This window comes from Pistacia vera, unplaced genomic scaffold (genome assembly GCF_008641045.1).
Source record: "Pistacia vera cultivar Batoury unplaced genomic scaffold, PisVer_v2 Contig40, whole genome shotgun sequence".
Lineage (NCBI taxonomy): Eukaryota > Viridiplantae > Streptophyta > Magnoliopsida > Sapindales > Anacardiaceae > Pistacia > Pistacia vera.
In genome coordinates, this window is record NW_022196224.1 from 3,186,329 (window position 1) to 3,252,587 (window position 66,259).

The 66,259-nt window shown below is 34.4% G+C and overlaps 4 protein-coding genes across 11 annotated transcripts; 2 read left to right on the plus strand and 2 right to left on the minus strand.

Moving 5' to 3' along the window:
• Positions 1-715: 715 nt before the first annotated feature.
• Positions 716-4,912, plus strand: LOC116141705 (zinc finger protein-like 1 homolog). Its single transcript, XM_031427182.1, has 9 exons — positions 716-971; positions 1,314-1,394; positions 2,296-2,416; positions 2,550-2,644; positions 2,899-2,970; positions 3,405-3,671; positions 3,815-3,923; positions 4,202-4,388; positions 4,773-4,912. Exons 1-9 carry the CDS (start codon positions 948-950, stop codon positions 4,858-4,860), a joined length of 1,044 nt encoding a protein of 347 aa, XP_031283042.1. The 5' UTR covers positions 716-947; the 3' UTR covers positions 4,861-4,912.
• Positions 4,913-20,656: 15,744 nt separating this feature from the next.
• On the minus strand, positions 20,657-22,241 carry LOC116141697 (poly [ADP-ribose] polymerase tankyrase). The gene is made up of 2 exons (XM_031427172.1): positions 21,980-22,241; positions 20,657-21,404 (listed from the first exon to the last, which is right to left on the minus strand). Exons 1-2 carry the CDS (start codon positions 22,099-22,101, stop codon positions 20,795-20,797), a joined length of 732 nt encoding a protein of 243 aa, XP_031283032.1. The 5' UTR covers positions 22,102-22,241; the 3' UTR covers positions 20,657-20,794.
• Positions 22,242-23,534: 1,293 nt separating this feature from the next.
• LOC116141695 (probable polyamine transporter At1g31830) lies at positions 23,535-25,096 on the minus strand. The gene has a single exon (XM_031427167.1). The coding sequence runs from the start codon at positions 25,094-25,096 to the stop codon at positions 23,924-23,926; it is 1,173 nt and encodes a 390-aa protein (XP_031283027.1). The 3' UTR covers positions 23,535-23,923.
• Positions 25,097-57,345: 32,249 nt separating this feature from the next.
• Positions 57,346-60,462, plus strand: LOC116141710. 8 transcript variants are annotated; one of them, XR_004129855.1, is made up of 5 exons: positions 57,346-57,377; positions 57,459-57,589; positions 57,983-58,029; positions 58,128-59,296; positions 59,456-60,462. XR_004129855.1 is itself a non-coding variant. In XM_031427193.1 (4 exons), the coding sequence occupies exons 2-4, from the start codon at positions 59,221-59,223 to the stop codon at positions 59,942-59,944; spliced, it is 396 nt and encodes a 131-aa protein (XP_031283053.1). In that variant the 5' UTR covers positions 57,425-57,589; positions 58,472-59,220; the 3' UTR covers positions 59,945-60,462. The 8 variants fall into 8 exon arrangements, 1 of the variants encoding a protein (XP_031283053.1); XR_004129857.1 differs by lacking the exon at positions 57,346-57,377 and having other exon boundaries at positions 57,425-57,589; positions 59,456-60,104; positions 60,194-60,462; XR_004129860.1 differs by lacking the exon at positions 57,346-57,377 and having other exon boundaries at positions 57,425-57,589; positions 59,456-59,558; positions 60,055-60,462.
• The last annotated feature ends 5,797 nt before the right edge of the window (positions 60,463-66,259 follow it).

The window sequence follows — 66,259 nt, forward strand, 5'->3', positions numbered from 1 at the left end:
GTAAAGGTAGTGTTGTTGAAGAGGAGGAGATGAGGATGCTGATGGTGGTGTTAAGGGTAATTTTCGGTGTCGAAATCTATCGAAATTTGGCCTAAAAACTTAAAAGTCGCATGGACTAGCAAGGAACAGCGGCCAGTAATTGGCAGATGCACTCGGGTGGCAAAACCAAGGGTTTTGGTGAAGAGGATGAGGGGATGCTAATGGTGGTGTCGAGGAGGTCTAATAGGGCCAAAATTAGGCCAGATTTTTGCCTTGGCTGAGATCTTCTGTGGAGGTTATTTGAGAGAAATTTGAGATGTAAACATTATTTTGAGAAAAAATTAATAGTATTAATTTAAAGATAAAAATCTGAAATTTATAAATCCAGAGGTGAAAACTTGTCATTTCACCAAACCTTAGATAAGAACGCGATGTTTACTCTTAGTTTTATAAAGAGTTTTTGGATAAAATAGCGTCATTTCATCCCAGGGATGAGAGATTTTATTATCTTTATCTCTAAAAATTTTCAATCAATAGTTATTTTGGATTGACTTGCGTTTGACTTTTGCTTACATTTAAATTAATTATTATTGAAATATGTATTTTATTTTAGATTTTTATTATTAAAATATTTTTTTGACCCCTCTTAATTTTAGTTATTTCATCTAATTACCACCCATCCCAGTTGACACTCCTAGGTCCTAAACCGAGCTACGATCCGTTCCCAAAAAAAAAAATATATATATATAAATTAATTAAATTAATTCAAATTAATTTTGGCCAAATCAAAATCTAAACAAAACAACACTTGCCATTTGGTTTCTGAACAGATCTCTCTTTCGATCATTCCCTTAAAAGCTTCAGCTTAAACCCTAGATAATTGAAATTGCGACTAAATGTACGCTATCAATCTCTAACAACATCAAATCTTCACCCACAAATTTTGTCTCTGCTCGGTTTTCGGTGCAATGGTGGTCTGCAAATGCCGAAAGGTATTTTCTGTCTCTCTCTCTTATCGCTGATCATTTTATCCAATTCGCTGAAATTGTGAATGAACTTGTGTTTGATTTCTTTTTTTTTTTTTTTTCATGCGAGAATGATTTAATTCGCGTCGAAATTTAGTGTTTATTGATTGAGGTTTTAGATCTGATTTGATTCACTATTTTGTTGTTTCTGATCCAGTCGGATCGTTTATAGTTCAAATCGCGGCCGTTATTTTGTTCTAGATCGATTCATTATAAAGAAAAAGAGAGCGGACTTCATTTTGTTGGTTTACGAACTGTTAGTCTTTGGTATGTGTTGGAGAATTATTTATGTAATTTTTGGTGTTTCAGGCTACCAAATTATATTGTTTCGTGCACAAGGTTCCCGTTTGTGGAGAATGCATTTGCTTTCCTGAGCACCAAATATGTGTAGTAAGTACAGTGAATTCAACGTTTGTTTGTTTCTATAATTCTTTAGAATTTTGGACACTGGGTAATTGGCATTTGATTTACTGGATCTTGTTGTGTTGTGGAGTTCTTGAAGGTTATGATTATGCATCTGTACTATGCCATTATGGGTTTGTATGGATTTTGAGATTTGATTATTTTGTAGAGCTGATTTTGGTATCGGGAATATTGAGTATAGTGTAATGTAATGCGCAGGGTTGAGTTTGTAACTGTTAGAAGTATGAACAGATTAAGAGTAAGCAATGGCAGTTATTTGGATTTATATGAAGAATGTAATCACACAGATGCATGGGATTCCAATGTTGGATAAGGATTAGGTCTCTGATACAAACAATGTTTTTGTTTTCAGACATTTAGTAGCCTTAAATCAATGTTAAACAAATTTGGCTGATAATAGTTAAGATCCCATAAACTTCCTAAGTTGAGCTACAGAGTCTTCAGGCCATTTTAGATGATCGATATCCTACCCTCCCTTTTTTAAGTATTTGACAACGCATTTTTCTTTTCTATAAGTATAGACTCTTTTTTCCTCCCATTATGAAGATTTTGAAGGTATACTTGTCACAGTTGTCCTTAGTCGACCTCAGTTACTGCATTCTAGATCTTTTAACCTTGTAACTTGCATTCTTTATCTTTTAACCTTTGGCAGGGATTGTCTGGAATAGTAAATTATTACTTCCTTTAGGATGTATGTCTGAATGGATACGCTGATTATAGATTTCTTGGAAATCTTGTATGCAATCTCTGTTATTTGCATTGGCTACATTTGTTAGGATTCAATCTCAAAAATTTTTATTGGCATGTAGGACATGAAGGTTTTTCCATGCTTTCTGCTGTATTTATTTATTTTTTTCCATATTTGTAGATTCGTACTTACTCAGAATGGGTAATAGATGGAGAGTATGATTGGCCTCAAAAGTGTTGCCAGTGCCAAGCTGTGCTTGAAGAGGGGACCGGCTCTCAAACCACCCGATTGGGTTGCTTGCGTATGTATTTTTTCAGATATTGTTAATTCCTGTTGCAATTATTATTTTTATTATTAATTTTTATTTTATTTTATTGAGATTTCATGATGAACTCATCTGTTGAGCTTAAGTCAACTATTTTTGCTCATTTTAGATGTTATACACACAAGTTGTTTGGCTTCACATATCAAAAGCTTTCCTTTGCACACCGCACCAGCTGGATATGTGTGTCCATCATGTTCTACTTCGGTAAGTCTTATATTACTTGCACTATCATCTTGTTATATCCTTTTTTTCTTTTCTTCATTGCCATGTTTGTCAGTTGTTCATATAGAGCAGTATTTCAGGTGATAGGATTCAGTTTTTGTGTTCTCTTACTAGTAAACCATGCTATTATGGCCTCTGGTCATTTTTGCTTGACGTATTTGCATATTCTCTTTTTCTTTTGGCTGAGCATATTTTCTGCAATTGTTCATATCCACATGGTGTTCTCATTTTTGCAGATATGGCCTCCTAAGAGTGTTAAAGATTCGGGATCCCGCCTTCATTCACTGCTGAAGGAAGCAATTATGCAGGTGAGATTCATGTTTCCTCTAAGATTGTTGTAAATAAATGTTCATTCCCAGGAGAACCTGACTATTGTTATCTAGTACTTCGATTATCTGATTGTTGTTCCATCGAAGCTGAAGATTATTTTTGTGAGTATAATTATGACATGCTCATTCTTAATTTTCAACAGTTGATATAGATGTTTTACCTTTTGCAGTCATCCTTAAGTTCTGTGCTTTCACCATAGGTTTATATAGTTTGTTATATTTGATGGTTGGATGGGTTACATTTCAGACTTATGTTTACTAATATGGGGTAAAAGGCATGGATCTTTGTAACGGAAATGTGCATTGGATCTAATATCTGGGGACTGTTTTTGATTTGCTATTTTGTTGATTGTGATCTAGAAGGGTCTTCAGTTCATTGAGAACTTAGATAATTCTTGCCTAACATTTTGCAGACTGGGTTGGAAAAGAATATGTTTGGGAATCATCCAGCTTCTTTGACAGTGACAGAGTTCCGCAGTCCTCCCCCTGCATTTGCATCTGATCCAATAATTTCTTCTTCTGGAAGCAGAGAGTATAATGCAAGCTCATCAACCTCTGTGGCAAAAGATGGAATAAATGTAACTGAAGGATACGTGGCACCAACTTCTGTGTCAGAAATTATGGAGATAGAGAGTCCTAGCTCAACAGGGAATTTTATCAAAAGTTCTAGTCCTCCTGGTGTAAGGATTTTGTAGTTAATTATTGAATCTAAAATATGATGTTTGTGTCATTTTTTATATGCTTTTATGCAAGTGTCCATTTGGCTGTGTGTTTGCTTAATTTGTTTTCTAAATTTTTCTTTTGATATTGATATGTGACACAGCCAGGGGCTACAACACGAAAGGTTACTGCCCATTTTGAGCGACAGAACTCTGAAATTTCATATTTTGCAGATGATGAAGATGGGAATATTAAGAAGTATTCACGGAGGGGTGAGTAAAACATTTAGTATATTTATATGATGAACGAGTTGTTCAGCTCGGGAATTGAACTGTTCAGGTTCTTTTTAATATAAATATCTGATGTTCCCTAGTTTCTTCCAGTTGAGTGTTACTAACATGTAGCATTGCCAAACCTGTGGAATACTGGTCTTGTTTTCTAGACCAATACGTGCTTTTGTTCAATGCATGCTCTGTCAATTCGGCTAGCTTCTGTCCTTGAATTTGATTTTAGATTTATAAGTAAAGCTGATTATGGCGAACCATTGTAGGCCCCCTCCGTCATAAGTTTCTCAGAGCATTGCTGCCTTTCTGGTCAAGTGCATTACCAACTTTACCAGTGACTGCTCCTCCACGTAAAGATGCATCAAATGCAGATGATGTCCCAGAAGGTCGTTCGCGGCATCAAAGAGCCTCAAGGACTGATCCAAGGAAAATCCTGCTCTTAATAGCAATCATGTAATGTCTACCTTTCATAATCTGTGTTTTTTATGTGTGCTTGTGAGCGTTACATTTTCTTGCATATCTGCTGAAGCTTGTGTGTTTTGACATCTATATGTTCTTTGTCCCGGATCTGTTAGAACAACAAAAAGGGAGTGGAAAAACAACAGAAAGAAAGAAAAGAGAGAGGGGGGGTGGTTGGAAAGTCTTTAGATTAAGTTCACCTTTGCTAACTTAAGTATATATTTGTTTATATAACTGCACCTGTCCGGCTAAATACACAAATATTGTAGACATATACGGTTATCTATTGACCCATAAAACAAATAGGGATGTTTCATTGGAGAAATATATGAAACAATCATTATTTTTCCTTAATCCAGTCTCTGTTATCTTGTACAGGGCATGCATGGCTACAATGGGGATTCTATATTACAGACTTGCGCAACGGGCTCTAGGGGAAGGGCTGCCCGATGATGAGCAGCAGTGATTATAATTTAAGGTTGCAGTGGAATATACATGAACCACCTGCTGGTTATTGATGGTGCTGCTGCTTTCATTTATTCAGCTCCTTATGTTTAACCTGTGGCTGGTTTTAGCTGAAACACAAATGATTTTTTTTCTTTTTCTTTTTCTAAATGCAGATGACAGTGACTGTTAAATAGCCTTTCCTGGCTTCTGATTGTCCCTTTGTTATCTGTTTTGGAGTGGAATCGTTGAATCAGGTTTAAGGCAAAATGTTTTGTTCAAAATGGATTTGTTTTGTAATTATCTCTATTCAGTTAATAAACTTGCAAAAATGGAAAGTTGCTTAGAATATTACTGGTTTCTTGGATTTCCTGATTGACAAGACATACTTAAATAATAGTTATTCAAAAAAATAATAGTTTGCTTTCAATAAACTTCGTCTCCTGTTGATTTTGTGTAACCTTCAATAATAAGATTCTTAATTTTCATTTATGTAATATCGTAATTTAAAGTAAATAATTTCGCAAGATTCTTTAATTAATTAATATAAGCGGTAATTAAGGTTGATGAAGAAGCAATCTCTAATACAAATGGATGTTGATTAATACTACATTAAGGAAATTGTGTTTTAAATAATCCAACTAAATAATTATGTGTGAATGATTTTAAATTCATGCTTTTTTATTTAATATTATTATTAACATATAAACAGATTATCTCTTTCTCGTTCTTTATATTCTTTATTTCTTTTGCAATTATAATTACATATTCAATATTCATTTCTAATCACTGTTGGATCGAAAGTAAAAAATAATAAGTAAATTATTCTATTGATGATTAAAATTTTTTAATAATTTCCGTATATTTACATATTATCATTTTCATACAATATTTTCTATACAATATTATGTGTATATGACTGGTTAATTAAAGTTAAAATAAACTTTCATCCAATCACATATTGTTATATAATATATGAGAGATGTATGTGTAGTATTATTTTTAATAATTAAAATATTTTATCTGTATTTGAAGCACAATTTGTAAGTAAATATTCATTATAAAAGAAACTTTACAAAAGCAAAAGACCATTAAAATGGGCCAACCTGCCACAGGATAGGCCAAGTTAGGCACAAAAGAAACAAGTAACCAGCATAGACTACGCTAATTGCTATACAAAGCAACTAATCACAAAAGAGTGTACATAAAACACACATTACGGAGGCTCTCTAAAATAAACACCACCCAAGCAAACCAATCAAAACAGAATACAACACAACACAAGGAAGATGCCAAACCCGACTAATCAAAAAGTTTACCGTCACAAAGGCCCGAAGCAGTGATGAACCAAATAAATACAACCCGCCAAGCACAAGGAAGCCGAAAAAGAATCACACCATCACAATCCCAAGTGATGTGATCCTTCCCCAAGACACAACAAAATCACCCTCATTGGGTTTTGAAAATGGACGGAGGAAGTCCAAGTTGTGAGCAACCGAGAGTTATTATTGGTTTTCTTCAATTTTGTAAGCTCCATAGTCTCTCCCTAACCACATTTTTTATGAGTGAAAACAAGGCATAGCATCTTGACAATCTCTCCCAAAATGCTATTGTTTCTTTCCCTCCAAATGTAGTAAACGGCGGCCCCCACGGCATGTTGACCTTCTTAGTTTTCCATCTCCTGGTGAGGTGCCCTATGTACTCTTCCAATTCGAGCAGTATAGCCCAAAAACACATGCCCATCAATCGATTCCAAGTATTCCTAGTGAACGAGCAATAGAAGAGAGATGATCATTAGTTTTCTACCTACCGGTTGCAAAAACAAGTAGTCCCATTAGAAGCAACAACATAGTTAACCAGCTTGTCCTTGGTTTGTAAGCGATCATTAATGGCCAACCACAAGATGAAGGAATGTCTCAGGATTGCCTTTTGGTGCCACTCCATTTTTGTTTTGTGCACTCTACAAGTCTCCCAAGCCAATTTGATGCTAAACAAACCCAAGGGATTAGGTTTCCAGACAACCACATCTACATTGCTCATACGGAGAGGAATTGCCAAGTTGTTTCAAGGAGAGCGGTGGAGTTTGCCAATTGCCAATTCCAATTAGTTCCATCCCAAACCTCACTTACCCTAGTATGACTTGAGAGTCTCGAGTCATAAACAATTCTACTTCCAAAATCTCTCAAAAAGGGTTCCTTTAGGATGCCAATTATCATGCCATAGGTAAGTATTATCGCCATTGCCAATAACATAATGGGTTTTGTCCCTAGCAACATCTCTAAGTTTCAAAATGCTTCTCCACGTCCATGACACATCAGCGAGAGATAAAACTTCCCAAATAATTTTTTGGTCCAAATAGAATTCCTTAACCCAATCAACCCACCCGAAAGCACTCTGATTTTGAGTCACATTCCAAAGATGTCTCATCATTACTGCTTTGTTCCAATCTTTGTTTCTTGTAATTCGCAATCCCCCTTCCTCTCTGGGCGCACAGACATTCTCCCAACCAACCTTTGCTTTGTTCTTATTCATATCCGATCTCGACCAAAGGAAAGCTCTCAAGCTAGCTTCAATTTCCTTATGAATTTTAGAGGAAGGATGAAGATAGAAGACCAATACACTTGGATACTCGAAAGGACCGATTTGATAAGGATAATTCTATCTGCATAGGAGAGAAACTTACTCTTCCAAGAGTTGATCCTAGCCAAAATCTTGTCCACCAACAGCTTACACTCGACATATCTTAGTTTCTTGATAATGAAAGGGACTACTAGATACATAATTGGAAGATTGCCCTCTTCAAAGCTGAACACTTGTAAGAACTCATGCTTCTCATTATCTTTGATCCCGAAAAGGAAAATATTGTTCTTGGAGTGGTTTGAGGCAAAAACTTCCATAGCTCAACTTCAGAGTGCAATTGCTCTTTCTAAATCTGAAATTGCTGGTATATGTTCTTCATTGGGGGAGAGCAACCTGTGAATGTAAGTTCCTTTTGGATTGAAGAAACAAGACTAATGTTTTAACTAACTTCTTAGTTAATATAGTGAAATTTTTTAAGTGGTTGATAAGTTGTATGTTTTGGTTGAGGACTTCAGTGTGATCGAAAGGCTGGTGGAAAATTGAAGGAAAAAATTTATATCATTATTCCACAATTGGAGGATGTGCGCCAGAGGAAGACAGAGAGAGAGTCAATTTGCTGAAGTGTTAAATAAGTTACAGGAAATATCAAACCTGCGAAAAGACTAGAAGGATTACACATGCAATTAGTCGATCTTCAAAGTGAAAAGGTTTGATGCCCTAATTTCTATTTTCCTTTTTTCACATGTATGACACTATTCCTGCTGTCAGATTTGGAAATGAATGCTACATATTAGTTACTTTTAGCCGTCATGTTTATGTTAAGATAGATGAGAAATTGCATGTAATTTGTAATTTAGAATTATTTTTTCCTGCAAACTTGAAGCTGTAATATCACATCGACGTACTATGTAACTAACTCTACGATTGAGAAGTTGGCAATGAAAATTCGAAGTTTTCAAGACTCAAGAGGTCAAGATGCAGAGAACGCAGAAGGTTTGTACCTGTTTTACAAGTTTATGAAATGAGAATTTATTGTAAATTTGATGAGGATGATTGAATGGTTATTATGGTGTGTGATTTTTTATAACTGTTCCTTTATATTCATTCTATTGTAAATGCTATAAATCTCAAGACATTCCTAATTAATAATATCCATATATAAATTATAAATTAGTTTTAAAATCTAAAAACATTTAGAATATAACAAAGTAAAATATATTTATTTTTACTACAATTTTTAATGCATATATAGTATTCTCTTAATAATAAAAATACTTAGTTATAATTAAACTTACGAAGGCCTAAATTAAAAAGTTTTGCTTAAGTCCAATGACCGTCAGGGTCAACTTGAATTTCATAAAATATCTTATGGATTGTCATGCAATATGCTCTAAATTAAATGTTTTTGTGTATAACAAAGGAATGTGATTTAATTTGTAAGGGTAGTAGATTGTAACATTAGATGTGTATGTTAGCCCTGTTTTTGCTTACTAGGGTCAATATGCGTCTTTACAACTTTTTATTTAAAGGAGAATAAACAAAACATCATTTTGAAACTTTCTCTTGAAAGATTTTTCTATTCAACTCATATTCAGTTTTTAAGTTTAGAACATCACTTTAAACATTCTTACTTTCCCTCTCTATAATACCCATTCTATTTTTTGAAATATAAGAGGTGAATAAAATAATTTCTAAGATTGATATTCACATACTAAACCTTATATTTGTTTCTATTAGTCACTATCATATTTTAAAACCAAATTGATTTCTTTCTCTTTGTTTAGGGATAAACTGATAATTTGTAAAAAACAAATGGAAAGGAGTTTATGTAAACCAAGTGTAAATAATATTATTAATTTTTGTAGGTAATTTCATTTATAAATAAAATTTAGATAATTTTAATGTTTTCCATCTCCTGGTGAGGTGCCCTATGTACTCTTGCCAAGGTCGAGCAGTATAGCCCCAAAAACACATGCCCATCAATCGATTCCAAGTATTCCTAGTGAACGAGCAATAGAAGAAGAGATGATCATTAGTTTCTACCTACCGGTTGCAAAAACAAGTAGTCCCATTAGAAGCAACAACATAGTTAACCAGCTTGTCCTTGGTTTGTAAGCGATCATTAATGGCCAACTACAAGATGAAGGAATGTCTCAGGATTGCCTTTTGGTGCCACTCCATTTTTGTTTTGTGCACTCTACAAGTCTCCCAAGCCAATTTTATGCTAAACAAACCCAAGGGATTACGTTTCCAGACAACCACATCTACATTGCTCATACGGAGAGGAATTGCCAAGTTCTTGACTTCAAGGAGAGCGGTGGAGTTTGCCAATGGCCAATTCCAATTAGTTCCATCCCAAACCTCACTTACCCTAGTATGACTTGAGAGTCTCGAGTCATAAACAATTCTACTTCCAAATCTCTCAAAAAGGGATCCTTTAGGATGCCAATTATCATGCCATAGTAAGTATTATCGCCATTGCCAATAACATAATGGGTTTTGTCCCTGGCAACATCTCTAAGTTTCAAAATGCTCCTGCACGTCCATGACACATTAGCGAGAGATAAAACTTCCCAAATAATTTTTTGGTCCAAATAGAATTCCTTAACCCAATCAACCCACCCGAAAGCACTCTGATTTTGAGTCACATTCCAAAGATTTCTCATCATTACTGCTTTGTTCCAATCTTTGTTTCTTGTAATTCCCAATCCCCCTTCCTCTCTGGGCGCACAGACATTCTCCCAACCAACCTTTGCTTTGTTCTTATTCATATCCGATCTCGACCAAAGGAAAGCTCTCAAGCTAGCTTCAATTTCCTTATGAATTTTAGAAGGAAGGATGAAGATAGAAGACCAATACACTTGGATACTCGAAAGGACCGATTTGATAAGGATAATTCTACCTGCATAGGAGAGAAACTTACTCTTCCAAGAGTTGATCCTAGCCAAAATCTTGTCCACCAACAGCTTACACTCGACATATCTTAGTTTCTTGATAATGAAAGGGACTACTAGATACATAATTGGAAGATTGCCCTCTTCAAACCTGAACACTTGTAAGAACTCATGCTTCTCATTATCTTTGATCCCGAAAAGGAAAATATTGTTCTTGGAGTGGTTTGAGGCAAAAACTTCCATAGCTCAACTTCAGAGTGCAATTGCTCTTTCTAAATCTGAAATTGCTGGTATATGTTCTTCATTGGGGGAGAGCAACCTGTGAATGTAAGTTCCTTTTGGATTGAAGAAACAAGACTAATGTTTTAACTAACTTCTTAGTTAATATAGTGAAATTTTTTAAGTGGTTGATAAGTTGTATGTTTTGGTTGAGGACTTCAGTGTGATCGAAAGGCTGGTGGAAAATTGAAGGAAAAAATTTATATCATTATTCCACAATTGGAGGATGTGCGCCAGAGGAAGACAGAGAGAGTGTCAATTTGCTGAAGTGTTAAATAAGTTACAGGAAATATCAAACCTGTGAAAAGACTAGAAGGATTACACATGCAATTAGTCGATCTTCAAAGTGAAAAGGTTTGACGCCCTAATTTCTATTTTCCTTTTTTCACATGTATGACACTATTCCTGCTGTCAGATTTGGAAATGAATGCCACAGAATAGTTACTTTTAGCCGTCACGTTTATGTTAAGATGGATGAGAAATTGCATGTAATTTTTAATTTAGAATTATTTTTTCCTGCAACCTTGAAGCTGTAACTAACTCTACGATTGAGAAGTTGGCAATGAAAATTCCAAGTTTTCAAGACTCAAGAGGTCAAGATGCAGAGAACGCAGAAGGTTTGTACCTGTTTTACAAGTTTATGAAATGAGAATTTATTGTAAATTTGATGAGGATGATTGAATGGTTATTATGGTGTGTGATTTTTTTATAACTGTTCCTTTATATTCATTCTAATGTAAATGCTATAAATCTCAAGACACTCCTATCCATATATAAATTATAAATTAGTTTTAAAATCTAAAAACATTTAGAATATAACAAAGTAAAATATATTTATTTTTACTACAATTTTTAATGCATATATAGTATTCTCTTAATAATAAAAATACTTAGTTATAATTAAACTTGTGAAGGCCTAAATTAAAAAGTTTTGCTTAAGTCCAATGACCGTCATGGTCAACTTGAATTTCATAAAATATCTTATGGATTGTCATACAATATGCTCTAAATTTTAAGTTTAGAACTTCACTTTAAACATTCTTACTTTCCCTCTCTATAACACCCATTCTATTTTTTGAAATATAAGAGGTGAATAAAATAATTTCTAAGATTGATATTCACATACTAAACCTCATATTTGTTTCTATTAGTCACTTTCATATTTTAAAACCAAATTGAATTCTTTCTCTTTGTTTACGGATAAACTGATGATTTGTTAAAAAACAAATGGAATGGAGTTTATGTAAACCAAGTGTAAATAATATTATTAATTTTTGTAGGTAATTTCATTTATAAATAAAATTTAGATAATTTTAATGTATAGAATTTTAATTAGTGTTTGATATTTGTAAGTATTGATGACATGTATTAATAAGAATTGTATAGTCATTCCAAATGTCTAAATAAAAAGATATAAAGGTTTGTGTTAATCCCTTCACATTCACCAAAATAAATAACAATTATATAAAGATATAAAGATTGGTATTAGTCCCTTCACATTCGTCGAAATGTAAACCCATCATATTACCTATGAAAAAAATATGCTTAGCAATTCTTATAATTGAATATAATTGGTTTCTTTCATTATTATAAAGCTTTTTACAAACTGTTTCAAAAACATCTAATAAACATACTCGTTTAACGTGCAAGCTTTCCATCTAGTTAATTATGTTTATGAGTTGATCACATTCTTATTTAATTTGCACAGGAGCCAGCTTTTTCTAATTAAAAGAAATTACAAAATATAAAATGTTAAGTATAAGAATCAAATTATATTTATTAGTGCATTAATAAGTAGTAATTTCTAGCCGTCACATAATTTTTTCAATTATTTTTGGAACTAATTTCTTTAATTATTTTTCTAAAAAAATAATAATATAATTTCTGAAAGATCATACTTTTAAGGCCGAATAAAATAAATGTATTATCATCTCCATAATATATAATTAATTAGTCTAAATATTTTCATCATAATAACTTATAATCTTTATTTAATTATCATCTTTCGTTTAGCTAATGTGTATGATTTAGGGCAATCAAAAAGAGTGAATTAGCAAATAGGTTGCGTAGTCAACAACGTCTCTCTTAATTTTATTAGTATATTTATTCTCAAATTCTATGTGTAATAATTTAATAGATTTAATTATTTTAATGTGGAGACAAGACAGTGTCAATTTAAAGACGTTTATTCATCTATTTTTAAATGGTTTCATGTAGATATAAGTATATAGTTAGTGAAATTATAAAAGGGAAAGTGCTTAAAATCCATTTTGTTAATATGAAAATTTAAAACAATATAATAAAAATGGCCTTGGGCCATCCTAGCTTATGAGGAAGAGGCCGGCCCATGATCATCGCTATTGTTATTGGTGCATTTTTAATGGTATTCGACACATATAAAATGGATTTAAAACCAGAAATTAATATTAAAATAAATAAAAATTTAACAAAGTAAAAAAACACTCTTGTGAAACAATAAGGGAGGATATTTTAGAAATATATTCAAAAATCAATTATTTTCATATCAAAAGAATTCCAACTTTCTTCTCATTATTTAATATAATATTATAAAGTATGCAAATTGGCTTATAATAACACTGAGAAGGTCAGAAGGAAACCGTATAAAAATAGTTTAGAAACAACTTTAATAAAAAAAGATTGCAATAAATTATTTAAAAAAAAGAAATAAATGAAGCAAAACACTTCTCAAGTATTTATTTTACAATTTAACCCTTATTTAAGTGAAAAGAATTTAGTAGAGTTTCATTGGGCCTTGGAGCAGCCCTTGTGGTGGGCCTGGTGGCTTAGTGGGATAGCGTTTTTCAGGGGCTTCATCCATTAATATACAATTATGCTTATTGAAAATCTTCAGTCTCAGACAGTGGAGTGCCATGTCCATAGATATTAATTTTTACATACAAATCATACATACTTGTGTATATATATATATATAGAGCTTCCTAAACTACTCTCTCATTGTAATTCAAATAAATTTGCGATTATTTAATGTGAATTATTGACATTTGAATATATATATATAGCTTCCTAAACTACTCTCTCATTGTAATTCAAATAAATTTGCGATTATGTAATTTGAATTATTGACATTTGAATATTGAAGTTGAAGGAATAAGAAATTTTTCTGAAACTTTCAAGACTTTTTAAAGAAAATTTATTGATATATAGAAAGTTTAATTATTATGATTATATCAAAGTAGGGTCACCATGTATATTGGTTGAAAAANGTCTCTTTGTAATCCAGTCCTGGTCTCTGATTGAACCCTTTGGCCACAAGCCTGGCCTTGAATCGATCTACAGATCCATCAGCATGTCTCTTAATCCGAAACACCCACTTACAACCAACAATATTACAATCATTCGGAGGTGGTACTAGTTGCCATGTATTGTGACGCATTAACGCAGTCAACTCAGAGGACATGGCATCACGCCATCGTGAATCAGTGAGTGCTTCAGTTACACTCGTGGGTTCCAAGGAGAGTGGAAGAGGAGACTTAGTGACTGCAAACGATTTTTTTGGTTTATAAATGTCATTCATGGATCTAGTAGTCATTCGGTGAGTGCGCACTATATTATTCTCAGGAACAGCAGGTGCATGCACTTCTAATGGAGAAATTTGGCTTGAAATCAAGGTAGGAGAAGAAAGAGTACTTACCTGGAGAGGAGGCGGTTCAGGGGATGACCCATTCGCAGACAATGGTGAGACTTCAGTACCCACTTCCGGAGATTCAGAAGTTTAGAGGGAAGGCAAGATGACTTGCGGCAACAATATCGGTACAGAGGAGGCTTCGGCATTTGCTGAAGTTGAGATGGGTACTGAAATGTCATGTTTTGATTTCTGAAAAGGGAAATTCCCTTCGTGGAAGATGACATGTCGAGAGATAAAAATCTTTCCAATATTGGGTTCAAGGCAGAGATACGCATTTTGGGATAGTGAGTAACCCATGAATGTGCATGGTTGGGCCTTGGGCTCAAGTTTATGCTTGTTATAGGGTCTAGTTAGTGGATAACATAGGCAGCCAAATTGTTTGAGCTTGCGGTAATTTGGGATTTGTTTGAACAATGTTTCAAATGGTGATTGATTGTTCAAAATTGAGGTGGGCATTCTATTAATGAGATAGGCATCTGTTTGAAACGCGTATGGCCAATATGAGAGAGGCATGTGAGCATCCGTGAGTAAGGTGAGACCAGTCTCAACAAGGTGGCGATGTCGTCTTTCAGACATACCATTTTGTTGGGGAGTGTGAGGCAGGATAAACCCTAAATTATCACACAAGAGTATAGGTGGTTGTGGTAATTTAAATTTCATTTCTTGGAACAGAGATAGCAGCCACATGGACTCTGCTGCAGCCGTTGCTAAAGCCCTATACTCAGCTTCTGTTGATGACCGTGCAATGGCACATTGCTTTTTGGAGCTCCATGAAATGGGTGCATGACCAAGGAAGAGGATATAAGCTGAAGTTGATTTTCTATCATCTAAACTACCAGCCCAACCAGCATCCGAGAAACATGTGAGTGCTGGGTTTGATGTTTTTCTAATGTTGATGCCGTAAAAAATGGTGTTCTTCAAGTAACACAGCAATCTTTTAGTGGTTGTCCAATGGGTCTGTGTTGGGCAATGCATAAACTGTGATAGTTTATTAACTGCGAAGCTTATATCAGGTCGAGTTAAGGACAGATATTGCAATGCTCCAATCACCCTTTGATATTCTATTGAATCAACTGATGACGAACCATCTGCCAACATTAGAGAAATCGAGGTAGAAAGAGGAGTGGTGACATCTTTAGCTCCATCCATACTTGTTTTAGCTAGTATATCTCTGATATACTTATGTTGAGTTAGAAACAAGCCGTCTTTAGTAGGAATGACCTCAACACCAAGGAAAAAGTGTAAGGACCCCAAGTCTTTGATGGAGAATTTCTGGCCAAGTTGATTAATAATACTTGCGACAAATGTTGAATTATTTCCTGTGAGAATCAAATCATCAACATATACTAAGCAATAAGCAAGTATGGAACCATCATGAAACACAAAGAGAGAGGAGTCAGATTTTGCATTGACGAAACCAACTTCTAACAGTGCTTGTTTGAGAGCAGAATACCAAGCACGAGGTGCTTGTTTTAGTCCATATATTGCCTTTCTAAGGCAGCAAACATGATTTGGTTTTTCTAAACTCTTGAACCCAGGTGGTTGCTTCATATATACCTTTTCAGTAAGATGCCCATGAAGGAAGGCATTATTAACATCTAATTGCCTTAGAGACCAACCTTGCATAACAGCAAGGGTTAAGACAGTGCGTATGGTGACTGGTTTTACAANATAGCCTTTTAATTAAATTTGAACTTGATCTGGCCTTTTAATAAAATGCCTCGCAACAATCTGTCACTCAAATGCTATTATCCGTCACACAATTTGTTTGCTTTTTTTTCTTTTTTAGTTCATGGGTGAGGAAGAAGGAATTGATTGGAGTTTTTTTTTGGTTGGTTAGTTTTGGTCCATGGGTGAGGAAGAAGGAAGCAGCAGGTTGCTCGAGCTTGTCTTTTCTATGTCAAGCTCGAGCTCAACATTGTAGCAGCCGAGTCGAGTTCAAGCAGCCAAAGCTCGGCTTGATTTGACTCATTTACGCCCCTAGATGGGATTACCAATGAGAATATGAGATAGATAACCTTGAAGATTAATTGGTATGAACTATTATTATGTTTGGTTTGTGTGGGCTATATAAATAATTAATGTGTTTGGTTGTCAATAATTACAAAATACTTAAATATTATTCTACTGAAATGCCCTTTACAAGATTAGTGTGTTGGCTGAGCTAGGGGGTTTTCTATAGGCAAAAGACCAAATAGTTGGTGGGCAAGCACAAAGGGGGAAAATTCGGTGAAGGTTGGTTGGGATTTTTAGCCAAAATCAAACACTATAACACTCTACAATATCAACCAATCAAAACCTAAACTTCAATTTCATCAAACAACCAAAAATCTCAATGAAAATCAAAGTAACCCACAAAGAACCCTAGGTTTGTGCCGAAAAGTCAATTTGTAAGTGGTAGGGATTAGCCTTAAAAAAATTTGTAAGTCAATTAATACAGGGTATTTTCGTCCAAATAATTAATTAATGTCATTCAACAAGTTGGGTTGATTGTTACTTGACATCAATGGAGGGCATTTGTGTCCAAATTTTTTATTAAGTAAGGGTAAAATTGGAGCAAAGATAGGATTACCACTATAATCTTAAAATAAAACCTTCTGAGTCGGTAACCACATAACCCTCTATATCACCTCTCATATTACCTAAATAATCTTTCTAGAATCTTTTATTACCTGCTGAACCAAATAAGGTAATGACTGAATTAAAAGACAAACTGTCAGAATAATTTTCTTAGGGCCTTAACCATACATAGCTAAGGGTATGCTTGTGAGTTTTTTTTTTTTCACTGGTTTTGGAGAGTTTTTAATTAGACTGGTTTTGAGGTGTTTAAAAACCATTACTTGCCAGATTTTCAATGGATTGGTTTTGACTGGTTTAAAAACCCCCCAAAACCAGTGTAGTGTATTTTTGAGGGGTTTATAAAACACCCCAAANTTTTTGAACATTGGATTTATGAGTCATAGGATAGAGCCAAATATATTTGGTATAATGGTCAACAAAAATAACATAGTATTTTGAGCCATCAATACCAATTTCATGAGATGGACCCCAAACATCTGTGTAAATCAATTCCATGGGAGTAGTGCTAGTGAGACCATGAGAATGAAATGGTTGACGATGAGCTTTATTTTGAGAACATGAAGTACAAAGGGATAAATGTCCATTCTTATTGGTTGGTAAAGAAAAAGCATGAATTAAATGATGGAAAATTTTTGACGATGGATAACCAAGCCTTTTGTGCCATCCATCGGCAGTAGTACGTTCATGAACATAGGCAACAGCATGTTTGGAGTGTGATGGTAGATGCTCTGGAAATGGGTACACTCCATCTTCACATTCGCCTTTGAGTAGTGTCGCCCCCGTGATCCGATCCTTCACCAAAAAATAAGTAGGATGAAATTCAAGATAAACATTGTTATGCTTGGTAAAGTGATGAACAGAAATGAGGTTTTTTTTAATTGTGGGAACACAAAGGGTATCACGTAAATGAAAGACACGATTAGATGATGCAAGAGATAATGAACCAATATGAGATACAGACAAACCTGATCCATCACCAATTACCACCTCATCAGTACCATCATATTCAGAATTAATGGTCAGATTAGAGAGATCGGTGGTCATATTGTGAGATGCCGCCGAGTCAACTAGCCACTTTTGATTTTTTGCATGGGAAGATGCTGCACATTTTGCAGTGAATTCGACTGAAGGCATTTTTGGGCAATTTTTGGCCGTGTGACCCACTTGATCACACCATTGACACTTGGGCTTATATTTCCTGTAGCCTGAATTGGAGGGCCCATTTTTATTATGTCCGTTGTTGCTACGAGGCTTGTTGGAGGAAAACTTAGGGCTTGGTTTATGCTGTCCAGGAGCACCGCCTTGCCGATGAGAGTAATTTGCAGTGGGAACAAATGTTGCTGCCGATTGATTCTCCAGCCGGCGAAGATAAGTCTCATGGCCTACAAGAAGATCATGTAGTTCTTCAAATTTCAGAGAGGTCTCACGAGCACGAATGGGTGCCGCAGTTTCTCTAAATTCGGGGCCCAAGCCATTGAGTATGTAGATAGTTAAATCATCATCCAAAACGGGATGATCGATGATTGCGAGTTTGTCATCAATCACTTTGATTGCTTGAAGGAATTCGGTGACGGTGTGATTTCCACGAGTGCTCAAGGTCAAATCCTCCTTGAGTTGCATCGCACGCGTCCGTGATTTGCCCGCGTATAAATGGGTAAGTGCTGTCCAAGCATCATGGGATGTTTTATATGCAGCAAGAAGGGGAGTAATGGTAGTGGATGTGGAAGCAAGAATGGCGTGGAGGATGAGTTTATCTTGGCGAACCCAGTGGGAGTTCTCGGCTTTGGAGACAGCGGAGTTCGATGCATCAATGGGTGGGCATTTTTTTACACCGGTGACAAAGTCAATGAGATCATAACCAGTGAGCAGTGCTTCAAATTGCGCCCTCCACTGAGGAAAGGTAGTAGGGGTGAGTTTTTCGTTGATGGTGGTTGCGGCATTAATGGTGATGATGGGTGAATCGTTGGTAGATGCAGGGATGGCAGCCATGTTGCAGAAAGCAAGAATGGAAGATACTCGTTAGAGGTTTGGCTCTCCTGATACCATATAGAGAAGTTACACTGCTATGGATTTGTATTTTGAACTCACACTTATTTCTATTCATGCTCTGTATATTTATACAACCCGAGAGGCCTAATTTTAGGCATTCAAAGATATATAACTGAAAAATAAATTTACAATCATAACTGAAAAATAAATTTACAATCACAATAAAAACAGTATTTACATAAAAAATAAAAAACTGATCCTAGAATCATGAGAGGCACAGCACAAAATCTGCTGATATTAATGGTGGCAGCTGGGCTTGAGTTGTCACTAGTTTGGCGCTTGAGTTGTCACTGGTTTTTCTTCAATTGCCTTGATAGGTACCTGCGGGTTTACCAATCTAACCAGCTAGCAATATGGGCTGGGTTGGGTACGGCTCTAATGCAGTAGATCCGTACCCTATTAGTTTTTACTCGGATACAGGTTAACTTGCGGGTTTGAACCCGTTTTATTAGGTCTAAATATGTCACATATATTGTATTTAATCAAATAATTTTATTATCATGGTAGTCAATTCGAGTAATTTGATATTTTTAACTATGAAATCGAGATGTTGAAGTGTTTTAATGACCATATTAAAGAGCTATAAAAAGGTCTGTGTTCATAATTTCTAGACTGTAACCATCACTTATTGAATGGACATGGTTTATTTAAGCCTTCTACCCAAGGGGTTTCTTAATTTAGTGGCTCCATCACCCGTCAAAAAGTGGTCTCACCTCACCAGGATGTTGTATTTTTAAATTAGTACTTGAAGTCATCCCATTTATCTTCCACCATTTCACTGGTTCAGTTTCCTCGTGTTCAATTAGTCAGTGGCAATGGAGGTCTAAAACAGGTGCAAATCTCCATATATCATCATTTCAATTCTTAAAAGGATGTATGAGATACAACTTCAAGACAAAATGATTCAATTAGTCAGTGGCAATGGAGGTCTAAAACAGGTGCAAATCTCCATATGTCATCATTTCAATTCTTAAAAGGATGTATGAGATACAACTTCAAGACAAAATGATTCAATTAGACAGTGGCAATGGAGGTCTAAAACAGGTGTAAATCTCCATCTATCATTATTTCAATTATTGAAAGGCTGTGTGAGGTACAACTTCAAAACAAAATGATTGTCAATTTTATTCTATTTAGAAGCAAATTTAACATGAAAGGAGAAGTACCATTACCATTAGATTCAATGGAATGTTCCTAGTCAACATTTGTATAAAAAAAAAATTCTATGACCAACCCAGATGCCATATATTATCACATTAAAACCAAATTACTCCCTGGATATTTCATTGGTGTCTAGGTTCTAAATTCTCGAGCATCGTTGATTTTGTTTTCATGGCATAGTCAACTGTAATTCAAAAAAAATTTGGTCCATTAACGCAGGCATATCATTATTTATTTAAATAAATAGATAAATGATGCACCTATGTAATCGAAAATATCTCAAATCTTAATAAAAGTTTATTTTTGGATCAGTTCCATTACTCACATGATTCTATGGCAGATAAATTAATTGAGACCAAATAGCTGAAAGTTTATTTTCCTTTGAAAATTTCATCATAAAAACCCAGATTCTATCTTTGGTCAAAATCACAAGAATGTATGAATGAAATAACCCCCTTCTTTTCTTTCCATACAAATCTTGGACCGAGCTCATTAGTTAAACAGTTAAAAGTTTTTTTCCATAGAAATGTTTCTGAAACAGCTGCTGCAGCTCTATTACACATTATAACATAACATTTGGTAAAACCGAAATTAAAAACAGAATAATATCAGGGAAGAAAACGGAAAGACATTAGCTATTTTATAAAGTGAAACATCTACATCATCCTACGCAATGAAGCAAATGAGCTCCATGATGCTCCATTACTCTACTGATACAGTCATTATTAAATTACTCTTATGTTTTATTACAATGTTTCTTCATCCTCTTGAGTGTCGTCCGCGCTTAGCAGATGTTTAAGCGCTACTTTTGTCTTCTTCGGTTCTGATGAGGCTTCCTTAATATCATGCTCATTACCCTTCCTCTTCAGACTTGCATCCCCCTGTTCTTCATCGATACCAGAAGCAACTTCACCACTGGAATTCTCTGGCTTTTCCACTGGCGATTGCATTGAATCAGTTCCTTCAGCTTTCTCTTTAGGATTCTGATTTCCTTTCTTAGACGATTGTTCCCATTCTTCCAAAAAGGAGCGGATTTCTTCGCTCCGTGCAAGATCAAGAGGTGTTTTTCCTGCTTTTGTCTTGGCACTGAGACTGGCACCTTTTTTAACCAAGTACTTAACAAGATCCTGATGAGACCCTTGAACAGCATAGTGAAGCGGAGTTAGGCCCTTGCGTGTGAGAGCTTTAACAGAGGCACCGAAAGAAACTAGAGCCCGGACAACTTCCAAATGTCCCTTTTGGGATGCAAAATGAATTGCACCCATGTCATCCATGGCCGCAGCACCAACATCAGCTTTTTGCTTGCAGAGATAACTCACCACCTCTGTATGCCCTGACCATGCAGCTAAATGTAGTCTACGGTACACAGTCGCTAACGTCAAGTAAACAAATCAAAACACCATGACTTGAAAGTAGTAATCAAACGAGACAAAAGAACCCCAATTGATAGAGCCAGCTAGCATCACACTGCAGATTAAGCAATCACGCAAAACAATTCAAGAACAAAAACTTTCTTATGTTTTGGAATATGAAAAAGGTCTAATAGCTGCACATTCATAAAGGTAATAGAAAATGCATTTCCATCATCTGATCGGTTTCAAAAGTAGGGCAACGATAAGCCTCTATTGACCACAAGTAATAACCTAAGGAGCTGCAACATAATAGCCCTAATAGCCTATCAAAGCAATGAAAAATATATCAAAACCTTAACTTGGTGTAATTAAACCCTGTACAAAATCAATTAATAGCATCCAAAGGCACAGCTATGATTCCAAAAGAAAAACCCCTTTCCAAATTTCAGGCTATACAACAAAAATTTCAAAACCCGTTCCTAAATAAGCTGAATGAAAAAAGAGCAAGTTAACATAATTTGTGGAAAATGTAGACATAGTTATATTCAATCAATTCTTATAAAAAACAATTAAGGATACGGAGTTCTGGAGTGCTTATCTCTGGAGTTGAGGGATAAAGGGTTAGAGCAAAGTATTAACTGCACAGATTTCAGGTCACCGGACCTTGCTGCCGCGTGAAGATCTTCTTCTCTGTTACCCATTTTTATCTCTCTCTCTTGATGACCCAGATGCAACAACAGCTAGGTTTTCCTTTGATTATATTACGGCCAATCGTGCCCGGTTAAGTTTAGGCGTTTGCGTCTGTTTACTCTGAGAAAGGAACTGTTAAAGATTTTCGTTTAATAATCTATTTAGAAAAAAAAAATGTCCTTTATTTAATAATCCATTGAAAATTTATTTACAAAAATAATTAAAATAATCCATTATAAAAATTTTCTTTTATCTAATGAAAAAATACTCCAAACTTGTGAAGAGAAATAAGAAAACAGATCTAAGTGGGCTTATTGCATCACTTCTCCTAATCAAAGAATGACTGCGGTTGATATATCGTAAATTTTTATTATGAACTTTAATTTTATTTTTTTACAAGCTCTAATTAACTTTGGATGATCAGATCCATGTAAATAAAATTTTACATCCTGCGATTGAAATTAATGTGGATTATTATATAAGTTGTAGAAATTCAAGAATTTAGTCAAAAATAGTTATGGACTCTAATGCAACGTCCCACATGATTAGGAAGCGGATTTCTTTTAATGTTTATAAGTGCTCCCCCCTCCCCCCCTTTTTTAATTGAAATGTTCGGATTAACTCATACGTACATCGATTAATCATCAAAGAAAGTTATCCTACAACAACCCACCTTTTCAACCAGCATTTTAGATTATAAGTTCAATGTCTGTGGAGCCAACTAAATTTTTAATGAATTTAGAACAACCACTTTTTTTTTTTTTAATTATAATTTCCTTCTAAGTTTTGAAGTAATAAAGTTAGATCTTTCTATTCTTGATTTCAACCTTTTTGAGTATTGAATCAACTGTTATTACCACTCATGTTCAATGAAGATATGCTCATTTATACTGAAGTCAAAATTCGTATCAAAAGAAAAGCATATGCAATTAGGGAGGAAACGGAAATTGACGGTATCGGTTTGAAGAGGTGAGTGTAAGCGAAAGAAGAGAGAACAAAGCCATTTCATCTATATAGCATTTTCTCATTAAGAAGCCGAAAATCAAAGCAGGGCCACTTCTACAAACAAGTACTTTCTCAAAAGATGGCGAGACTCATCCCTTCCCAGTTTCCAAGAGGTCAGATTAAGTTAAGATAAGATGCGCCGGAAACTACTTCAACAAATGTTCTTCTGGTAATTGGCATTTATTTTCAGATAAACAATTCCAGACTCATTAGGTCCATAAATTGCCGAATCATTTGAAGTGTGAAAGAATGTTGCAATAGATTCTGTGAGAATGTTGACTTATGAAGTCCATTTTCTGGATGATAAATTGAAATTCAGCTCTGCTGAGTAGAGTCTGCATGAGGTATTCTGTCCCTGATGAACTTGAATTCAGAAAAAGATGATATCATAAAACTCTATATATGTAACTTTAAATTTCAAAAGATAGAAGAATGATAGTAGTTCTAAAAGGAATAAGCATGTAGCAACGATTACCAAATCTACAATTTCACAGGGTTCGTCTTATTTGAAATTACATTGCCATACGTTGTAAAACAAACTACTGAACACTAACATGATTTCTTATGATACTAATGTTGGATATTTCAAAATGTTCAATGACCATTTCCGTCTATCATCACTCAAAAACCAAAGATGATGAACAGCTGTTGCCATTTATCACTACACAATTAAATAGGCACATTTGTTTATAAATAAGAAACTGTGGCTTACTTGTCACAGATATTGTTCTAACCTTGATACCACGTGACAAGGGATTCGATGTTGGCCACTTAGCAATATTGTACTACGTCTTGATTCTTAGCCTCTCAAACTTTAGCTGGGATTTGTTACTCTATTAGTGCATTAGAACTCTCTTGGCTATGGCCATGAAAATCTGGGAGGTTCGCATTGGTGGAGAATTTCATCCATCTCTTTCTCTCGGTATACTTCAGACAAGGTTGCATCACAAGGCCAATCACCACAGCACCAAGGCTTATAGCAGCAACTTTGAGCGAAGAAAAAGCCAACACAACACAAATCAATATGGTTGGAGGAATACACATAAGAATCGATCCAGCTGTCCCAATGGGTATCTTGTAAGGACGAGAAGCAGCTGGATATTTCATCCTTAATTGTACAAATGCTATAAACTCCAAAATCATGCCAAAACAGTACAAGAAATTCTCTGCAGCTACAATCTCTTGAAAGCTCAGCCATGACAGCAGAATCACACCAGACGCCGAGAATAAAATTCCAATCAAGGGAGTTCCATAACAGGATCTCTTAGCAAAACACTCAGGCAACATTCCACGCTCAGCCATCCCCAAAAGTTGGAAAGAGTCACTGCTCATCTCAGCCACAAACATACCCATATTTGACATTGCTGCAGCCCCTTGAATCCACCATCTCAACCAAACTCCTCCAAGCAATTTTGCGATGTCTGAAAAATAACCATCAGTCCACAGCTCACGATTAAGTGGAACAGCACCTGTACCAATAAGAAGGGGGAAGAAATACCCAACAACAACCAAGATCACTGCATAAAACAGAGACTTTGGGAGAGTCTTCTTTGGGTTATCCACCTCCCCAGCTAATGTACTTATCGAATCCCAATAGTTTAGATTCCAGAAAAGAGTGTTCAAATACAAATTCCAATCCACGTCATGTAGATTCACCACAAGCCATCTTGAAGGCTCCAACTTTGGGATTGCCACAAGTCCCATAACTATGAAAGGAAGAAGTGAAAAAACCCCTAAAAGGATAGCAACCCATCCCACAATGACTAAACCCCTATAGTTCAAGAAAGTGAGAATAGCAGTTAAACCTAATGCTGAAAAGGTTCTAGGTAAACCACCACCTAGCTCCGGAATACCTGACTTCAAGTAGTCAAGAAACAGAACCGGATACAAAGCATTATCAATAACCCCACTTAGCCATTTCATCCAACCTTGCTGAAACCCCCAATAGGGACCTAAGGCAGATGAAACCCAAACCACATAACCACCATTCTCAGGGAACATNCATAAATACTTCGATTAAAAGGTAAAGTTGAAAATTTTGCCAGTTTACATCTACTACAATCAGAAATATCACAAGTTTGCAAATTTCCTAAAGCCCATGTGGAGGCCAAAAATCTCAAATGAGAAGACGAAACATGACTTAAACGAGAATGCCATAAATGAAAACTAGAAGAAGAATGACTCAAACCAAAAAAAGACAAATTAATACTAGTAGCAGCAGCAACTGGCACTTTTAACTCATCCAAAATATATAGTCCCCCCTTCCTACGGCCTGTCCCAATCAGCTTCTGAGACTGCAGATCCTGCACATAAAAAGAAAAAGAGGGAAAGGTGACTAAATTATCAGAATCACATAACTGACCAACAGAAGCAAGATTTAATTTGAGTTTCAGAATATGATAAACATTAGGGAGAGACAAGTGAGGTGTGACAACAGAACCAACACCTGCTAAAGACATACGAGTGCCATCAGCAGTCATGATAGGAATAGAAGACGAAGGAGACACAGAAGCAAAAGATGAAGAATATGGAAACATGTGATGTGAAGCACCAGAATCCAAGACCCACACAAAATATGACATACTTGAAGAACTATGAGGGGACTGACCTACGGAAGAAGAAGCAGACATTGCTTGTGGCTGTAAGAAGAGAAACTTCTGAAATTGCTCAGCTAGAGTACTAGGATCTGTGAAAGGACCTGATGAAACTACTGATGCAGTATTAGACTGTGGTGGTTTGTAACCCTGAGGTGCTCTATGAGCATTATATTGTGACTGGTTGCTAGGCTTCCAAGCTTGAGATTGCTGCTGCGATTGATTCTGCTGTCTCAACTTAGGACACTGAGCCTTCCAATGACCTTTCTGCTTACAAAAACTGCACTCGTCGAAGGCAACCCTTGTGTAAGGCTTATTTTGATTATTAAGGAGTGGCTTAGAAGGTACTGCTAACACAAAAGGATTAGAAGTAGAAAGAATTCCCTTTTCAGAATAAGACTTAAGACGTGTTTCTTTAGCCAAAAACTCACTGACAACTGAGTCAACAGAAGGAAGTGGAGAACGATGCAAAATGGAACCTCTAAGTCCTTCAAAATCACTGCGAAGTGCCATTAAAAACTGTACCAACCATTGCTGTTCTCTATGAGCAATATAAGCACCACATGCCTTTAATTCTTCAGATTCTATAAGAGCCAATTGATCCCAAAGATCTGTCCTAGCAGAATAAAACTGATGAATACTCATATTCTTCTGGTGAAGAGCTCGTATGTCATTCTTCAATTGATACTGCTTTGCAAAATTTGATTTAGTAAATAACCTTTACAGATGATTCCAAACCTCCTTTGCTGTCTCATACTTCGCCAACTATGTACCTATGGAATGCTCAACAAAATTGTTAATCCAAGTAATAATTTTTTGCATTGTTTGCTTCCCAAACATCTATCAAAGCAGCATAACCCTCATCAGTATTCTTAGGTTTCACAGAAGTTCCACTAACATATCCCCAAATCTTTTTACCCTTAAGAAAATTTCTCATCACACAACTCCAATACAAATAATTCTTTCCATCTAACCTTACACTCACAGACTGAAGTGAATCGTCTTTTTCAGTAGCCACAATAAAAAAACAAAGAAAACCAGAACGCAAAAGAAAGGAAAACGAAATAGCAGACTGCAGAAATTGAACGACTACCCTCTCGAAATTGTACGATCACTCCAAAACAAAAAAAATCCAATAACACAATACATGAAACTTGGCTCTGATACCATGTTAAACACTCCAAATGAAATAAGAAAAAGAGGAGGCTAGGGTTTCATTGATACTGCACAATACAATCAAATACAAAAGAATGATTTAACCTAAATACAAAGAGACTATATATAGGCTAAACAAAGGAAATAATGAAAAGACTATTCTACCCTTAATAAATAATAACACAAATAACCCTATATTTCTTATCAATTGATACCAATATTATTACCTAAAGTTTTCCAACAACTGGAATCTAATAGCTGACACTGGATTCTGGCAATTGGGAACTTAATTAATTAATTAAGGAAATTTAATTAAAAAGTGTTATACATAAAATAAATTATAGGACACTTTTTTAACATTTTTATTTAAGTTTTAAATTTGTTATGATTAGAGGTATTTTAGGTAATTAGGTTCATGTGTTCATAAAAAGTTTTCATATTTTAGATTTAAGTAAGAAATCTTTTTTCTAGAATTAAGTGACAATTTGAAAAAGAAAAATAAACAATCAAAACTCTAAATTTAATTAGATTTGAGTTATAAATAGTAAAATCACATAACTCTAAGTATGACTTCGTTGGATGAATATATAAATGATATAATATTTGATAATGCTCTGTTTAATGATTACATAGAAACGTAATTGAGATAATTTGATTAAAATAGTTCTCACAAGACTTTTTAAAAAAGATTTATTGAATATAATTTGTTATTTAAAAAAAAAAAAAAAAAAAAGACAATCACTAAAGCAATAGATTTAATTATGTCATAAATTTAATTTTTAATTATGTAACAAAACAATTATTCTAAAATAAATTTGATAAACAATAAAAAAATTCGATTATTTATAATAATATTAATGATAATTATACGCAAAAATAATTATTTAAAAAATATATTATAATGATAATATTAAACATGATAATAATACAATGAATTCATTCAAAGTGGATCGGAGTGGGATCCACAACCCAAATGTATCTTGCCCAAACCACCCCAATATTAGATACAAGAAATGGGGTAGGTTGGGTTGTTCCATGACCCATAATTTGCCATCCCTATATAATAACATTCTCACAAGCAAACTCAACCTCTAAGCCANTCTATTTTCCTAATTCTTAAGGCTGCCATTGAATTAAACTTAGAGAGCTTATTCTAGGTTGTTCGAGGGTTAGGATCTATTTGAAGAGCTTATTTCAGTAATGACGATTAAGGGAGAATTTGGGTAACAGAGCTTGTTGTTTCCTAGGGTCAGTAGTTCCATAATAACGAGACAGAATAATGTTACAGTTAGTATATCCAATGCATGTTTAGGTGGATCTTGAACCGAGAACTGGTGTTTTAATCTGATATTTTCTACCATTATTTGTTTTCAGTTTAGCCTGCATTGATCACACCCCATTTCATTACTCTGTTGTGTTTTCCTATTTACTGTTTAGAGTTTTTATTGTATTTTTATGTTGTTTTCATTGTGGCTATTGGCATAGAATTTAGGATTTAATCGAATTATTCCTTGTGGGATCAACCCTTGCTCACCCTATATACAATTTAGTAGTTAGGTTAGTAAGGTTAATTAATTTGGTGCATTTGGCACGCTAACAAAAGGCTGTATATATCTCAAAGAATTCATAACGATGTTTCATTAAATAAACCCAAAAATAACGAGTATGATCATCAATAAAAGACACATAATATTAAGACCCTCCTTTTGTGGCAATAGGCACTACAAGAATTTAGGCTTATCACAACAAAATAATTTGTCACTATAAATATCAAAATTGTGACTATTTTTTTAATATAATGAATTATATTGGTCACCAGGTTAATCACATTAAGCTCGTACTCTTAAGTGTATGGTGACGAAAGAGTGTTTGGTCACCATAGCCTAATTATTTATTGTGACAATAATAATTTGTCACTTTAAACTAATTTATTGTGATAAATTATTTGTAACGATAGAAGACAATTTTTATCACTATAAATAATATTTTATCATAATTGATTTACATTTAAATACCAAATGATAAGCTTTATAGTGAAAAAATAATATATGGTGATGAAATTGATTTTATCAAAAATTGTGAATAATGACTAATTTATCTTCTCATAATTTTAATGGTGACCAAAATTCCTTTGTCATGGACTTTATTGTAACAACATTTACTTTGTCACATGTTTGTTTATATGATAATATTATTTATCGAAAATTATATAGTGAGAAAAATAATTTTGTAAAAAATTTAATAACATGACAAATAATTTTTAATACCAATACTTTTACATGACAAATTTTTTATTGTCAAAATAATATAGGCATTACAAATATTTTTTGTCATCTCAATATACTTTGTTTCTCCGGTTTCCATAACCTTTCTTGTATATTTTTGGGTAAGGTAATTGTATAAAGAATAAAAAATAAGTCCCAACCCCTACAAAGTCAAGTCCCTGGACAAGCCCAGCAACCAAGCCAAGAAAACAAAAAGGTGGCATGGATTACATTCCAAAAGCCAATAGAGCAGCCTCAAAGAGACATACAAAATGACCACACAACAAAAACAATGCCAGACTTTTGGTTTACAAAAGCCAACTGCATATACACACAACCAAAACAAGAAAAGGAGGGAAGCATTAGCCTGCAACTCTGTAAATAATTCCCCAGCGAAAACAACTTTGGAAAAGCTTCTGGTCACAGCGAAAAGTCTTCTTCCAAGCCTCCAAAGTTTCGACATAGAATATCTCCAGACCAAACATAATACTCACCACTTTGTAAAGCAAGCACTACTAGAAAATCACAGTGTAAGCAACTGCGACCTGGCACAAGCATTATATGTAGGATAAATCTAGAACATCAATTATAATATATTACACTTTTTAGTCAACATAATTAGAACAAAAGAATACCTGAAAACTATAGAGAAGTTACACTGCTAGGATTTGTATTTTGAACTCACACTTATTTCTATTCATGCTCTGTATATTTATACAACCAAAAGGCCTAATTTTAGGCATTCAAGATATATAACTGAAAAATAAATTTACAATCATAACTGAAAATAATTACAATCACAATAAAACAGTATTTACATAAAAATAAAAAACTGATCCTAGAATCATGAAGGCACAGCACAAAATCTGCTGATGTTAATGTGGCAGCTGGGCTAGAGTTGTCACTGGTTTGGCGCTTCAGTTGTCACTGGTTTTTCTTCAATTGCCTTGATACGCCCCCCGCAAAACGGGCTACCATCATATAGACCGTCTTGTCTCGTAAATAGCCTTCCTTTGTCTTGAGAGTGGCTTGTGGTAAATCTGCAAGTTGGTCATTAGGTGTGAACAGGTCGAACATTAAGAATTTTTTGCTCACACCAAATCTCGCACAAAGTGAAGTTCTATCTGGATGTGCTTCATTCTTGATGCTGGACAGGATTAAAACTTAGCTGTGTTGCACCTAAATTATCACAAGAGTATAGGTGGTTGTGGTAATTAAACTTCATTCTTGGAACGAGATGTAGCCACATGGACTTTGCTCAACCGTTGCTAAAGCCCTATACTCAACTTCTGTTGATGACCGTGCAATGGCACTTTGCTTTTTGGAGCTCCATGAAATGGTTGCATGACCAAGGAAGAGGATATAAGCTGAAGTTGATTTTCTATCGTCTAAACTACCAGCCCAATCAATCCGAGAACATGTGAGTGTGGTTTGATGTTTTTCTAATGTTGATGCCGTAAAAATGGTGTTCTTCAAGTAACGCACAATCTTTTAGTGGCTGTCCAATGTCTGTGTTGGGCAATGCATAACTGTGATAGTTTATTCACTGCGAAGCTTTAATCAGGTCGAGGTTAAGGACAGATATTGCAATGCTCCAATCACCCTTCGATATTCTGTTGATTCACTGATGACGAACCATCTGCCAACATTAAGAAACCAAGGTAAAAGAGAGTGGTGACATCTTTTGCTCCATTCATACTTGTTTTAGCTAGTATACTCGGATATACTATGCTGAGTTAGAACACAGCCGTCTTTAGTAGAAGTACCTCAACACCGGAAAAATTGTAAGGACCCCAAGTCTTTGATGGAGAATTTCTGGCCAAGTTGATTAATAATGCTTGCGACAAATGTCGAATTATTCCTGTGAGAATCAAATCATCAACATATACTAGCAATAAGCAGTATGGAACCATCATGAAACACAAAGAGAGAGGAGTGGATTTGCATTGACGAAACCAACTTCAACAGTGCTTGTTTGAGAGCAAAACCAACCACGAGGTGCTTGTTTTAGTCCTATATTGCCTTTCTAAGGCGCAACACATGATTTGGTTTTTCTGAACTCTTGAACCCAGGTGGTTGCTTCATAATACCTTTTCAGTAAGATGCCCATGAAAGGAAGGCATTATTAACATCTAATTGCCTTAGACCAACCTGCATAACAGCAAGGGTTAGACAGTGCGTATGGTGACTGGTTTTACAACAGGACTAAACGTCTCTTGTAACCAGTCCTGGTCTCTGATTGAACCCTTTGGCCACAAGCCTGGCCTTGAATCGATCTACAGATCCATCAGCATGTCTCTTAATCCGAAACACCCCACTTACAACCAACATATTACAATCATTCGGAGGTGGTATTAGTTGCCATGTATTGTGACGCATTAACGCAGTCAACTCAGAGGACATGGCATCACGCCATCGTGAATCAGTGAGTGCTTCAGTTACACTCGTGGTTCCAAGGATGAGTGGAAGAGGATCCTTAGTAACTGCAAACGATTTTTTTTGGTTTATAAATGTCATTCATGGATCTAGTAGTCATTCGGTGAGTGCGCACTATATTATTCTCAGAAACAGCAGGTGCATGCACTTCTAAAGAGAAATTTGGCTTGAAATCAAGGTAGGAGAGAGAGAGTACTTACTTGGAGAGGAGGCGGTTCAGGGATGACCCATTCGCAGACAAGGGTGAGACTTCATTCCCTTCCCAAGATTCAGAAGTTTGGAGGAAGCAAAGATGACTTGTGGCAAAATATCGGTACAAGGAGGCTTCGACATTTGCTGAAGGTGAGATGGGTACTGAAATGTCATGTTTTGATTTCTGAAAAGGGAAATTCCCTTCGTGGAAGATGACTGCCGAGAGATAAAATCTTTCCATATTGGGTTCAAGGCAGAGATACGCATTTTGGGATAGTGAGTAACCCACGAATGTGCATGGTTGGGCCTTGGGCTCAAGTTTATGCTTGTTATAGGGCCTAGTTAGTGGATAACATAGGCAGCCAAATGTTTGAGCTTGCGGTAATTTGGGATTTGTTTGAACAATGTTTCAAACGTGATTGATTGTTCAAAATCGAGGTAGCATTCTATAATGAGATAGCAGCGGTTTGAAACGCGTATGGCCAATAGTAGAGAGTGTGAGCATCCTGAGTAGGGTGAGACCAGTCTCAACAAGTGTCGATGTCGTCTTTACATACCATTTGTTGGGGAGTGTGAGAGTGTTGTGTAATGACCAATCCCCATGAACAGAAAGGTAAGATTTGGTCCAACATATTCCCCACCATTATCAGAATATGACTCTTTATTTTGTTGTTAAACTTATTTCCTACAAGATTTCGGAATTGCGGAAAAATTTTTTGAACATTGATTTATGAATCATAGAGATAGCCAAATATATTTGGTATAATGGTCAACAAAAATAACATAGTATTTTGAGCCATCAATATCAATTCTCTGAGATGGACCCCAAACATCTGTGTAAATCATTCCATGGGAGTAGTGCTAGTGAGACCATAAGATGAAATGGTTGACGATGAGCTTTATTTTGAACATGAAGTACAAAGGATAAATGTCCATCTTATTGGTTGGTAAGAAAAGGCATGAATTAAATGATGGCCATTTTGACGATGGATGACCAAGCCTTTTGTGCCATCCATCGGTGTGTAGTACGTTCATGAACATAGCAACAGCATGTTTGGAGTGTGATGGTAGATGCTCTGGAAATGGGTACACTCCATCTTCACATTCGCCTTTGATTGTGTCGCCCCCGTGATCCGATCCTTCACCAAAAATAATGGATGAATTCAAGATAAACATTGTTATGCTTGGTAAAGTGATGAACAGAAATGAGGTTTTTTTTAATTGTGGGAACACAAAGGTGATCACGTAATGAAGACACGATTAGATGATGCAGAGATAATGAACCATATGAGATACACGACAAACCTGATCCATCACCAATATCCACCCATCAGTACCATCATATTCAAAATTATGGACAGATTAGAGAGATCGGTGGTCATATTGTAGATGCCGCCGAGTCAACTAGCCACTTTTGATTTTTTGCATGGGAAGATGCTGCACAGTTTGCAGTGAATTCGACTGAAGGCATTTTGGGCAATTTTTGGCCGTGTGACCCACTTGATCATACCATTGACACTGGGCTTATATTTCCTGTAGCCCGAATTAGAGGGCCCTTTTTATTATGTCCGTTGTTGCTACAAGGCTTGTGGGGAAAACTTAGGGCTTGGTTTATGCTGTCCAGGAGCACCGCCTGCCGATGAGTATTTTGCAGTGAACAAATGTTGCTGCCGATTGATTCTCCAGCCAGCGAAGATAAGTCTCATGGCCTACAAGAAGATCATGTAGTTCTCAAATTTCAGAGAGGTCTCACGAGCACGAATGGTTGCCGCAATTTCTCTAAATTTGGGGCCCAAGCCATTGAGTTATGTAATAGTTAAATCATCATCCAAAACGGGATGATCGATGATTGCAGTTCGTCAGCAATCACTTTGATTGCTTGAAAGGAACTCGGTGACGGTGTGATTTCCACGAGTGCTCAGGTCAATCCTCCTTGAGTTGCATCGCACGCGTCTGTGATTTGCCCGCGTATAAACGGGTAGTGCTGTCCAAGCATCATGGGATGTTTTTATATGCAGCAAGAAGGGGAGTAATGGTAGTGGATGTGAAGCAAGAATGGCGTGGAGGATGAGTTTATCTTGGCGAACCCAGTGGAGTTCTCGGCTTTGGAGACAGCGGAGTTCGATGCATCAATGGGTGGGCATTTTTACACCGGTGACAAAGTCAATGAGATCATAACCAGTACAGTGCTTCAAATTGCGCCCTCCACTGAGGAAAGGTAGTAGGGGTGAGTTTTTCGTTATGGTGTTTGCGGCATTAATGTTGATATGGGTGAATCATTGGTAGATGCAGGGACGCAGCCATGTTGCAGAAAGCAAGAATGGAAGATACTCGTTAGAGTTTTGGCTCTCCTGATACCATATGAGAGAACACACTGCTATGGATTTGTATTTTGAACTCACACTTATTTCTATTCATGCTCTGTATATTATACAACCCGAGAGGCCTAATTTTAGGCATTCAAATATATAACTGAAAAATAAATTTCCAATCATAACTGAAAAATAAATTTACAATCACAATAAAACAGTATTTACTAAAAATAAAAAACTGATCCTAGATCATGAGAGGCACAGCACAAAATCTGCTGATGTTAATGGTGGCAGCTGGGCTAGAGTTGTCACTGGTTGGTGCTTTCAGTTGTCACTGGTTTTTCTTCAATTGCCTTGATAAAAACATGCCCAACACCAATGTGCCTTTAATAATGCGCTTGAGATCCAAAAACATCATTACATGGAATTCAAACCTAACGAATAGATTAAGACTGCATTATGGCTAATACTTTTTCGGTACAAAATGCAAAGTCTTTCACCACCTCCACAAAAGCAACAATATTTATAGAATTTCGTTGAGGTGAAATTATTTATCTCAAAGAAGAAGATACATGAGGTATATTCATAGTTATTCACACATCATAGACTAACCTCCCATTTTTCACAGCTAACATCCAAGCCAAGCAAATTGGAATATTTGAGCTTTTTAACCAGATGAAGAGTAGAAGGTTTCCGGCAAGTTTGTAGCCTCTACAATAACAGACAAAAGAAACGTAAGCCCATGTTTGGTTTAATTCTCATAGAATTTAACAAAATCATAAATGTAAGGAAGAAGTCAATGACTGCATGAAGAATACTGAAATTGGATTTCATTTACTATTTGTTAAGTTAAGGAAACGAAATGGTATGTAACGGAAAGACCATATTAATGTGTATCAATAATTGCCGTTACATCACATAAAGATCATACTGAAACCACACAAAGCATCAGCAATTTTGATCACGTTTTCACTACACTCGAGTCAAGACAACATCCTATGAATATACCAATAAGATATTACTAAGCAACTACATTTCAGAATCAAATTATTTAACAAAAGAAGCAGAACCAATTTGGCAAGATACAATAATTAGAATTTTACCTCTTGCCACCCATTAAGTGGGAAAATCCTTATCATTTAGAACATTATCATTTGATACTTTAACTTCTTTCGAAGCTTTCATAATTCCTCTCGAAGCCTCTGGTCTTTGAAAAAATAAATCTGACCAAACTGTCTGTTGCTGCTGTTACAAATAAACACAGTTCAATTGTTCATTCTCAAATACTCAGATATCGTACCAAACATCAATTTCTGCAATATCTTACAAGTCATAAGTTCCAACAATAACAAAACTCTACATGTCTTGTTCTTTTCCCTCTTGAGATGCAGAGATTATAGTAGAGCCTAAAAAAATCCATTAAGAAGTGAAGTACATGAAACTAGCATTAGATAGGAACAAGGCTTATTTCATAACATATTTAAACTAAAGTTGCAGACAATTGGATTAAAGTAATAGAAGCTAACCATAAGTCTAAAATATGGCATATGAAAAATAATCAATCTATCAATCCAAAATTGCTTACTCTAGTTTTGCACAAATTTATGAAAACTATTACAAGATATGTTTTATCAACAACTCTCATTCAACGAAACATAATAAGCTTGATACACCAAATTCACTTGTTTTCTTGAGCTATAAACATTGTAGTATTAAAAGAAGTTGAATTAATTATCTAAAAAGCAACGAAAGAGAGCAAGGGCAAGTACTGCCCACCAGAGAGTACGGTAGCAATTGAGAGAGCAATGTAGGCTTCTCTGCAACCTGAGATATGTATTTACAATAGTGAGAAAGAAACAAGCATAGAAATCTATTCAATACATAATGCAAAGAACTCAACAAGGCACAAGAAGCAGAGAAAAGATAAAATATTGCTAGTTATTTAGGATCCCAAAGAACTTAAAGCAAAGACATAATGCTGAACTCAACAAGCAATCAATAAGGCAACCCAAAGTCTGAATGTCAAGACAAAAAGTGCCATCAAACACAGAATCAATGTAACAACAAATAGACATCTCTTCTTCTAGGGCTCTAGACACAAATAAATTTATTTAACTGTGAAAACATACCTCATGGAAATCCTTGTTGCAAGTGCAAATATGGTGGGCTGCATACAATTAGACGGCATTCAGATGTTTGTCATAATGCATATAGTAGAAACCTCTACAAAAACCAAAAATACTGCTGTAAATTCAAGAAAAAATCTAAGGAAAAGAGAAAATAAAAATACAACTCACTGGAGGCTCTTCATATTGGGATGATCCTCTGAGAGGTTGTAAATGGCAAGCACAGTGCTGTACAATGCCTAATATGTTTACTCTCTCCCACTTCGCCGTCTCATCAATCAAAATTTTTCAAGTAAATCAATCACACCAATGAAATCTTCAAAAAGATGTTTCTAATACACAAACTATATAGACAGCAAATATTTAAATTCTCATTTCGATAAACCCAAAAACACACAAAACATGCCCAAAGACTATTTCCTTGTTACCCTCATCTTCAAGAGATTCCAAATTTTATAGACCTTTCATACCAAATCCGGAACTCCCACGCCCCGTTCACGATTCATGACATAATCAATCCTCAAAATTACAAAACAAAAACAAAATTGAAACACAGAATCCTTCAAAATACAGACCAAAATCGCAAATTACACCAATGCATGGGATATGATGACTAATTAAAATATGATCAAATAAGAATCAAAACCTAGATTAACGAAAGATTTTAGGGATGCTTACAGGCATCGTCGTGATGACCTAAAGAAGTGAATCCTCGCTTGCGAGGAGCAATATGGGTGGAGTTTTTGAGGCGGTGGGGTGGGGAAAAAGGATAAAAGGGGTTGGGCCATTTTTTCTATTTATCAGAAATTTGATTTTTTCCTTAATTTTAAAAATTGTTTTTTTTTTTTTTTTTTGGTTTAAAAAACTTAATTTTTTCTTTTATTTAATAGACTATTTTTAATAAAAATAAATTTTTATCTTTATACTAAAAATATATATTATTATTCATCATATCCAACATAAATTATATTATTCAACCTTTCATAATTTTTATAAATTTTTTGACCCAAACTTTTCAATTAAGCTTTTTTCAAGTTTTGTATCTCTTTAATTAATCAATTACTATATTTATAAAGAAAAAATGTATATCTTTAATATATAAAATATAATTATTATTTGTCAACTATAAATATTGTAATTGATTTTTTGTTATAATTTCAAGCTAATACATATTCATCATTTACATGCATATTATTCTCATTCGCCTTATAAAATTATAAGTTTAAATCAATCACTCAATTGAGTTCTTACTGTAATAAATTAGAAATGACATTAAATTAAATAGGATATTAACTAAACCATATATCAAACACCTATCTTAAGGATAGCTTGAATTGCATAATTTACCTCAATTTTCTAATTTCATATGATCATATATGTATATACTTTAGTACATGACAACCCAAAAGAATGAAAGTGTTCCAAATGGATGAGACAACCGGCTGTATGGTGTAAAATTATGTTATTCATCAATCAAATATTGGTTGTATTTCGTTTTCTGATATTAATTATTTAGTCAAGTTTTATTAGTCTAGAGTTATATTAAGAAGTTAGAGTAGTATTAGGATTAAGTATTGTCAGGTATGATGAAGAATGTAACTCATTACAAATTAGGATATATATCATTAGAATCCTTTTAAGATTAGGAATTGGATAACTTGTAAGTCTATATAAGAAGCATAAACCATAGTATTATTCATTGTATTTTATTGGATTAGGATAGATCTATTATGCTAAAATGGGTTCTTTTTTCTTTTCTTTTTCCAAATTAAAAGTAAATTGTGTGCAAAGATCATTATGGAGCTGCTAAACATTAATGAAATAAATTTAAAAAAAATAAAAAAAAAGAAGCAAAGAAAAAACTATTAAAAAAATAAAAAAAAAAACCATAGAAAAAAATCATTTTTTTTTTTAAGAACAGTACTGCGGGTTTCTGTTCTCTCAATTCTTTCCTTAACCACTCAAGCAAACCTACTCATCTATTCTCTTCTTTACTAATTATTATATCATTTTTATTACAGTCTATCTATAAATAAAAACTCACAGTTGAAATGTGAGGGAAACAATTGCATTTTAGAGAGTGTTTGTCCCCTCTCCCTGCTTCTCTCCTCTTCTTCGCGTTTTATTTTCTTCTTTCAGATTTGGTTTTTCCAATTCAATTTTACAAAAAAAAGAGACCAAAGGTGGCTCACTTCACCCAATTCAAATTTCCCTTTTTCATTGTAACACCAAAGAAAATTAAGAAATCAAAGGAAGTTAATAAAGCCATTCCCCTTTTTCCTTTTTTGCCCAATTCAAATTTCCCCTTTTTGCCTTTTTTGAATCATAATTTAATCGATTTATTTTTGTATTTAACTTTGATGTAAACTTGTAATACATACATTAATTTAACATGTGATTCAAATATTAAGTCTATACCATTAAAGCCAAAAATGTAATTTTTTTATCATTAAAGCCGAAATGGTACATAATATTTACATTTTAAAATTATTAATGATTTTGTATTTTTACAATTTTTTGGCCTTTTTGAGTTTTAAAAATAAAAATTAAAGGAGACCATACTATATTTTTTTAAGCAATTTTGTCACAAATATCACATTTATATTAACTCAAATATTTGGTCACTAATACCTCCATTATAACATTTATAAATTTTTTTTTTTTGTAATGATAAATAATTCTTTTGTGACAAATTAGTTTGTAATCATGCATATATTATTAAATATAGTAACTAAAGTTTTTTATGACAAATATGGTTTCACGATAAACAATTTACTTTGATGCTTAAATTTTGACTCAAACATTTGTCATTAATATCTCATTTTCAACATATTATGACAATTATTTTTGTAAACATATAAATTCTTTTGTGACAAATAATTTGTAGTTATAGCATGTATAACTAAATATAGTGACTAAAATGTTTTATGACAAATATGTTTGTCAAATAAACATTTACCTAGTGCCAAATTTGGCGCCAAAAATTTGTGACAAAATATTAAGATAAAATTGTTTTTCTTCAATATTTTCTTATGGATTTCTTATTGTGATAAATATATGATATATATTTTTGGCCACTGTATATTTCCTTTGTCATACTTAATGTGATGTTTTTTTATTTTGTCATAATACCTATATTACGTGTGACAAATAGCTTTTGATAAAATTATTTGTCACAATATATATTTCTTGTAGTGAGGAGAAGTCCCCATACACAGAATGAATCAAACAAATGGAGAAGAAGAAACATAAATACTTCGATTAAAAGGTAAAGTTGAAAATTTTGCCATTTTACATCTACTACATCAGAAATATCACAAGTTTGCAATTCCTAAGCCCATGTGAGGCCAAAAATCTCAAATGAGAAGACGAAACATGACTTAAACGAGAATGCCATAAATGAAAACTAGAAGAAGAATGACTCAAACCAAAAAAAGACAAATTACTATACAGCAGCAAGCACTGGCACTTTTAACTCATCCAAAATATATAGTCCCCCCTTCCTACGGCCTGTCCCAATCAGCTTCTGAGACTGCAGATCCTGCACATAAAAAGAAAAAGAGGGAAGTGCTAAATTATCAGAATCACATAACTGACCAACAGAAGCAAGATTTAATTTGAGTTTCAGAATATGAAACTATTAGGGAGAGACAAGTGAGGTGTGACAACAGAACCAACACCTGCTAAAGACATACGAGTGCCATCACAGTCAGATAGGAATAGAAAACGAAGGAGACACAGAAGCAAAAGATGAAGAATATGGAAACATGTGATTGAAGCCCAGAATCCAAGACCCACACAAAATATGACATACTTAAGAACTATGGGGGACTGACCTACGGAAGAAGAAGCAGACATTGCTTGTGGCTGTAAGAGAGAAACTTCTGAAATTGCTCAGCTAGAGTACTAGGATCTGTGAAAGGACCTGATGAAACTACTGATCAGTAGACTGTGGTGTTTGTAACCCTGAGGTGCTCTATGAGCATTATATTGTGACTGGTTGCTAGGCTTCCAAGCTTGAGATTGCTGCTGCGATTGATTCTGCTGTCTCAACTAGGACACTGAGCCTTCCAATGACCTTTCTGCTTACAAAAACTGCACTCGTCGAGGCAACCCTTGTTTAAGGCTTATTTTGATTATTAAGGAGTGGCTTAGAAGGTACTGCTAACACAAAAGAGTAGAATGTAGAAAGAATTCCTTTTTCAGAATAAGACTTAAGACGTTTTTCTTTAGCCAAAACTCACTGACAACTGAGTCACAGAAGGAAGTGGAGAACGATGCAAAATGGAACCTCTAAGTCCTTCAAAATCACTGCGAAGTGCCATTAAAACTGTACCAACCATTGCTGTTCTCTATGGCAATTAAGCACACACATGCCTTTAATTCTTCAGATTCTATAAGAGCCAATTGATCCCAAAGATCTGTCCTAGCAGAATAAAACTGATGAATACTCATATCTTCTGGTGAAGAGCTCGTATGTCATTCTTCAATTGATACTGCTTTGCAAAATTTGATTTAGTAAATAACCTTTACAGATGATTCCAAACCTCCTTTGCTGTCTCATACTTCGCCAACTATGTACCTATGGAATGCTCAACAAAATTGTTAATCCAAGTAATAATTTTTTGCATTGTTTGCTTCCCAAACACTATCAAAGCAGCATAACCCTCATCAGTTTCTTAGGTTTCACAGAAGTTCCACTAACAATCCCCAAATCTTTTTACCCTTAAGAAATTTCTCATCACACAACTCCATACAAATAATTCTTTCCATCTAACCTTACACTCAAACTGAAGTGAATCGTCTTTTTCAGTAGCCACAATAAAAAAACAAAGAAAACCAAACGCAAAAAAAGGAAAACGAAATAGCAGACTGCAAATTGAACGACACCCTCCTTCGAAATTGTACGATCACTCCAAAACAAAAAAAATCCAATAACACAATACATAAACTTGGCTCTGATACCATGTTAACACTCCAAATGAAATAAGAAAAGAGGAGGCTGGGTTTCATTGATACTGCACAATACAATCAATACAAAGAATGATTTAACCTAAATACAAAGAGACTATAATAGGCTAACAAAGGAAATAATGAAAAGACTATTCTCCCCTTAATAAATAATACAACAAATAACCCTATATTTCTTATCAATTGATACCAATATTATTACTAAAGTTTTCCAACAACTGGAATCTAATAGCTGACACTGGATTCTGGCAATTGGGAACTTAATTAATTATTAAGAAATTTAATTAAAAAGTGTTATACTAAAATAAATTATAGGACACTTTTTAAACATTTTTATTTAGTTTTAAATTTGTTATGATTAGAGGTATTTAGGTAATTAGGTTCATGTGTTCATAAAAAAGTTTTCATATTTTAGATTTAAGTAAGAAATCTTTTTTCTAGAATTAAGTGACAATTTGAAAAGAAAATAAACAATCAAAACCTAAATTTATTAGATTTGAGTTATAAATAGTAAAATCACATAACTCTAAGTATGACTTCGTTGGATGAATATATAATGATATAATATTTGATAATGCTCTGTTTAATGATTACATAGAACGTAATTGAGATAATTTGTTAAAATAGTTCTCACAAGACTTTTAAAAAAGATTTATTGATAAATTTGTTATTTAAAAAAAAAAAAAAAAAAAAAGACAATCACTAAAGCATAGATTTAATTATGTCATAAATTAATTTTTAATATCCAAACATATTACAAAAAATTTGATAAACATAAAAAAATTCGATTATTTATAATAATATTATGATAATTATACGCAAAAATAATTATTAAAAAATATATTATAATGATAATATTAAACATGATATACATGAATTCATTCAAAGTGGATCGGAGTGGGATCCACCCCAAATGTACTTGCCCAAACCCCCCCATATTAGATACAAAATGGGGTAGGTTGGGTGTTCCTATGCCCCATATCCACTTCTAAGCAAACTAACTTCTTAATATAAGACGCAATCCATATATAAATATTATATATATATATATATATATATAAATATGTATGTTTCTCTATACACAATCTCTCTTTCTACTCCCACTTGTTTATAAAAGGAAATTCCCACAAGGTGGTTTTTTTTTTTCCTTCATATCGCAAAACACCGAAGCATTTGACAAATTAAATATCTTATCCTTGTAACATGTGATTGATTTTTTGCAACCCAACCAAAAAAACTTGGGTTATTTTTCGTCCTTAAGTTTGAAGTATATTGAATTACCTCCGAAACCATAGGAACAAACATTTTAGTCTAGCTCAGAAACATTTCAACAAAATTTCTTTAATTCCCCCATTGTCTTATTCACATGTTATTAAAATGAATAAATGTAATAAAAAAAAAAAAAAAAAAAAAAAAAAAAAGAAGTAAAGCATATGATACACTTACAGAAAAAGTTCATTTCTCATAAAATTGTTTTAAAAACTGAACCGGATCGATCGATTTGACTGTTGACCGGCATCCTCTCTAGTATAAATTTCTAATTTTACTGTTCACCCAAACCCCTAATCTTACCGCCAGTGAACAAGGGGCTATCAAGTGCCAAAGTTAGAGGGGTTTTGCAGAAGGAAGGTCGGTGGTTCAAAGGGTGGTGTCGGATTGAATTTTGGACACCGAAATCAGTCAAAATTTGGCCTGAAAAATCAACCCAATACATGAGTCATGACTAGCAAACGGGAGGCTACCAAGTTCCAAGGTTAGAGGGGTTTTGTAGAGTGAAGACGGTGGTTAAGGTGGTGGTGTCGAATTGAATTTTAGCCACCAAAATCAGTTGGAATTTGGCCGGAAAATTCAAAACCCAAACATTTCGCAGGGGTGTATATGTTATAGTTCAAACTTGTTGGGACTTCAAGGGTGTTTTTGTAAGATTTCAAACTTTTTGGACCATTAAGGTTAGCTTGGTCAAACCGTGAACCAGGCCCTTGACCGAGTCGAGGCCTACTCTAGTTTTCAAAACATTGTTTCATAATGGTTGATATCCAAATATAATATGGATCATTTTTAACATATTTTGAAACCTATTTAGTTTCACAATCACGAAATGTTCAAAACATCATCTAAGTATCACTCATCATAATTATATATACAAAGAATCATCAAAACTAAAACTCCATTGAGCAACATAAAAATTTCAAAACATAAAACTCTTTAATTTTTTATTTTTATATTCTATTCATTCCTAGTAACATGTGAATGAAACAATAGAGGTATTATAGACTTCTTATTAAAAAAAAAAAATATCTCACCTGAACTAAAGTAGTCATATCTAGTAGTACTGGAGGTAACTGAATGTACTCCAAATTGTAAGGATTAAAGTGTAAATAACCCAAAAAACTCACAATTTCTTCACATAAATCATATGCGGTTCTACCCAAACTACTTCATGTAAGAACAAGTTCTTGTTTCCCCAAAGTCTTGTCATTTATCTACACATTATATAAAAACATAAAAGATAGTTATAATAATTAAAAAAAAAAACTTTTATTAGCTACTTTTCACTAGAATAATACTACACTTACAAAGAGTTTATACAAAATTTTTCATTCAAAGTGATGTGATATATTAACTAAATAAATTAATATAAAAGTCAAGTTAATAAATACACAATAAATGATGATGAATGATATAGCAATACAAGGGTATTGCCACGTCACATTATATAGAAAACAATAACTTATATCTATTATTCACAAAATCATCAATTTGCTCAGAATCAACTATTGAACCCGCGTAAAAAGGGAACAGGTTGGTGCTAATACAAGCATAGCCCCGCATTTGGGACTTAGACCAACAGTAAACTTAAAAATGGGTGCATAAAGATGTCATTCATTCTCTGGAAAATCAAGCAATTATATTTCAAGGAGTAGGCTAGGTTGGGGTTGGGTGGAGGTTCACCAGCGACTCACTGCCACCACCATTTTGAACTTGATATTAGTTTCAGCATTTGGATTGTCACTAGCTAAGAAACAAATAGTAGCTTTCAGGTCTAAGCAAATTACTATGCCACTTTCAGGTATTGACAGGGACTGAAAGTAAATGAGCATCTTTTCTTCTGCTGATACAACTTCTACTTTTTCGATCATTGAGGATTTTTCTTCAGAAAAATCAATGTTCTAAATCAACTATTACTATCTTCAATCCAATGGCAGGCAGCTCAGAATCTAGGAAAGTGTGGGATGGGTATTTGAAGTTTTATAGAGAAGCAGGTAGTTTCTATGCGGAGATGGTTATCATTTGCACATTAGCACCACATAGTGATGGAAAATGAAGAGATTATTTCACCCAACGAGAAATTCTACCTAAGAGGCTTCATGCCTTGCACAAATGTAAAATATTTTATGTCAATGTTCCAAATTTGTAGGAAAAAAGGTAAATATATTCTTCAGAATTTAGATAAAAGAAAGCGAAACTTAAGTATAATCTAGCAACAATTCAAGATTGAAATCCTGGTCAAGGATCAGTCCCAAGCGGGCCCGGGACTAGGCCCGTTTGGGACTGGGCCCGTTTGGGACTAGTCGCTCATGGGCCTGGGACCGGTCCTAGACCCATGAGCAATTTTAGGACCCTGACTGGTCCGATGGGCCTATAAAATTTTATTTTCCCCCTATCTTTTTTATATTTTAGGGGAGAAATAAAATTATGTAGGGAGGTCAGTAATTTTCAGGGTAGATTAGTAAGTTTTTAACAATTTAATTAATTTTAAAAATAAATAAATAATTAATTAATTAATGGTTAATTTTAACATAAATGTAATATTCACACATTCACGCTTCACAAATGAACAATTAAATAAATTTTTTTATTAAATTATTCATCTTCATCGTCAACAATATTTAAATCATTAAAATCTGTGTTCCTAAAGAGTTCGAGTAGTTCGGGATCTTCAGGATATTGTTGTAGTCTTCTCTCTGCATGAGTCCAATCCTATAAACACATTATCATTCCAATCATCTCATATGTTAAAGAGCATCTTCTATCTTCAACAATCTGGCCACTCGTTGAAAATGTTGACTTGGATGCAATTGTAAAAACTAGCATAGATGAAATGCCACATGCCATTTGGGCTACAATAGGGAATCGACTTTGATGTTGGTTCCACCATTGAAGCAAATCCATCTCACATTTCTCCTTCTTCGTCATGTAGGACAGGTCCATTTGTAGGTATCGATTCAGCTCATTTGGTCCATGTATGAAAGAGCTAGAGCTATTACTTCCGCCATGTTCCATACACATCCACATGCTCGATCCTTGATGGAGGTCTTCATCAAGGTCCTGATCGTCTCTCCTGGATGTTCCACTTCCACTGTACCTGTTCTGATATAAAGAAAAAAAGCTTGCCAATTTTTGCTTAACGTTAGTCAAATAAGACATATAATCATGCCTTAAATGGTGGCCTATCTAAGAAATTATACAGTTAACTACGTGTAATTTAAATGTATGATCTACAAGAATGCTTAATCCATATAAGAATGGAATATCTAACCAATATTTCTCGTATTTTTCTTCCATCTTTAAAACAATTTCCATTAAAACGTCATTATATCTATATTTACCAAAAGTTTTAAAAATTTGAAGTGAAATATCCAACGCTAAATTAGTAGTCACATAATAAATACCACTTAATGTATTAGTAGAATCATAAAAAAATTTAAGAAATGAATAAAAAAGTTCACAAACCGCCCAATCGTCATAGCTGACAACTTCTCTGGATGGTTCTTTCGGTTGATGGAATCTGTAATTTGTCTTGCGGTTGGCAAAACCTTTTCCAACATCAAGTAGGTGGAGATCCAAAGGATAGGCATGTCCGTACATAACTTCAAAGGTCGAACTGATGGGTCCTCTTGCCTACAATATTTGACGTACTCATGCCATCTTTTATTGCTACCGCCAATGATCAATCCGATAGTCGTGCACACCATTTCCATCTCCGAATGTATAACATCTAAATCTGCTTTAACAATCAAATTGATAATGTGGCAAGCACATCTCTAGTGAAAAAAATTTCCTTCACCACGTGGATCCAAGCTCTTTTAAAATAAAGAGATTCTCGCGGTGTTAGCAGCTGCATTATCAAGTGTTAGTGCTACAACTCTATCAGTTAATACGTATTTTTGTAAAACTTCAAGAATTGTAAAATAAATAGTGTTAGCATTATGATTTTCATATAATGGTTTAAAACCCATCAATTTTTGTTGTAAACCCCTACTATGATATAAAAAATGTACTGTGACAGTTAAAAATTTTGTTTTTGATCTACAAGCTCATATGTTTGATGTAAGTGCAATAGATATATTCCTAAAATTTTGAAATTCATTTTTAAGTTTAGTATTTATTTTGTTATAAAGTTTTATTATATATTTCTACTTGTACTTCTACTAACAGGGGTATATACTGGACAAAATATACTTTTAATCATGTGAATAAAATAAGGAATTTTAGATAAACAAATGGGAGAGTCTGTAGCAACTATGAATCTTGCTATTTCTTCTCGTGCAACATGTGCATTGTATTGCCATGTTGAGAGAGTTGAGGATTGTGGATTAAAATTATGTTGAGTTTAAATTTGCCTACTTGATCAGGTTGAAGATATACTAGACAGCTACATTATTTGAGGGTGCTTCTTCTCCAAGTGACGTCGCATTGTCGAAGTCTCCTTCTTAGCGCCAATAATGATTCCACAGAAATTACATACCTCACACGATTCTTCCCCCTCCCAATTTTTCTTTGGCCGTTTTGATTTGGTGAAGTGTCGTCATACGTTGGACACGACCCTCTTTGATGGTCGAGGGGGTTAGGCCATGCTCGTGCCCGTTGAGTCACAGCTCATTTGTGTTTGGCTATACCTCGTCCCGATTGAATATGGTTGTTCAATTGCAGTTGCTGCCTCTGGAGGAAATGGTGAAAATGGATTGAACCCTTCAATTTCTTCGGTGGATGGAACGTCAAACTCAGTTGGGGATTATCCTCCGAATGTATCATTTTGGGAATCCATTATAAATTTATGATAAAATAATAAATAATTAAAATGAAAAAAAATTAAATAATAATATGAGTAAGAAATGATATTGAATAATAGAAAAAATTGAATAATATAAATAAATAAATAATAATATGAATACATTATAAATATAAATATAAATATAAATTGAATGAAAATTTGATTGGAGATTTGAGCGGTGTGGAAAATCCAGAGTTACGACACCATTGTTGTCATAGTAAAGCACGACTGGATTAATAATGCTCGGAACCACTTCAAGTTCTATGATGAACTTTTTGATCCAAACAACCTCTTTGGCTGCATCATTCAATGCTATGTACTCAACTTCCATTGTAGAATTTGCTACAATGCTTTGTTTTGAACATTTCCAACTCACTGCAGCCCCATTTAGATAGAACACATATCCTGACTACAATCTATAGTCATCCTTGTCTGTTTGAAAACTGGCATCACTGTATCCTCTTACAGTGCGATCATCCCCCCCTCCCCCACCTAGAAGCCATGACCATAAAATTCCATTGAAGGAGGGAGCTCAACCCACTTGTGTATGACCCTGTAGATATTCGTATTATCAAAAGGAAGAAATTTAGAAAGTTTTAGGGCTCCACTTGCGGGATGACTTATGAATTACTGTTTCTATTTTCAATCAACAATAACTTTGACCATGCCAAGTCAAATTACAGCTAAGAGAAATGACACTTATTAAAATATAGTAACGTGTACTATCAATAGCTTGACAATACATAACACAACTCCTTTTTTAAAGGACCTTGCCCACAAGGTCAGGGAACTTTTTTTTGAATGTCTTCAAAATCTTCCCATGTCGCATCCTCAACTATAGTCCCTTTCCATTAAATTAAAATCTCCACACCAGGTTGATTCCCCTTTTTCTAAGATCTTATCAGGTTCAGGTATTAGGGCTCCACTGGCAGCAACAAGAGGTAAATCTGAGGATGGAACAACATGAGATCCCAACTTCTTCTTAAGACATGAGACATGGAATACATGATGTATTCAAGATTCCTTTGGTAGATCTAGCTTATATGCAACATTTCCAATTCTCTGGAGCACCTGAAATGGACCATAATAACAGGGAGAAAGTTTAAGATTCCTTTGCATGACTTCTGTCGATATGGCCTCAACCTCAAATAAACCCAATCTCCTACCACAAACTCCCTCTCAGTTTTTTTTTTTTTTTTTTTTTAATCAGTAAGAAATTTCAATTTGGCTTAGGCTTCTTGTAAATTCTCTTGAAGTAAGGTCATTACAAAGTCTCGGCTCTTTAATTCATCTTCCACAGCTTGCACGCAGGTGGAGCCTAGTTCAAAGGGAAGCATCCAAGGTGGAGGAAATCCATACACTACTTTGAATGGAGTACTTTGGGTTGAAGTATGGACTAAAGTATTGTAAGAATATTCTACCAAAAAAAGACAGCGAGCCCAATCTTTTGGCCTATCTCCAGAAAAACAACGTAGATAACATGCCCCGATTCATCACCTCTGTCTGCCCGTTAGTCTGCAAATGATATGAAGAATTGAGAAGTAGTTTAATGCCACAAATTCGAAATAGCTCCCTCCAAAATTGACTTGTGAAAATAGGATCTTGATCACTGGCTATGGATTGGGGTAGGCCATGTAATTTGAAAACATTTTCCTTAAAATTGTGGGCTATAGTTATGGCAGTATATGGATGTGAAAGAGACACAAAGTGTGCATATTTGCTAAACATGTCTACTACTACCATGATAACATTACGGCCTCCTAAAAGTGGTAGTCCTTCAACAAAATCCATGTTGATAGTAGTCTAGTTTTGAGCAGGAATAAGCAAGGGTTGAAGAAGACCAACAGGATGGAGAGTTTCTATTTTGTTTCATTGACAAGTATCACACTTCTTCACATAAGCCTGAACATCTTGTTTTAACCCATGCCAGAAGAATTCTCTTTTAATTCTAGAATATGTTTTTAGAAGCCCCAAGTGACCTCCCAATGGACTGTTGTGAAATTGACATAAGATCTACTGTTGGATTGGTACCATGGTTCCTAAATGCAGTTTTCCCTTATAGAAAAACAACCCATTTCGGTACTGATATTTGGTTGAATCCAAGTTCCCCTGCTGGAAGCAATAAATCATATCTTGCAATTGGGGATCTTGTGGGTAAGTCTTGCGTAGCTTATCCATCCATGTGGCCCTTATTTCACTAACTACATGACTTTGCATCGACACCATGTTTGTGATACTTTGACCTTCTGCAGAATGTATCCATGAGAGAGCATCTGCCACTTTATTTGTCTTGCCACTTTTATATTACACTATGAAATCATACCCCAATAATTAAGAAACCCATATTTGTTGAGCTGGAGTACCCACCTTCTACTCTAACAAATGTTTCAAGGCTTGTTGATCCGTGCGTATCGTCAATGTGTAACCAAACAAATAATGCCTCCATTTTCAAAAAGCCATAAATAATGCCATTAGTTCTTTCTCATAGGTAGAGAGAAACAAACTTTCTCCCTTCAGTGCCTAGCTGAAATAGGCTAACGGTCTTCCTTCCTACATAAGAACTGCTCCTAAACCATCTCCAGATGTGTCACACTCTATAATAAATTTTTTTGAACAATTAGGCAACCATGACACCAGTGGTTTTGTCATTGCTTCCTTTAATTGATTAAAAGCTTGAGTACCTGTTCAGTCCAAATGATAGAGTTCTTTTTAAGCAAATTCTTAAGGGGTGTCACAATCTCACCATATCCCTTGACAAATTTTCTATAGTATCCAGTAAGTCCAAAAAATCCGCTTAAAGCCTTAAGACTTGTAGGTATTGGCCAATTCAACATAGCAAAGATTTTGTGAGGATCTACTTTAACCTCATCCTTGGAAAGTAGTTGTTCCAAATACTCCACCTCTGGGCTGCCAAATACACATTTTGAAGCCTTTGCATACAATTGATGTGTTTTTAGAATTTCCAAAACAATTTTTAGATGACACAAGTGGTCTTCCAAAGTTGCACTATATATGAGAATGTCATCAAAAAACACAAACACAAACTTTCGAAGATAAGCTCTAAATATTTCATTCATTAATGCTTGGAAAGTAGATGGAGCATTGGTAAGCCCAAAGGGCATAACCAAAAACTCGTAGTGTCCCTCATGGGTTCTGAAGGCAGTTTTGTGGATATCATCAGAATTCATTCGGATTTGGTGATACCCAGATCATAAATCTAATTTAGGAAAAATAATAGCCCTCATGCAATTCATCTAATAATTCCTCAATATTAGAGATATGGTACTTATCTTTAATAATATCCTTATTCAACGCCTGATAATCCACACACATTCGCCAACCACCATTAGCTTTTTGCACCAGTAGCACCGGAGAGGAGTAAGGGTTGACTTGTTTGTATGACTCCACTAGACAACATCTCTCGAACTATCTTTTCAATTTCTTCCTTCTGATAATACGGATATCTATAGGGCCGCACACATGTGGGTTGAGTTCCCTCCTTCAATGGAATTTTATGGTCATGGCTTCTAGGTGGGGGTAAACTAGTTGGCTCAGAGGAAACTCTTGCAAATTCTTGTAAGAGTTCTTGAATACCTAGTGGAATGGGAATCATGGATTTTGGTTTGTCAACTTCTAGCAATTGGGGCCATACTCCTTTCCCAAAGTATCTGGTGCATTTACTAATTTTTTCCTCTTCTTCCAAATTTGTCTCAGCGGGCCTTATACCTTGTAGTCGAATAGTGGAACCATTAAAAGGAAACTGCATGGTAAGGTTTGTAAAATTCCATAAGATTGGTCCAAGACGTCTCAACCAATCCCCTCCTAACACCAAATCATAACCTCCAATAGTTAAAAGATGCAAAGTAGCCTCAATTTTATTGGACAGAATTTTGAATTGGGTCTGATGATCCTCTACGCTAGTAGTTTGTTTGAGTTTGGTGAAGGCTCCGACAGGATCCTCATATGTCGTCGGTCCAAAGTGGACTTTAAGCGCCTTGACAAATTCTTCTCAAGTATGAATAGGGGTTGCATCCATAAGCCAGCAATACCAAGTGAGTGTCTTACCTTCCATGTGGAATGCTGCAATTTGAAACCTTTGTTCATCTAGAGTATTACTGTATGAAAAGAATTGTTCAACTTTGAGAATCCATTCAGTTGATCCCGATCCATCAAACTTCGGAAACTCCAATCGCAAAGTTCTAGCTTGGATGGCTCCACCTCCCTCAAATAATGGATTTTCCTTGAGTTGCAAAACCTCATCCTTAGAAGATTCCTCACCAATTTTTGAATTTCCCAAGGTAACAGCTAGCTGATCGTAGCTTGTGGCAAGTTGGTTAATCTATTGTAAAATGGCTTCCAGTAGAGTTCCCTGGCATTTTTGTTCTGCCTTTAATTGAGTTGTTTCACCTCTTAAAGTGGATACAACTTCTGTTAGTTGAGCATTGCAGGTCCCATTAGCCATGTTGTAGGAACAAGGCTCTGGCACCAAATGATAGCTACTGGAAAGGAAAATTAAAAAAAAAAAGTTTTGGAGCTTCGAGGTGCCAAAGTCCTCCAATTCACACTTGTTCGATTAGAAAAATGGTTATATCTTATTGAAAGCATCAACAACTTTAATACATAAAAGAGTGAGCTAATTGTCAAAACTAACTCCTAAAATTATTACTAAAATAGAGGAACAAAGGCCACGTGCCTCAACAGTCCAAAGACTTATTCAATCAACAACCACTTTGACCAAGCCAAGTCAAATTACAGCTAAGAGAAATGACAGTTATTAAAATATAGTAACGTGTACTATCAATAGCTTAACAACACATAACAATCTACAATTTTCAAGTAAATAGATTAATCCTGAGAAGATGTTTTGTGAGAGATTATATTAAAATGGCAATGGCATTGATAAAACAACAATATATACCTCCACAAGTACATCATCCACAGATTCCTTATTTCCATAGATCGATTGTAAAACATTCCTCAGACTATCTCTACATAGCCGAGCCATAAATTTTAGAATAATTTTTTTCATTATCTTAGACATTTTTGAACAATGATCATCAGATTGGATATTGATATACTAATAATACCTTTGTTTCACATGCTCGAAGATTGCGAAAGCAATCACCCTTTGCTTCAACAAAAAAATCAAAGAACCAAAGCAAAGGTAGTAATAGCTTGATCCTCCAATCATCAACAATTACATTATTGTTCATGCCACCAACACAATTCAACAACACAAGCCCTTGAACAAGATTTTGACTAGACTCTTGTAGGGGAAGTAAAATAAGCATAAATGCAAAACCCCAGATGACAAAAAGGCTAATATTAGGAGCAACTGTTTTCTTTGCAACCAAGCATACCTGAGGTAGCAATCACACAAGCAAGACTTCCAACAGAGTTCCCTATAAGCACAGTTGGCTTCCGAACAACTTCAGCCAAGAAATCCAATATTAACTGTATGCAATGAGTATGAGGTTAATTAGCATGAATATTCCCAGTGGATAAGAAATTGATGTGGGTTAAACAAAGGATAAATAATTTAATGATAAAAATTTCCATGATTCCAAGATTTGTCACCAAAACTCACAAACCCCATTAATCAAAACAAATAATCAACAACTTTCAAAACGAAATATAAGATAAAACTCAATTATCCAAAGAACAGATAAAAACTTGAGCCCATAAAAATGTGAATATGATGTAGGTTACCTAAGCCCATGCCTCCATGGTATATGAGAAACCTGCAGGCTTATTTGAAGCACCAAACCCAAGAAGGTCAATGGCATAAACAGTGTAGTTCTTTTCCACTACAGTAATGTTCCTGATAGAAAAATTCTAATTTAGTTGATAGATAGATATTGTTGATACAAAAATCTACACCAACTAGAGTGATCCAATCGACCTTGGCGAGATTAGAACCGGTATGTGTGTGATTCCGGATAACTAGCAATGGATGAATAATGAATGCAGTAATGTAAATGGCAAAGAAGGATTTTAAAATGGTTCGGCAAGATGAACTCTTAAGCCTACGTCCATTGTTCTTTGTATTTGTTGTGTGAGCTTACAGTGGTAATTCTAGGAGTATTTTTCAACCCTTTCCTCATCATTTGAGGGGGTTTATATACGAAGTTTGTACAAATGAAAAAGCAAAATTAAGGGATTACAATTAAATTGAAATGCGACTCTGATATTCTTGTGATTGTGCACGGATTGTTGTCAATCTAATCATTCTTGAGATATCTTGGATCTAAAATTATCTGGGAATTGATTGAATGATCATTCAGATCGTTTGCGACTAGCTTGTGCTAGGTCAGCTATATCTCAATGAGCTTATGCTAGGTCGGACAATCAATAGAGTCGGACTGATTCTGGGTCGAGCTATTACCTCGCAACTCCTTGAGCTTGATGGAAGAATCACACACACCAGATATGTATCCAAATAATGAAATGTGTGGTTGGTATTGCATATAAAACAAATTATAAGAATGATAATATTGAAAAGTAACCTGTGCTAGTAAGGAATAGAGGCATCAAAGCCATGAACAAGAAGTAAGGAAGAATTGGAAAGTGAATTAGGATTAGGAGAAACCAAGTAATTAATGGAGTACAGGCCCTTTCATTGCCATTTTTTGCATCTTTTTCGTATCTCATTAACCTCCAATACACTAGTACTGGTGCTGGTGCTAGTAGTACAAGTGATAAGGTTAAGTCTCTTTCTTCTCTACTACAAATGCAAACTCTTATTATTACAATTCAATGCTCCTACACCAAGAGGAAGAGGAGCCCTTACTACCCAGATTCCCATTCTTATTCTTTCAGTGGAATTAAGTACCAAAATCCTTTTTTTGATGCGAGGATGACAAATAGTTTGGCAGATATTATTATAAATAATAGGAATTATGATAAACTAATGGGAAAATAACACTGACGTCCTTAACGTTTATCCTTAAATAATTGGAGTCCATAAGAATTTTAACAGAGTAAATGACTTTTTCCCACCCAAGAGTTACCTTAATGACACTTTTCCACAAAAACTAAAAAAAGTTTAAAAATACCACTTTAATATTCTGTTACTACCCAAAGCCAATTCTGGTGGCAATAATTCTATCTGTACCATCATTTGAACCTTCAGTCTCCTTTCTACAAAACCCCTCTTACTCCAGCATTTGATTTCTCACCGATTGCCAGCCACTGCAAAGTTAGGGTTCCTGTTCTTAGTTGATTTTTGATTGATTCCAACAATGAATATTCAATTAGCCACAACCATTCGATATACCAGCCTCTACTCAACAAAACCCCTCTTACCCTGTCTTGGTAGCTCGTCGAACATCGGCTAAAAAAACTGAAGTGTATTTTGGATATTAACAGAATATAAACTTTAGGTAGAAAAGTGATATTTTGAAACTTTTTGGGTCAAAAATGTCATTAAGGCAAACCTTGGGTAGGAAAAAAGTCATTTACTCAATTTTAACAACTTGGAAGATCTTTATAAATTAGTGTCGCAAATTTAAATTGTATCTTGCAGATAAGTTCATTATTTTTCCCCTCGGTTTCAGTCTATTATTGTCAAGATCCTTAAATACTTGTAAATTCTCTCCTGAAATGGCAAAAATTACATCAAACGGTAATGCTAAATATTTATTTAAATATATTAAAATTATAAATTTAATTCGATTTTTTTGTTTACACATCTTTTCCAATATCAAATTTGAACTTAATTTTCTTCTTTACTTTTTCTTCTTCAAATTTAAATTTATTTAAATGACAAATTTATTCAAAAAATCCAATAATTTACCAATTATACGCTTAATGAAACAACAAATGATACATTCCTAATATATAACGTTAAAATATGTTAGACTCGACAGTTTAACTCGATTCTATCATTTAATTGTACAATTTAATAGTTTAGTTAAAACATGCTTGACTACGTTAGATAGTGCTAGACTTGGTAGTCTAGCGAATTCTAACCATTTTTGTCCTTGTTATTTTCATTACGACAATTAAGTTAAGTCATATGATTTTATAGTTAAATATATCCTTTAAACATTTTGAGAATTAAGATTAGTAAAAATAACTATATTTGGGAATATTTCAAAAAATTAAAACAAAATGTTAAATAGAATAAAGGTGTATTTAGAATTTATAATGTTGGTCCTAATAATTTTTATGCAGACTGATAAAGTGGATTTCAAATTCATTATTGAAATCTAAATTTTAATTTTGAATTCTTAAATTTAATTTCAGTTTAAATTTCTATTTCTATTATTGTTCTTGTTCTATTTATTATTCAGATTCCAATTCCAATTCCTATTCTTATTTTATTATATATTTCGATTTTAATTCTCGTTCTTATTTCAGTTTCAATTCATTTTTCAATTCTCGTTCTTACTTTAATTCCTACTCCTATCTGGATTTACATATGCATTCTTATTCTCATTTTCATTGACATCACTAGTCGTATTTAGACTTGGCAAACGGGCGGGTCAGGAGGGTATGGACCAGGTAGTAACGAGTCACGAGTGAAACGGGCATGGGTTCACGGGTAATTTTTTTGTAAAGGTAGCTATATGTATGACCCGAACCCACCCGTACGGGTACGGGTCAACCCGCAGGTCACCCGCATAAAGTGATTTTTGTTTTTTTCTCAATTATCAAATTTAGCAGCATAAACATTAATTAAACAAGACCAATTAAAATATACAATAATTTAATAAATTGTTACTAAGTGGGCAATAGATATACATACTCGATAAGAAAAAACTTTAAATCAACAAATAATAAAAGCATCCCACAAGCGATAATAGTAAAACTCATCAATTCTGAATGGTCTCCCACGTTTCAGTAAACAAAATTGAACTAACCGAAACAAAAAAAAAAAACAAAACCCTAGAACTCACTACCGTAAATTTTGGTTTGGTGTCAAATATTGGGTTGTGCAGGTTTTAGATTGGGCGTGAGGGTTCTGGTTTTGGGTGAGGTGGCTGCGTGAGAGAGATTAGAGATGGCAGCAAGAGAACTCGAAATTTTGTGATTGAGAGAAATGATTAGGCATCGGCGTGCAAGATGGCTGCGTGAAGGAGAAATGGCAAAATAGGCAACTACCGACTGGAGAGATGGTTGCATGTCTGCGTGACAGAGATCAGAGATGGCTGAAAAATATGCGTGGGCTAGGAGCTGTAAGAAAGAAGGAGGATTGATGAAGAAAGAGAGAGAAAAAGAGAGATGGAGTTTAATGGAAGATGACAGTACTCATAGAAGCATTGATGAAGAAAGAGAGAGAAAAAGAAGGGTGAGTTTAATGAGTAATGATGGGTGATGGCAGAGCAGCATGAGAGAGAAATGTTTTTCGGTTTTTGAATTTTTTTTTTAAAGTAAAATGCGAGTACCCGCGGGTATGATCCGGTCCATCTGTTATTTTCACGGGCGGATCTCATACGGGTCAATTTCATACGGGTCGAATGATGGTCTACTTGTACCCATCCGTTGGATGCGGGTACCCATTTATCCGCGGGTACAGATAGTGTTTTGCCAGGTCTACCTATTCCTATATCCCCTTTTTTTCCTATTCTACTTTCTTTCCCAGATTTTATTCATGTTCCAGTTTTTATTCTTATTTCTATTTCTATTCCGATTTGTAATTGTATATCAGTTTCTATTTCTATTTTTTTTTTTTCATTTCTATTATTGTTCTTATTTTATTCCTATTCCTATTTTTATTTTTATTCTATTTTAGTTTATATTCGTATTCTAATTCTTATTTTTATTCCATATCTATTTCTCTTCCCTTTGTTATTTCTGTTCCAATTTCTATTTCTATTCTTATTCCAGTTCCCTTCCTATACTTATTCCTGTTTCTATTATTATTCTTAATTCTTATTCAAATTCCATTTGTATTCGTATTCCAGTTTCTATTTCTATTACTATTTTTCAATTTCAATTTAAAAAAGTAACTGTTAGTAGTGTTTTTAATTGTATTTTTACCTAAACACGTGATATATACATTTTATGGGTCTTTTTTAAATCAAATTCAAAGGATTACTGTATTTTTGTTCAAAATCAAAACGGTAACAATCATTTCCACGAAACCATCTTAACAAATAATTTCACTTGTAATTTTTGTTCGCAGGCTTTAGTCTCTCTTGTCTCTTTCAACTTCATTGCTCTCGTCTCTCTTGTAATTTTTTTTTAATTTCTTGGTAATTCGAAATTCGAAACTAATTTCACTAATCAATTTTTCTTACCGTCTTTGTATCAGTTGAAGTTCTTGATGATCTCAGCCACCTTCAACATTTATGGGATACTAAAGTGGTGAAGTTCATAAATAGCGGAATGAGTTAACACTTAACAGGTGCAGATGCCTTAGAGAGAAGTTCCTTTTATAAATCGGTTTGTACCATTGATGGTGTTACTGTTCCTTCTTTTCTTTTGCTGTTTACTTTTTATTTGTTATCACTGTATTTCTACTTTTATTATTCTATCATTTTGTTAGACTATATCTTTGATTTTTTTTTAGTTGTTTTTATTATCTCTTGTGTTGGATGAATCTGGATATTGTGGAATTTTACTCTTAAGGGATTCTGCTACTCTGTTCAGTGGCTACAAAGAAAAAATTATCCGGACTCATTGATTAAACGCTAACCGTTTAGGGTAAAGTCTGCTGTGTTTTGTTCTTGTCTCTGTGCCTTTAATTTGATTTAGGAACAGGCAATTTATGCACTTGATATATTTAATCAGCTTTGTGATCGAAGTTAAATATCGTTTTTAATCATCTTTAAATAGATTCTCTGCTTGTTCTGCTCTTCACCCCATGATCCTTCGCTTATCAGGTTCGGTTCTCATTTTGTCTTTTGTTGTTTTATTTGGTGGGTTGGTGTTTATTATTATTATTATTACTATTTTATCTGATAATTGGTTTTTTCTACAGTTATTTTGCATAATTTGACTAGCTCATCAAAGTTTGTGACCCAAAGTTTCTGTGGTGGTACTTCATAATTTGTGTTTTTGTTCTGATTGCTTGATTATACCAACTTTCAGGATGTTAAAATTGGAACTGCCTGTGTCGTGGGCAAACACTGGTTCAAATCCTAAATGGTTATTATTGTTGTTATTATTCATGTGTGTATGGACATGACTAAGTCGTGATTTCCCCATTTCAATTTATCACCTCAAATGTTTCCAAGTTATTAGCATTGTGATTTAAATTAATTATTGCACTTCCATTGGTTACTGATTTGATTAATGAATGTGTGATTTTTTTACTGTAAACAGATACTCAAATAACTATGTCCTGCCAGTTATTTGAGGGTACAGCTGTATGTATGCTGTTCCATTGTTCTTTAGAAGGATTAAAGGTGAGCCTGGTCTTTGTGAGGGTACAACTGTATGTACGCTGTTCCATTGTTCTTTAGAAGGATTGAAGGTGAGCCTGGTCTATAGGCACGCATAAATCTGGGTTCAGGAGTCAAATTCAGTCCATGATTCTTCTGCAGAGTAGGCATGTGTGGAGAATCTAAAGATCCAGGGAGGTGACATTATCCATCATATGTGTCAGTATAACAATTTAGTTTTCCTTATTTATGTCATGTGATATTCTTAACATTACCATGTACTGTTCCTATTTCCTTGATGCATCTGCGTTGTTTTATGTATTAACTGATGTTGTGTTGTTCACGCAATTCCTCTTCCATTGTTGCTTTTCAACAAGCAATTAAAGACTCTGTGAATTATAGTTCAAGACTTCTTGAAACAGTTCTTGTTTCTTGTTTCTTGTTTCTGGTTGATGTTTGTTTCTTTTCTTTTTTTTCCCATGTTTTCCTTATTTATGTGATTTTTTATTGGGTATTTTGGAATACAGGGATTTGGTTAGTTTTACACAATGCTATACAAGCAATATTGATGTATTGCATAGTGGATTTTTGTTTCTCTTAATCATTTAAATTCTTCTACTCTTTTTGATTGTGTTCATTTGGTTTGCTTATTGGATGCTTGACTGTATGTGGAGGTGGTAAGCATGAGATATGATTCGTGGAGTACAACTGGGAGAACCTGTTAGCATTATATTGTGGTTGAGCCATGGGGAAGTGCAGACTTTTGGTACACCTTAAACACTAGTTGCACAGCTATTATTATTACCTCTGTTTGAACTTCTTGTCAATTTGATGTTTATATTGTTCTTGAGCCTTATGACAATTTCCTTCAACTTCTGCATTGTTAAAAGCAATACTTGAGCCATTTGTATGATATTGCTTTCAGGTTTGTTTTTGAGAGTCTTGGCAAAAGGCAAGCTGCGAATGATTTTCAGGTTTGAGGTCCTCCTGTTTCAAAAGCATTTGATGATCTTGAAAATGCTACAAAGGTATTTCTTCCCATGCAATTATCCCTTTTTTTTTTTCACCTGAAACTTTCTTAGCTGAAGTAAAATTTGATCTCCCAAATGCAGCAGTTTCTGTAAAAAATATGTTAGCTTCTACTGCAGAAGTTATTCAATTTTCTTGGTGATAATCTAATTTTTGCCTTTTTCTCAGAGCTATGTTCTATCACCCAGCATTCTGCAATGATGAATATGCAACCTATCCTGTTAAAAAGTCTTGTAGGTATAGTTGTATGTCCTTACGTTCCAAAAATGCCTCCTCGCCAACCACAATCATTGGACCATTACTGAGGAACCATACAAGAGATGGAACCTGTTCTCTTTTGCCTCCAATTTGTGCCACAGTTTCCAATATAATATCTAATTGTTAGACGTTAATTGTGGTTTGATTAGTATATTTATTAAGTTTTGGATTCGTTGATTTTTTAAGGCAATTTTTTGGCAGTGTAACTTGTGAGCTTTTCACTGGTTGAAAGTGCAGGATCTTTTGTAGATGTGACAAGGAATGCTAAAAGTAGTATTGAAATTGAGGTAGTATAATGTTATTTTATAGTCTTTAATTCAATGTTTAACTTTCAGTAATGGACTTCTTGACTGTAAAAATTACATGTGTTTGCAAGGTTGAAAGAAAACAATTTTGGAGCTCCCAGATGCTGTAGCAGAAAGTGTCAATGGTCACATTTACTTTTCAGCAGACCTTAATTAATGTTATGGAAAAGCATTTTTTTTAATTGAAAGCTTTTTTTCTTTAAAGTATTTTTGCATCCAGGCTTGTGCTGTGACTTTGACGAATACGTATATAATATTTCTCTGCTTTGGCTCAACATTGCATGCATAGTATAGTGTTGTAGTTTTTATTTCACAAAATTGTAAACAGATGATTATATCAAGACGGTAATTGTGCAATACTAAAGTATTTCCTTCCAGTTTTCTGAGGGTTCAATTGTAAGTATGTTGTTCCATTGTCCTTTAGAAGGATTGATGAAGAGTCCTATGCATGCACAAGACTGGGTTCATTTGTTAAACTGGGTTCATGATTCATCTGAGGACTAGGTGTCGATGAAGAATTAAAAGACCTAGCAGAGGAAACAAGTCATGTGCCAATTTAAATTCCTTTTTGTTTATTGTATCATGCGATTTTATTTTTATTGTGTTTATTTCTTTTATCCATCTTCCTTGTTTTTTATGTATTACCTGATTTTGGGTAGTTTTTACAATTGTTCCACCATTCTTGTTTTTTAACAAGCGATTAAAGACTATATGTGAATTACAGTTAAAACTAAGTTTCATAGTTCTTGTTTCTTTGTTGTTGTTTCTTTATTTTCTTTTTTCCCATGTTATTCTTTGTTGATGTGATTCTTTTCTAAAACTATTGATCTAAAACGAGGTTTTGGTAAACTTTTTGTCAATGCTATAAAGGCAATGTTGTGTCGTGGTTTTTCAATTCTCTTGGTCATTTATGTTTTTTTGCTCTTTATGATTATGTTCATCTGTTTTGCTCATGGGATGCTTGACTGGTAGCGATGGTGGTCAGAATGAGTTATGATATGTGTATGACAACGAGGAGAACCTGGTAACATTATATTATGCTCAAGAATTCTATTTTCTATGGATTTGCTTAAGTTTTGGACAATTTTCAATTTCTATGTACTTAAACCTAATGAAAAGCTTGAAGCATTTGTGATAGGAAGAATTATGTTAGGATGATCAATGAAAAGTAATCATTTTAGGCATCAAGCCTTGTAACCTTACATGCAATCTTAGAGTAACAATTAAAAAAAAAAAAAAAATAGCTAGAGTCCTTCACATTTTGATCTCAACCTGTTCATTCTGTATGTCACAATGAGTGTTTTGGAGATAGCTGTCAAGAAGGTTGTTTTGCATGATTGGATGGAGTTTATTAATAGATTCTTCTTAATAAATTTAGTTAAGTCTGTCTATTGTGGTTCAACTGTTTGGTTTTCCTTTAGTATGTTATTATTATTATGACTTAATGGATTTTGCTTAAATCGCTACCTGACTTGTCTGGTCTTAGCATTTTGGTATAGTTGTTAATTCTTTTGGTCTTCAGTGGGAAGAAATTATGCATGCTTTTTTTTGGGAGGCAATGAGATACACAGAATGATTAAAATACCCCTTTATTTTTCTGTTAATGATCATGGAGGGGCCCTTTACTATTCTGTTTAAGTAGGCTATTCTATTTGTATGGACATGCATTAGGTGTCTATTCAATCCTTGTTTGTTTATTTGTTTGATGTTCTTTTCTTTACGGTGGGTTGGAGGAGTTTGATAGTGCTTGAGGTTCATACGCTGGAAGCATTTGTTCAAATATCATCTCCACATCCTTCTATTTTGTTTTGACAATAAAAGCAGATTTAATTCTGTTAACTAACTATTAATTAACACTTGTCTTTTCTGATAGGAGGCTTTACCTCATGATGGTTATTAATAGTACTCCTTTAGACAAATGCATCGTAACTCAAAAAGCACTATATGCTTGAAGTTTGTTATTTTATTTTCTGAAGATTGTCTCTATTTGCTTTGATATACTGTTTACGTGCTAAGTGTTCAGCTAGTCTCTTGGGAGCACAAACAACTTTTTCCCTTGTTTGGAATATTCAGTTTCATCTTTTTAGTTGGGTGTGTGGTAAATGCTAGCTAAGAATGAGGTTGAGATTTGAACCCCACCTTTTTGAATATTGACGCTATATCTTTTTTTTTTCCTATCCTTTTTCTTTTTGATATTAAAGGTTTTGTACCTTATGTAGCTTTGAGCTGTGAATTTTACATTTTCTTCATCCATGCCTCATTGATTTGTCTGTTATTACATTTGGTTCAGTATCACTAGACTATTTGAACTTGTGGTGCAAAGACAATTTCGTTTTTTAATTACTCATTACAAAGATTAATTTATAGTCAAAGTTCCAACTAGTGTTTATGATTGCTGGTTTTCTTGAATCTCGATATTTCTTCTATTCTTAAGGTTGTTGCTATTGTATTTTTTTTTTTTCTTTATGGTGTCAGTTTTATAGATGGCTACGCATATAGCAGGATCAACATCATAACTGTTGGTAATTACTATGTTGTAAACTTTTTATTTTTTGTTTGGTAATTTGCATGTTATCCCCTCCATTTTGAATTTTCCTGCCAGATTGTTAGCAACTTTGCTTGTCTGTTGTTGTTGACTTAACAGGCATACTCTTTTCTACTTCCCAATTTGTAAAGCAATGCAAACCTAAGTTACAACACAGGTAATACGTTCGTATAACTATTCTATTAGATATGGTATCTTAGTTCCTTGTTCTGTAACTTGAAGACATTGTTAAAAGGTGTCAGCTTTATCTTGTCTTCTTTTTCATTTTTGTGACATAAGATTAGACCTGCTGGTTTTGGTGTTTTGTTCTATGGTTTTGGTGAAGTACTACTCATATATGATCTGCTGTAGGAGTTTGCGTGATGCTGCAAGTACTTTTACTATTTTCCATTTTAGAAAGCAGCCAATGAAAGGCCAAACATTGAAAATCCATTATTTTATCTGTTAGAACTTTCAGTTTCTTTGGCTTTGAGGTATAACCTGCAAACTTTGTTATAATTTCTTTAATGTGTTTATTCAGACGTAGGTTATAATTGTTGAATTTGTATACTGAAAGCTTTTTTTAACAAGTTCTATTTTATCTTGTTTGCTTATTTATATACTTTTGATGTATGTGAGGCTGTTGGACATCTGTTATGACAAGTAATGAGCTTGTCATGGACACTTAGATGTGGTATCTTTCATTCTAGTAAAAGTCTTCTAACTAGTCACAATTTTTTTCAATATGTTATTGTATTATTACATTCTTTACCCTTTTCCTTTTAAGAGACCTGAAAGATAAAATGGTTTCAAACTTATTGAATAATCTGGAGTTGAGCCTTGGTGTTGGGCAGTTTTGGATTTTTTTTCTTGTTATTTAAGATTTTGGAACCAGGGAAATTTTCAGCGGCTGTCTGAGAATGTTTAACTTTTTTTCCATGCCTTGTTTGTTGTTCTTGTTGTCTGTTTTCTAATTAAAGCTACTCTACTTTTCTGTTTTCTCATTGATCTTAACATTGTGGGAGAATATTATGTGTTTAGTTTGTCAGTTCATTGCTAAACAGTTTGGTTTGGTTCTCAACAAATCTCTTCAATTTTTTATTCAAGTGAGAATCAGCTGTTTGAGACTGTAATTTGGTAACATTCTTTTCCACTTTTCCTGATATGTGCCGGACTAGTTCAAAGTACGGTTTGTAATCCCAATTTACTTAACCTTTTTTATTTACTGATGATCGTTATGATATACAAATATGGCTTACTCTTTCCAAGTGCTAGAGGTGATCGGTTCCGGGTAACCTGCATTTTTTAAGGAATTGGAACCAGAACCGGCTGATGGAAAAATTTAATTGCCCCCTACTTTTTGAAAAATGACAAATACACCACCCAAAAAATTACAAATACACCCTTATTAGTTTACAGAAATTATAATTTTATCTCAGTTCCTACTCGGGTACCCTGACCTTACTTCTTGTTTTGGTTCCCGGTTCCAACACTATAGGAATCGGAACCAGAGTTGGGAATTCCCTGTTCCAACAATATAAGAATCAGAATCGGAGCCGGGAATTCCCGGTTCCAATTTTCGAGAACTAGAACCGGGTCCTAATGGGGTTGGTTCCAGTTTCAGTTCCTACTCGAAACCGACGGGGTGGGTACCCACAAGTTCTAGTTCTACCCTTTACACATGCTCACCCCTACCAAATGCCATGTGTATTTCTTTTATTCAAGTATACGATCTATCAGGTAAAGGTAGGTGTAAATGTGGCAAGGGTAAATGATGGCTCAAATGCATGCTAGCCACCTAAGCCTAGATTGACTGATAAGAATATGTAGAATAAAGCGCATCCAACTTATGAAGTGCTAACTTGCTGGGTCAGGCCTTAATACCGAAGATAATTAAAAATTTACCTCAAAACATTATGAAAACTTAGTGGGAGACTTTATAACTGGCTGGTAGTGCTCCATAATTTGTTTCTAGAACAAAGAGAAGTTGTTTTCTTGCTAGTGTATGCATTGAACACCAGTTCATACCAGTTTGCAAGGGTTGCCCGATGTTTTTGCCAACGTTACTGTTATATTTGGGTAATGCTGATCATTTGTATACGTTTTAATGCATTGCATCAACTTAGTATTTTTCCTGTGAATTAACTTAGTATTTGGGTTGCTGCTACTGAAAAAGTGATCGAAATTGATGGTAAACAAAGTTGAGTTTGAATTGCCCTGCATCGTAAGAATAACAGCCAAGGGGAGATAAGGGTCCAGGCAGATTCGTAATCGGTGTGTGGTTCAGATGGAGACAGTAGGATAATAAGTTATATACTGAACTTTCTTCCTTTACACATTTGTTTTGAGAAAGGGCAAAGGCCCTTATCAAAAGACAAATTATGGGAGTTAATGGAAAAAATTCCTGTCAAACTTTACATCTCACCCTACACAATTTGGGAGACTTGAAAATTGTAGTTTTAATTATAAACTGAAAGTGTGAATTGTTTCTACATTGAATTCTTTAACAGAAACCAAGCTAAACAAGACTGAAGGGCTTGGTGAGCTTGTCATTCTCCTTTAAGCTAAACGAAGATGGTCTTGAGTGTATCAAATTTTTGTTTCAAGTCATATGATTTTAGGGTTTTCTTTCTCATATTCTATTAATTTCATAAAGTTTTCTTAAAGATATTCAGAACATTTATGCAGGAAATTGATCACTTTTAGAGAAGTACTTATACATATGAAATCCGTTATGGAGAGCCCTTCTTGGAGTATGGGTGAAGTACTTAACGATTATTTTCAGTTTTTTGTTGCTTAATAGTTTATTGAATTACTGTTGTTATGTAAAGATTGAATAATCTATGCATGTTCATCATTCCTTTTTTATCACATTAGTTTTTAGTTTTGAGGCTTGCATCGTAGTTCATATGATACATATTAAGACACCTATCTTCTGTGGGTTTATTAAACGATTGTGAAAATAAATCATCTTGTTGAGTGGACCTGTTTCTCTCAAATAGTTGGATTTATGCAACAGTAGTGCTTGAAGATGGCTGCAAATGCATGTGGAACATTTTGATTCTTGATCTTTTTATTTTTTTCTTATACTTTTTCATTTTGCTCTGTCTAAAGCATTTTTCTTTTATTTAATTATTTGCAACAAGGTTTGTGCTATGACTGAATACCTAATCAATATCTAGTTGCTTTGCCTGAATATTGCATGCTAGCGTACTGTTAGAGTTTTCACTTACACCTTTACTATAAACAGATACTCAAACAACTATGTCCTTCTAGTTTTGTGTGGGTACAACTGTATGTATGCTGTTCCATTGCTCTGTAGAAGGATTGTAGGTGAATCTGGTCTATAGGCATGCATAAATCTGGGACTAGGCATTTGTGAAGAAAAAACCTGGGGATAGAAAATAATTCTCATATGTTGTCAATATAACAATTTAGTTTTCTTTATTTGTGTCATGTGATATAATTACCTTACCATGTACTGCTCCTATTTCCTTGATGCATCTGCCTTGCTTTATGTATTAACTGATGTTGCGTCGTTCACGCAATTCCTCTTCCATTGTTGCTTTTCAACAAGCGATTAAAGACTCCACGAATTATAGGTGAAGACTTC

Coding starts and splice junctions, on each gene's coding strand:
- LOC116141697 (XM_031427172.1), bottom strand. CDS start 22,101: ATGGGTAACAGAGAAGAAGATCTTCACGCGGCAGCAAGGTCCGGTGAC. Junction 21,405..21,979: donor GATAAGCACTCCAGAACTCC/GTATCCTTAATT, acceptor TGTGTACCGTAG/ACTACATTTAGCTGCATGGT.
- LOC116141705 (XM_031427182.1), top strand. CDS start 948: ATGGTGGTCTGCAAATGCCGAAAG. Junction 2,645..2,898: donor GTCCATCATGTTCTACTTCG/GTAAGTCTTATA, acceptor TCATTTTTGCAG/ATATGGCCTCCTAAGAGTGT. Junction 3,672..3,814: donor AAAGTTCTAGTCCTCCTGGT/GTAAGGATTTTG, acceptor TATGTGACACAG/CCAGGGGCTACAACACGAAA.
- LOC116141695 (XM_031427167.1), bottom strand. CDS start 25,096: ATGTTCCCTGAGAATGGTGGTTATGTGGTTTGGGTTTCATCTGCCTTA.
- LOC116141710 (XM_031427193.1), top strand. CDS start 59,221: ATGATTCGTGGAGTACAACTGGGAGAACCTGTTAGCATTATATTGTGG. Junction 59,297..59,455: donor TGGGGAAGTGCAGACTTTTG/GTACACCTTAAA, acceptor TATTGCTTTCAG/GTTTGTTTTTGAGAGTCTTG. Junction 59,559..59,727: donor ATCTTGAAAATGCTACAAAG/GTATTTCTTCCC, acceptor CCTTTTTCTCAG/AGCTATGTTCTATCACCCAG.